Source organism: Cannabis sativa, chromosome 1, assembly GCF_029168945.1.
Source record: "Cannabis sativa cultivar Pink pepper isolate KNU-18-1 chromosome 1, ASM2916894v1, whole genome shotgun sequence".
NCBI lineage: Eukaryota > Viridiplantae > Streptophyta > Magnoliopsida > Rosales > Cannabaceae > Cannabis > Cannabis sativa.
The window spans coordinates 39203790-39272210 of record NC_083601.1 but is presented as its reverse complement, the minus strand read 5'-3'; the positions used below and the strand labels follow the sequence as shown (position 1 = coordinate 39272210).

The 68421-nt window shown below is 31.7% G+C and overlaps 3 protein-coding genes and 2 long non-coding RNA genes across 8 annotated transcripts; 4 read left to right on the top strand and 1 right to left on the bottom strand.

Annotated features, from left to right (window-relative positions):
• Window positions 1-7941: 7941 nt before the first annotated feature.
• On the bottom strand, window positions 7942-14225 carry LOC115707675 (putative PAP-specific phosphatase, mitochondrial). Of its 3 annotated transcripts, XM_030635702.2 has the most exons (11): window positions 14093-14217; window positions 13626-13836; window positions 13456-13552; window positions 13164-13266; window positions 12285-12496; window positions 12016-12075; window positions 11491-11837; window positions 10667-10745; window positions 10540-10590; window positions 8360-8527; window positions 7942-8133 (listed from the first exon to the last, which is right to left on the bottom strand). In XM_030635702.2, exons 2-10 carry the CDS (start codon window positions 13721-13723, stop codon window positions 8375-8377), a joined length of 1200 nt encoding a protein of 399 aa, XP_030491562.2. In that variant the 5' UTR covers window positions 13724-13836; window positions 14093-14217; the 3' UTR covers window positions 7942-8133; window positions 8360-8374. The 3 variants fall into 3 exon arrangements, with proteins under 3 accessions (XP_030491562.2, XP_060970867.1, XP_060970866.1); XM_061114884.1 differs by lacking the exon at window positions 7942-8133 and having other exon boundaries at window positions 8226-8527; window positions 14093-14216; XM_061114883.1 differs by lacking the exons at window positions 7942-8133; window positions 8360-8527 and having other exon boundaries at window positions 10312-10590; window positions 14093-14225.
• A 4481-nt stretch (window positions 14226-18706) lies between these two features.
• LOC133037486 (uncharacterized) lies at window positions 18707-26034 on the top strand. The gene is made up of 2 exons (XR_009687580.1): window positions 18707-19422; window positions 25835-26034. It is a non-coding gene; the product is annotated as an uncharacterized LOC133037486 (long non-coding RNA).
• A 10301-nt stretch (window positions 26035-36335) lies between these two features.
• Window positions 36336-39702, top strand: LOC133033526 (vesicle-associated protein 4-2-like). Of its 2 annotated transcripts, XM_061108350.1 has the most exons (7): window positions 36336-37129; window positions 37849-37919; window positions 38141-38222; window positions 38337-38455; window positions 38920-38997; window positions 39101-39220; window positions 39323-39702. In XM_061108350.1, exons 1-7 carry the CDS (start codon window positions 36799-36801, stop codon window positions 39380-39382), a joined length of 861 nt encoding a protein of 286 aa, XP_060964333.1. In that variant the 5' UTR covers window positions 36336-36798; the 3' UTR covers window positions 39383-39702. The 2 variants fall into 2 exon arrangements, with proteins under 2 accessions (XP_060964333.1, XP_060964332.1); XM_061108349.1 differs by having other exon boundaries at window positions 36379-37129; window positions 39101-39702.
• Window positions 39703-52489: 12787 nt separating this feature from the next.
• On the top strand, window positions 52490-54095 carry LOC133033525 (uncharacterized). The gene is made up of 2 exons (XR_009685649.1): window positions 52490-52937; window positions 53048-54095. It is a non-coding gene; the product is annotated as an uncharacterized LOC133033525 (long non-coding RNA).
• A 12679-nt stretch (window positions 54096-66774) lies between these two features.
• On the top strand, window positions 66775-67617 carry LOC115704894 (uncharacterized). Its single transcript, XM_030632106.2, has 2 exons — window positions 66775-67122; window positions 67237-67617. Exons 1-2 carry the CDS (start codon window positions 67020-67022, stop codon window positions 67446-67448), a joined length of 315 nt encoding a protein of 104 aa, XP_030487966.2. The 5' UTR covers window positions 66775-67019; the 3' UTR covers window positions 67449-67617.
• Window positions 67618-68421: the final 804 nt, after the last annotated feature.

Below are 68421 nucleotides of genomic sequence, written 5' to 3'. Positions count from 1 at the left end.
TGAATGAATTTCAAAATCAAAAATTAAATTAGAAATATGATAAAATAATGAATGAATGAAAAATAAAGCAAAAAAAAAAAACTATTTTAAATGATTCGTCTATTTTTTTTTTAACTATTTCAAATGAATTTGTTCAATGTAATTTAACCATCTAATTATAATTTGGATGATTATCAAGGAGCATTGAAGTTTGTTTCTCATGTTTTGGTATCTTAGAACTCGATATCGATCTACTTGAGCTTGCAACCCCCTTTGATGCAATATCAATAGAAACGAAGATAATCCGCACTAAACATGTAGCAATAAATTATATATACACATAGAGTTTATAGATATTCCATTAAATTAATAAACATATATAGGGTGATATCTCAAATAAAACAATTGTACCTTAACAAAAAAAAAAAAAACAAATATGGGTTGTACAAGTTGTATTGATACTTGAAAATCTGATTTGTTTGGGCTCGGCTTTGTTCCAATCAAAAGAGGTAAATGAACCACATAATTAATTTCTTTCGTTCCGATTAGTTCTCTGTTTTTGTTTCCATTGAGAAGAGATTAGAATTTGACGCCTAAATCTTGATCGGAGATTCGCCATACTCTGAGGAAATCGCTTGATGTGGCTCGGAGACGGGTTTTTGGCACTCCTTGTCTGGAATGAAGATTGTTTGGTCGGAGGGTATGGGTGTTAGAATGAGAGAGGCAGAACGGAGAAGATATCGCCATTGGAGTCGTATGTGTAGATCTCTGAACGTTTTTGCTACTTCAAAAGCTTAGTGAATAAATGATTTAACAAAAAGGAAAAGGAAGAAGAAATAGTTGGGATTTCACCAAGAACCAGGAAAAAATAGCTAAAAATAATTAAATAAAAAAAAACAATACAAATAAATACATATTCATACCAAAAATTAAAAAATTTACAGATCAAGAATGCTTTTAAAAAAAACGTTATAGATTCGACTAATGTCTAAGAATGAGCAATTCAGAGAAGAGAGTCCTGATCATCATCTTTAAAAAAAATCAGAAAATGAAATTCTACATAAAGCCCTAATCTTTCCACTAAACTAAATTAGATTTGTATGAAGAAAAGGGATTAGGGTTTGAAAATCAGAAGTAGATATTGGGATTTTAGTTTATTTTTGCTAATAAATTATGTTTCAGTTTCGATTTCCACGGGAGATCATTTTGATTTCATAGTTTAATTTGTACTTTTATTTTTTATTTATATTTATTTTAAGAAAAAATTAAAAACTTTACAGACGTTACGTTAGTTTAGGCATTCAAAATTGTTAAATAGTAATTGGAATAAAGTCACCCAAAAACCAAAAATTATGTTATATAACTACATTTTATATAAAATAGATATATATATATAAAAATTAAATCAGAAATAAATTACAAATATCAGTTCAAATATTAATGAGATTTGTTTTATTTTTATTTTACTATACATAAATAATATTTTATTATTTTAGTAAATATAAATAAAAAATCACCCATAAATTTCTCATAAACCAAGAAATTTAGTTATATAGGCACACTTTATATAGAATAGATACACTCATGCATTACTTATTTATATGCTACATCAAAACGAAAATGAAATTCCATGCTTGGTCCTTTCTGAAAATGAATTTAATATGCACATCAGTAAAAAACAACGGAAGCGAAGAAAAGAATAGCACCATAAACAGCAAAGGAAGAAAAAATAGAGGCACAAGTTTTTTTTTCTAAAAATACGGTTATAATGCAATTTGACTTTTCCAAATTTTTAGATTATTTTTGTGTCTGAGATAAAGGGAAAAAAAAGACATGTGCTGGCATATATATTACTCTTTCTCTCAATAAAATTTGACACTTGATCTACTGTCAAGCAACACATCAATAACTCAACTTCATTGACTTTATGCATGTGGTTGCTAATACTCTTTTGAATTTATATAATATCATGGCCATGGATAGTAAACTTTTTGTCGTATTTAATTCGCTTCTTCTTCTTCGGTTTCGAAATAAAACATATCAATATGTTACTGTGGTCTGAGAAAGAGAAATGAAAAAAATAATAAAAATTATCAATCATTTACCCTAAACAAAATATAAAAAATAAATTACATTCCATCGTTTTCTTTTCTTCTAATATTTTAGTCATTCTAGTACATGTTTGAATTTAAAACATACCTAATACGATTATATTTCATAATCAACGTGTATAAATATTAAATTAATTATATATGGTCACTAATAAGAGGCCCACTAACCAAAAATTATAGTTTGGTGTAACTATTTAGAGCACTTTTAAGCTTGAACATCCTCTGTACATGACTCTTAGTGGGTGTTCTTATTGTCAAAGAGCTCCAAATAAACCTGATCACCAAATGCTCCTATTCCTAACCACTACAATCTTCATCCCAAATTACAATTTTCTAACTTATCATTATTGGCTTCATTTCCCACCTCAAAACATAGCATTGATTTAATTATTACATACTTTACCAGTTGACCAATGATTTAGGTAATGTCCCCACACCCTATATCATGGTGGGAAGACTATATATACGTTTGGCTATATATAGATATGTAGCATTATGTATGAAAATATAAAAAATATAAAAGTACCCTATAAATTCTAAATTAATCTAATTAACTCCATTGGAGGAAGAAAAAAAAAATCCCCTAGTACTCAATTATTGTTTAATATGTTCGGTAAGGTTTAGACAAAACAAATGGGAACAATTGATTGGCTATTTTTCATGAAGTTCAAATATTTGACCAGTGAAACTAGGGACTTTAAGGTATATATGGAAGCAAATTACAATTTCACTTTGTAAAATTTAATTGAGCATGTTTACTTTAAGCATTCCCAAGACAAGAGATGCTGGAAACAATCAATGGGAAAAGAAAAATGAAAATAGTATAATGGGAGTAGTTTTCTACTAATTTTTATTAATTTTAGTTAGACTTTTTGAAGGTAGACTAAACTAAAATCAAATATATATAATGACCAACTTTTAAACGTACGGGGTTCCGACGGCTCCATTCGACGATGCTATATTGAGTAAATTAATAAAATTAAAAAGAATTTTATGTAGACTGTACGTGCATGCATTATTTATGTATATGTTTTTCTCTAATTATCCCTTCATTTTTTTTTGTTCAGCAAAAATTTTTCTTGAGACCTCAATTATACCGGTTAAACATATATATATATATATGTATCTTTTTTTTTTCATCACTATATAGTGAGCATAAAAATATAACATAATTTCCATAAAAAAAAAAAAAAAAACAGAGAGAATAGAACAGAATAAAATAAAATATATGTAAAGATATATACATTAAGAATTAATTTTTTATTCTTTGTAAAAAAGATCTTTTTTATTGACTAAGCTATTACAGTAAAACCTCTATCCAAGAATACACTTGGGACTAAGAAAATTATATTCTAATTGAGAGGTTATAATTATATAGAGGTACACTAGGAAAAAAAAAATTAAAACACCAATAAATATCAATGTAACAATAATAACATTAAACAATCCTTAATACTATATAATAATAGAATTATTTTTGAGTAAATATAATATTTATACATGTAATACAATTTAGAATAAAATTATTAATTCTACGTAAATAATTTTAAAAAATATATGTATATTTTTTATTAATATGTAATTATTCTTATATAGAGGTATACTTTGTTAATACGGGACTTAAAAAATAATTACAATTTAGAGGTTATTCTTATTTATAATTGGCCCAAATTGGGACTTAATTTTTTTATAACAAATTAGAGGTTATTCTTGAATAGAGTATTCTTAGATAGAGGTTCTACTGTATATTGATCATTATGCGTTTGCATATAAATTTTACTGTTTAAGGGTATATATTATATAATTATTATTCTCTGCATGTATACACGTGTACTGTCGTGGACAAAAGATTTAAGGAGGGAAATTATATTTTTTTTTTAAGATAGTGACAAAAATAAATTTGAAAAGAAAAAAAATATTTATAGTGGGATTTAAATTATATACAATCTAATTTAACCATTGTATCAAAGTTAATATTATATTTATAAATATTATTTTTTATTACAAATATATGTAATAAGACGATCAGTATTAGATAGTGTATATTTTTAGTTAAATTTGGCTCAAATTAATATACCATAAAACTAGTTTTTGTATTTGTGCTCCAATACACAAAGTGCAAATTAACTATAAAAGTCAATACTACTATTAATTTCACTAAAAATATATAAAATAATTAATTTTGTTTATATTATTTTAATATCTGAATATTAGAAAAAATTCGTTAAGGAATAGTAAGAGGTAATTAAAAAATATGGTATTTATTATGGGCTAAAATTTTGTCTAAACTATCTTTTGTGTTAAATTTAGCACACATTTTACTTACCATTGGAGTTAAGTTAAAACTAAATATTGTAAAAAAAATAGCAATACAATTTATAGCTCTCCATTAGAGATGCTCTAAAACTATTCCAAATGGAAGATGTAAAAATTGTGCTATATTTGGCACAAAAATAGCTCTGTGGTAGATTTACATCAAATTTTTGCATTGTGTTCTAATGCACAATTACAAAACTTTGATTTAAAATTTAATATATAATTAATGTTTTTATTAAAAAAAATAAATAAAAACTAATAACTTTATTATTATAAAAAAATTTACTTTTAGTCACAATAAAACTTGTGACTAAAAATAAAAAACTTGTAACTAATTATTAACCATTATTCATATGTTGTGACTAAAAGGTCCGTGACTAAAAATATTAGTCACAAAAATCACTATTTGGTGAGACTAAATGCATTGTTAGTACTTCTTGTGATTAAAATTAAATTAGTGATAACTTGTACCTATATACTATGTTTTAGTTACAGGGTTTAGGGTTTAGGGTCTAGGGCCGCCTAGTAAATATTAAGTCATTAAATCCACGTGTGTCATTTTCTTATTGGTATATTTGAACTAATTTTTTTTAAAATAATAAAAATTTAATGATTTGGACCAATCAGGGAGTGTCACGTGACAATTTATTTAACCAGGTACCTACAAAAGTTCCAAAATTATAACTTAGGTATATTATTACCGCCAAAAAATTAAACTTAAGTATTTATTTACAACTGGAAGTTTAACTTAAGTATTTATGCCGCAAATTACTTAATAAACTATATTTTAAGTACTTTCTACTATTTATTTGCATCTTCGTTGGAAATACTTTAACTAACTAAAATACATATATAATTTTTTATTATTTCTTTTAGAAGTAACTGCTTCTTGACTTCTAGGGTCTGCCCCAAGATCACTTGTTGAAAATTGGTGTTCTATATTGTGTTAAACCTATCAAAGTTTTACAATCAACTAATTTATATTAAATATGTTAACTAATTTTGTTGACTTTATTAGAGGTTTAATTTTTTTTATAAATAAAAAATTAATTGACGTGTCAAACTTTAATTGGTTTAACATGATATAATACACCACTTTTTAACGGGAGATCTTAATTTGTAAATATATACCATATACGTATACGTGTAGTTATACGTGTTCCCGTGTATATATACTATATCTGCATGCATGAGATCTCTCATAGTCTCATGTAGGAATTAATCTCCATTGTTTTCTGCTTCCATCATATTTTGTAATACTTAAACTGATGAAACCAATGACATATAGGATAGAGCCTAATTTTCTTCGACTACGTGTCCCAATGCAAAACGTTAAATTCAAAAAAGTAGGGTCAGACCATGGAAATCGACGACCCTTATTCAACCATTAATAGCCAACCACGTTGTGAAATCTGACGTCCAATAATGTCAGCTCTTTTGACAAGCAAAGACAATAAGTCTTTACGTTCTTGACGTATAGTGTTCTGTGTTTTTTAATAAATTTTAGTTATTTATTACTTAATATGTTTCTTACATTACTAATACTAAAAAATTATTATAGAAATGATTATTCGATCAACAAAGCTTGATCAATGGTCAATTTGGGCAAGCCCCAAAATCATTTTATATGAAACTTTCTGGAATCGCCACCTGGTAGTCTGGAGGAATTTTTAGTGATTCAAAACACTGAAGCTTGTGCCTTAATGTGCTATATATATATATATATGTTAATTAATACAATACTAATTAATTAAAAGAATCATCTAGTTAATTACTATTTTAAATATTGCTAATACACCTCACTAGGACAGCTGTCGACCAGATCAGATCAACCCTATATGTACATGCTTTCTAACGTTGCTCCCATGATATTTTATGTTTTCTTTCTTTCTTTCTAAGTTAATTATTGTTTATGTATATAGTAAATTACTAAATATATGGTTTATCACAAAACGTCAAATCATGTGATGATACGAGTGTGAAAGTGTCTTATTCGTTTGTTTAATTAAGTAATAATGCTGATTGGTCAAATATTATAATAATAGTAATATCTCTAGATCTCAGGAATGACATTTAACTTGTTATCTACAAGGTTAGCCCCACTGAAGGCCTCTTTTAGTATTTTGTTTACAAAACCTTAACATGCATGCATATACCCTTTTCACCCCCTAATTATAGTATCAATTATTAGCTCATATATATTTCATATAGGAACATATGAAATTGCAATCGAGTTAACTCATTTTTATTACTAATTATAGTCTTTGTTATAATCCATGTATATATGATTAATATTTAACTCGAGCATAATCTAAGGCTACTGTTTCCATGTTCGGTATCAAGGAGACACGATAATTTAATTAAACATAATAATTTGACAAATATTTACAATATGTACACGTTGATACGTAGCAGAGGCTATAATAATAAACTAAACCATACTTAAAATACATTTACTTAAAAGGGTAATTACTTGTCCAAAATCTAGGGTTTGCTTGTGTATGCAGCACCCAAATGGGGCGTCGCCTACGTGTTTGAGTTGACTCGCCGAAATGCATATGTAATTTGGCAGATTATCTAATAATATCATTAGTTTATTTTTAGTTCTGAGCTGTTAAATAAGTTTAACAAACCTTGAATAATGAGACTGATGATATATGTCTTCGTTATCTCAATGCCCTTATATTAGTTTTTTAGTCGAATTTTTATTATTTTATGGCTATTTTTGGATTCGAGATCCTATGCTTGTACGTACGTGGATGAACTACCAATATTGTAACTAAGATAAGCAATCTCATGCACAGATTTTCCCACCTTTTCAAATTTATTATACTAATATATACTACTCATAACTGTCCATATCAATCCTGTTTTTATATTATTTTTCAAAAATATTATTTAAGTGATGACAATAATATAGTTAAGATAAGAACACCTGGCACATAAAACCACTGGAACTTTCCCGTAACTAAGGTTTGTATACTTGCACATTTAGTGTCCAATAGAAGCATTCATAAGGGACACGTATTGCATTAACAATGAGTTGTCATTATGGCTGTCTCTCGAAATAATCAGATGAAGTTTCATTCACGAGATCAGATAAGTTATCATTTAATGCTTTTTCATCAAATTTTGTAAACGAATCACACTCGATTAATTAAGCTCGTAATAAAGTACAAGTCTTGACCAAGGTAAGAATTATATTATCATACAGAAATTATCAATCTATTAGAGGTAAAGGAAAAAAAAAATATCACAAAGGATATCATATATGGGAACCGACCTATATGAATTCCATTCGAAGCAACTTGGACAATTACTGGTTTTTTTATGTCTATTATTTACAATTATTTTGTATAAAACTGACTGATTCTCGGTCAGTTACGTCCATATGTTAAAAAATTAATAACTTTAAAGTTTCAGTAGACAACTAAATGATCAGTGTGGTCCATAAGCAGTGAACTAATTAGCACTTGTTAAGATATTATATCAGTTAAATGCACACACCACATACTGCACTAGCTGACATATGAGATACAAGGAAAGCAGCATATATAAAATAAAATATTCTGATAAGAATATATCATAATTTTAATTGGACAGAGGTGGCACTACTGAATAATAGCATCAAATCAATATACAAGTAAAAAGAAAAAAGAAAGAATAAAAACCCTGAAATACTCGTTTAAATTTCCAGGATTTATTTTATTTTTCATTTGGAGGCTAAGGGCTCGTTTGGAACGCTGTATTAGATCGTATTGTATTATATTGAATTGGATTATATATCATATTTTTATATAATACTATGTTAAACTTTAATTTATACTAAAATATTATATATTTAGGTGTCCATAAAAGTTAATATCACATATAGTTTTACATAAAAATATTATATAAAATACAATTTAATATAATACAATACAACCTAATACGGCGTTCCAAACGAACCCTAAAAGAATAAAGAGATTTCACTGTGAAACATTTGAACCACAAGAGATCAGCTCTAGAATTTGATTGTGTAAGGTGGCATTTGTCACCAGGACGCCACCTGAAGGATAAATGAACCTCCGTCCGCCCTCATCTGCAGCGAGGTCGATTTGATTCCCTTTCCAGTCAGAAACCTGATTGGTTATAGTTATTAGATTTTAATTGTAACATGATTTGTATTTTATATAATATATAGTGGAAAGATAGAAAGATAATCATAGATAATTTGATACAAGTACTGCGCAACGGCCATATATAGTTGTTATAATGATTCTTTAGAACATATCTCTATCTAAAAGGGCCAAACCAACAAACGAAGAGATTCCCAGATTAAAATATGAGACCCAAACAAGGCTCTGTGAGGACCGACAATTAAGACTCATTCTGTTTTATTGTTATTTATTACTACTTTGTATGAGAATTACACTTTACACGTCACAAATATATCGAACATGGAACATGAGGACTGGGAAGCTCAGATTGTTATAGAGGTGTTGTGTGCAATATAATATATGAACATTACCATGATTATTTATTATTCATGGTAGATAAGCATAGCCTTTTCATAGAAAAATGCACACACCTCAATTCAGATGGCATATGTGACTAAGTTTTGTCCTTTGTATTTGTTATGGGAGTTTTAAGTTCTTGGGAATAGGAAAGTAAAACTAAACCTGTGTTTGGTATGATTTTAGTGAAAGGTTTATGATTAAGTAGTCCCATTTTAAGCTTATTCTTGAGGTAATCTCTAACTCTTTAAATACTTAGAATTTGATATTTCCTTCATCTCAATCTCTCACAACTAAAGTCATCAAGTGAAACTCTAAAATCAAATACCTTTAATTTTACTAGACCTGCAAGTTTTACTCATAAGGATTGGGCCTTACTGGACACCGTCTCTAATTGAGTATGAGGGATGTATCTAACTTTTCATTCCCCGAATATTAAACATAACGGATGAGAATAACAATCAACCAACTAAACCTTTTAATTTTTATTTATTTTTACATGCTTCTTTATCTGTTTTGTAGTATCTTATTATTAGTAACTTTTTAAAAGGATTTTATCTTTATACTGAATAAACATTGTGTATAATTTTTCGTTCAAAAGAAAACATTGTGTATAATTTTGATAACCATGTGATTCACTTTTTTATTTAAATTTTATTCTTAATAAAGGGGTCCCCAACGAAAATTCCCAACCACATCCCTAATGGAGATTAAAATGGTTAATGGAGAGGGGAACGAAGAAGCACTCTGCAATTCTCTGCTCTCTTGTCTTCCCTATCTATGTATAATGTACTCCATAAAGTAAGGAAGGAAAAAACAATATGTAAAACTAAGAAAATTATAGTGAATCCAAAAAATTTAATGAAACCTCAGATTACATTCGCCCACAGATTAACAGCAATATGTGGAAACTTTTTGTTTGAGCAGTAGTTTTTATCCCCATATGACATCCTCTTATTAGAGGGGAAGGGGATTTAGAGGTTAGAGCAGTGATTGATGAGCACTGCTTCAAAATAAAGCCAAAACATCCCCATCAGTTAATCAAGTGACAATGCCAACACTCCTACTTTCTCTCTCATTCATCACCACTGTCCTAATTGTCTATTACTTCTGCTGAGTTATTTTCATTATCTTTTTTAAATGGAGGTGTTACTTAAGAAGGGGCTAGATTCCTTGTGATGACATATTTCATGACATATATGTCCACATTCAACTTATTATCCCTCACAATATTATCTACTTGAATAAGATGTCACTTGTACGTACATGCCTAGCCTATTAGTGATAGTCTTATAACCATAGTTAATTAGAATTTTATTGCAGACATATGCTTTCCTTTAAAAAAAAAAAAAGAACAAAAAAGGCATGTATTTTCTTATATGCCTCCAATAGCCACCGGTCTCAGGTAAAGTCCAAACCTAACAGCCTAGCTTCCTTAAAAATATTTTGGCAAACATTGGGAACTGTATAGAACTAGGAGGAATACATAAGTCTAAGTCTCTAAATTTAATCAATTCAACTTGACTTTGTAATAGGTTACTCACTACAAAACTCACATAGAAATGAAAGTCATAACTGTAAATGACAAAAATACACAAATTCAAGTTTAAGATAAAAATGGTGGTTAGGGGAGATACCTTTCCACCAGCTTCATGAACACATATCATGCCAACAGCGTGATCCCAAGCCTGTAGTCATGAATCATGATAAATTAAGTTAATCAAAGCTACAGAAGCTTGTGAAGACTGATTGCAGAGTTAATACCTTGATAATTCTATCAACTTTTGAGCGAAGAATGAAAATTGAAGCCCTGCCTGATGCCACCATTAGATACTTGCATAAGCTGCCCACACCAAAAGTAAAAGTAACAGGTCAATAGCACAATAATCAAAGTGAAAGTAGCACAAACATTGTTGATCATATGAAAGAACTAAGAAAATGTTCAAACAGGCATTTTGCACACAGACAGGATTTCCTAAACACTCTAGCTGTTTGTTTGGATCTTGACTTTAGGAGGGAAAATATAATATAATTTTACAAAATTTAGAATAATTATAAAATTACAGCTCAAAAAGAGCATTTAAAAGAAGTGTTCTATAAAATTTTAGGAAAATATTTTTCTCTGCCTTTCTCTACTATTTTCTCTCAGAAATTTTCCTTGGTAAAACCAAGATCCAAACAAAGGACAGATATGTATTTAAATGTCCATCAGTTCTCCATATACTTAAATCCTATATCTGGCTGACTATTGTTATTGTTAAGGTACTCTGCTTCCGAAAGGAAAAAGTAACAAAAGAAAAGAAAGAGAAAGAGAAATATAAGCCATATATAAAAGACGGGCAGTTTGTTAATTAAAAGACAGACATATGTCTATAAACTCTGGCCATTGCATGAAGAAACCCATCTCAAGAACTCAATAACCATAATTTGATGGGTAACACAAGCACTAATGATTTGGTTTTCTACTTGATTATGGAGCATATGTATGCAAATTAAACTCCCAATTATTTATGAGAGTATTCAACTATAATATAGCCAATAGGTGCATAAGTAGGAAACTGAATCTTATTCTTAGAATAACAATTAACCTTCCACAGCATGATGGTATAAGAAGAACTTGATTTTCCCCAACACTATCAACATCCGTTGTAGCACTGAATAATGGAGATAATGGCAAAGAATCCCATGACTGACTATCTTGACTACAAAAGCGTGCCTCGTGAACTATGCAACAGTGATCAACAAAGCATCTTATCCAACTAGAAGGTACACCAGTTGTACCATCCAGCACAAACGGCGATTGTTTTGTCCAAGTGCCACAGCCAACATGAGAAACCATTATAATCCCTAATTTGTTAGATTGTTCATTCTGCCAGTTAGGGCATCCCATAACACCTAAGGCAATCTCACCATCGACTACAAGAGCCAATCCAACCTGCAAAATTAGGGCATTTTCTCAAAAATGAGAAAAATAACATGAAATCAATAATTAATTGTACGTAAGACTAATTAAAAGAAATCTATTAACTATGATCAGGTAGAATTGACAAGACTGCACAGCCAATTTCGCACATATTACAAAAAATTAAAGCATCTAAATCAGAAACACATACCACATACAAGGCTTCACTTCCTTTTAGAAACCCTCGTGTCCCATCAATAGGATCCAATACCTGCATTGACATCCTAGGCTAAGATATCAAAAGCATACATCTCATTCGTAAAGCTTAAAATCCAAAGAAAGCACTAAAAATTAGAAATTAGAAATTATGGCTTTGATTTATGTCGTACCTATGAATATGAAATCATAAAAAAATTTGGTATTAAAAAACACGACGAACTCCCTTGTTGAAACTTAAATTAAACTAATATTTAAACCCACCCAATAGGTGGCAGGTTTAGTCCCAAAAGTAAAAGCATCCTTTCCACCTCTGTCAATTGCTTGAAGAACATCAGCTTCTGTACATGTACTCTCTGTAAAGCTTGAGTTACCAGTTACAGCATTTACAACCAAATCTTCTAGATTATTTGACCGAATGAAGGTGGAATCCTCTTCAGCAACCAGAGGTATTGAGGGGAACAGGTTACCAAGCTCTGTAAGCAAAGTGAAGAACAAGTTAAAATTCAACCCAGTAAGAAAATTCATTCAGAAGTAAATAACTCATCACCTTTCAGATTATACTTCACAAAATGCTAAATAGGTAATCACCCATTGATCTTATTGCCTCACTTAAGTTTGGTAAGCAATACAGGCAAAGTCTCACTAAAAGACGTTTCGGTCAAGTTCCAATTTTTGTTGTTATAACAATTAGATAGATTAAGAAATTACTTTCTATTCCATTTCAAGATGCTAGTGTACTAATTTAAAGCATGACTAATGTTGAAACATATCTCTTAAAGATGTGTTGCTTTGGAATTCTTCCCCATTGGTGCGCAGTTACTCTTCTATCAATGTTAGTTGAACTACAAGCAAGCCATTTACAACTTACAATAATGAGTGGCCTGGTCATTTTGAATTTTCAACTAATCATGTCACATTCTAACTCAATATTTGCAGCAATATCATGAATGACATGAAATGTTGGAATTCGTTAATATCTCTAGTAATAATTTACAGAGCATGATAAAGTTAATACTTGGCAAAAACCATAAAAAGTACTAACATTTATAAACGAATTAGAATTAGCAAAATCTGCATTGACAATGTATTAATAGACTGAATGGAACAAACAGAACAAGCCATAAGAATTTGATTAATTACCCAAACTGACCAGAGCCTGCACTCCAAAATCAGCAATTGTGACCGGAGTTTGGTCATTCTTCTCAACTACACGCCCATCACTTGAAAACAAGGACGATTTCACCTAATATTGATAATGCACAAATTTACAAGCATCATCCCCCTTGACACTGTGAGAGTAATAAAAACAACCATAACTGAAAGAACAAAGCTATATTCACTATTAAATCAAATAATGCATGGGAAATTTTGAATAAAAGTAAAACACTTTGTCGATAACCAAACAAATAAAGATATGAGAGTGAAAGAATACGTCGAGACAAAGACGACAAGCTCTCTCGACCACCCCCACTGCCGCTTCGAGCTCTCGATGGTACTTGGCGTTCTGGGCCGGAAAAGGAAGAGTGGACCTGAAATTGAGAGAGAATGAGAAACAGAAAAAGAATGCAAGAATGGACAAATGGGAGAAGACTAAAGAGGAACCTGACAGTGAAGTGATGTCTGCGTATGGGTGAGAGGGGAGAATGGATATTGGTGAATCGGAGGGTTGAGAAATGGGAGGCGGAGCAGAGGAGGTCCATGGTGATGGTACTGGATTGGGTTGGGGTTTCGGGGATCGGCGAATCTCAGTGGCGGAGAGAAAACCGGGTCCCACTTCCCCAGGTCCAACTTCGAGTTTGGACTTCTTTCGGCTCTACACACATTACATTATTACACCATTAAATTACCAACTTTTCTCCAAAAAAAAAAAAAAACTTTTTTTTTGGAGGAGAAAGCAATTTGACTAAATAATGTCATTCAAAGGGTAAAAAGGTTTTGCATCTATCTCGAACAATAAAATAAATTGTGAATATCATGCACATTGTTACTTAGAATTTTTCTCAAAATACTCATACTCAGCAGTTCAACAGCAAGTTAAATGACAATAGGATCTATACTACCAAACTTGCCACTCTAATCACTTTCGGAGGTTACTATTTCGCAAGAATTTCTTTGGACTGGTCATCTCGAGAATCTACTTGGAGGATAAGAGGTTCTTGTCCCTTCTTCTCCGTAAGTAAATTCAACTCGAAGAAGGTGTAGAAGGACAAGTAGAGCATAACACATTGCACAAAACTAAAGTCCATTGCATGCGCAATTAATGTGCCGTGCAGAAGATCATCCAGCACATTACTCTGAAAAGACATGCTTAAGAATTTAAACTCATAATTTTCTGATTTCACAATGATCCATACATCAATTGACGGTTACATAAATGAGCTATTAAATTATAAGCAAGAAATAAGTCAGTCTCACCAAACACCTATAGCAAGCCTAAAAGCACATCATAAAAAATAGACAATCATGCCTTATGATCAAATTTGAGAAATTCTGTAAGGCATAGTTCACACAAAACCTAATAATCTAAATATCACACATGCTATGTAAATACTCTCATTTTACATCAAAACCTATGTTTATTTTATTAGAGCTTTTCTAATATTCACTTCTCAAAGTTTATATTAGAATCATAAATCATAATTAAGATGGTCAGTCTAAAACATGTATCAAAATAAATAAGTACAAATCACAATAATTCAAAACAAAAAACTAACAATCACATTAACAAAATTGGAAAGACACCATTCAACATTGATCATATTGTTAAATTGTGAAATAAGTTCAATATCTCCATGTTCAAATTCACAATTAAATTAAAAACAGAAATTAACATAGAAGAAATAAAAAGGAGAAAAAATAAATTGGTGGTGGAATGGATCTAGGTTGCCACGCTCGCTCTAGTTGTATTCCTTTTTGCTTATAGGGTTCTATTTCTAAGTCAGCGGCCTTCAAAATTCAAAATCTCCTTTAATAGAACCAATTTAAACTCAAAATATAGATCAAAAATAAAAAAAATTACCCCTCGAGTCCGTACGGACTTCGTCGCTGCAACCACTAATGGCCTCGCCGTGACGACTTCACAAATTCAAAAAATAGGGTTTCTGCCAATCGTCTTGTCGCAACCATAAGTCGTGGTCGTCGCATCGAGAAGTCTTGGCTGCGGCCCTACGCTTCCTCGTCGCGGCCTTTGAGCAACCTTGATATAGCCCCATTCTGTCTTGATCTCGCTGCAGCGAGAATGCAATTACATCCTGAATTTGTATTTCTCATTTGTCTCGCCTCGATTCTTTTTTAAATCTTGACACACTTGACTTGTAACAACCACGGGAACCTAAAAACACAGAAAACAATCATAATTCCATCCTAAAAGTATTATCAACGACTAAAAACAACTATAAATATCAACCTGAAACTTAGACTAAAAATAGCATAACAGCTATCACATAAAAATTAAAATTTGAGAATTAAATTATATAAAACCATATCAAGTAGATGTAATTGAAAAGAATCACCCTAAACTTTAATCATTGTTGATTTCACCTTAATTATTTATTTTCTTTTTTTTAGTAGAAATTAAACATCTTTCTTATTTTTATTGTCAATAAATAGAATTAAGAATTTAATTGTTTGGTAATTAATTGCAGTCCTTGTGGGATCGACCTCACTCTTGTGAGTCTATTACTTGTAAACAATATTTATACTTACGTGTTCGAAAATCCATAACAATTGATCTTGAACAAACCCACTTTGACTTTGAGCAATTTACGCAAGTATACACATCAAGAAGTACTCACACAAATAAGGTCAAACTATAGGGAATTGAAATTAATTACCACTAAATTAGACTTGTATTTCTATTTGGTTAAACAAAATAATCTTGGAAAGAAATAATAAAAATTAACAGAAAATAAATAAAAAAAAAACGACTAATGTTGTTCAAATATGGATGAGAGATGAGGAATATGAATCTTGTTGAATCAATTTACTCAATTGTTAAATGCAATTTACTAGTCTTTTTTCTTTAAGTGTTGACAGATTATAAAAATAACCCTAACTGTTCAAATATCATTAAGGTCCTAAACTATACATCATCTATTGCATCTCTGAGATAGAATAACATATAGTTTGCATTAAAAAACAATCTAAAGGTCACACAAGCTATGTGAATACTCTCTTTTACATAAAAACTGATGTTTGTTCAATTAGAGCATTCCTTATATTCACTTCTCAGATTTTATATTAGGATCATAAATCATGTTAAAAGTAGTCAATCTAAAACATGTATTAACACAAATATGAACAAATCACAAGATTCAAAAAGAAACATTAACAAATTGTAATAAAATTAATCAATATTCATCATATTCCTAAATTGAGAAATTAGTTCATAACTTCAACAATCAAATTCATGTTTAAACTAAAAATAGAAATTATCATAGGAAATTAAAAAGGAAAGAGGAAAGAACTTGATGGAGAACTCGATCGGATCGCCACACTCACTTCCAAAATCTTCTTTCTTTTATCGTCTAGGGTCCTTTTCTGCATCTCTCCTATTAAAATCGCAACCCCTTTTATAAAAACTCAGTTTCACAACTCAAGATTTACGAAAGTACGAAATGACCATAATTGCACGATTATGGCACCACGGTGAAAGCATAGGGTGCCGCAATGCCTGGTACTTTTCGAAAAACCAATAGAATGCACATCGTGGTGCCTCCATGGTGTAATTTTTGCCGTAGCGCAAGTGTAGGGCGCCTGACACCCAAAAACGTTGTTTTCGTGTTTCGATTTAGTTCCACACCATATTCTCGATATTTGATCAATTTTCACATTTCAAGTATTGAAACCTGAAATCAAAGAAAACAAGCATAATCTCATTCCAAAAAATAATTGAAAAGAAGACAAATTAACTCTGAAAATAACCCGATTCATAAGCTAAAAATAGCAGCTTATTGCAATTTTGCAAATAATATTGCAACAAACTTTGGTCAAAAATCTAACATTGAGTCAAGACAAGTACCTTTTGGAATTAAAGTTGGTGTAGTTATATTGATCTCTTTAGGCATGCATTTTTTAATGTGTTGGGTGTGATGTTTGAAAACGTTATAGCTTTATTGTTTAAATTTTTTGGAAGCAGTTTTGTCCCATATGGTTCGCTTAAGAATTTAGTAGCCCATGGTTTGACAAAGCATATTTTTTAGTTTGACGATGAGCTATCGTGGTTCAAGGAAGGTCATGCTCTGATTGAGAATATCTACATCCTAAATTTATCATGAATGATTTTAAGCACTATGTCAAAATAAAAAATAATAAAAATAATAATATTAATTACACCAATTACAAAATATTGATTACAAATTATTCAAATGCCTTTTGAATGTGGACTTCTGGTGTGAGAGTTCATAAATCTCCAACTTGAGTTGAGTAATGTCAATTTTAATTTTGTCAAATGTTCAGCTAATAAGAGAGTGCATTTTCTTGCGCGTAGTGCTTATTATTTGTTAGATTGTGTTTTTCATTTTAACGACTTCACGTTGGAGTTGTTAGACATTGTATTGGCTGAATCTTCATTTTATTAAAATTAAAATATCATATTTCCATTAAAAAAAGTTAAAATATATATCCATTAAAAAAATAAAAATATATATTATCTTTAAAAATGTATATAAATATTTACCATTAGATTACAATTCAATTTATCAATTTAGTGTCACATTAGTAACACATTAACAATTTTTTTTTTTTTTTTAGGAAAAATATAAATAAAGAAAGATATTTACAATAATTTTTATAGTTTGGAGTGATTTAAAAAATGGTAAATTCAATCTTTTGGTTTTAGGGATGTACATTTTCTCAACCTGCTCCTAATGAGGTGGGGATTCGCCGTTTAAATGGGAAACGAAGCGAGGACAAGGATTATTCTTTATTCTTGAATGTTAAATGGGGCGGGCACGGGGATCAAACTTCCCGCCCCGACAAGCACCCGTTTAGTATTTTATCTTATATTTCTAGTAATATTTTATATTTTATAATTTATGTTTGTAATTTTTTAGTACAGTAGAACCTCTATTCAAGAATACACTTGAGACCAAGTAAATTATATTCTAATTAAGAGGTTATAACTAAATAGAGTTATAGAAAAAAAAAAATAAAAAAACTAAAAAATATCAATATAATAATAATAATAAATAATTATTAATACTATATTATATTAAAATTATTTTAGAGTAAATATAATGTTATAATTTGAAATAAAATTATTAATTTTACATAAATAAATTTACAAAATATATGTATATATTTTTTATTAAGATGTAATTATTCTTATATAGATGTGTACTTTGTTAATACGAGACTTAGAAAATGTATAACTAATTACAATTTAGAGGTTATTTTTATTTATAACTGGTTCAAATTGGAATTTAATTTTTTTATAACAAATTAGAGATTATACTTGAATAGAGTATTTTTAAATAGAGGTTCTATTGTATATTACTATCTTTTTTATAAATTTTAAGTTTTAAGTTGTGTTTTAGATAATAATTAATTTATTAAATAATAATTAATGTATAATATTTTAATTTTAATGTAATTTAATATGTTTATATATTAAATTTTTTATTATAAACTATATTTTTTTTATTATAAATTCGAAATACAATTTTTGATTTTTGATTTTTCTCTTAAAAAAAATTGGAAAAAACCCCGAAATGCAACCAAAACCAAATGATCGAAAAAAACAAGAAAAGATAATAATAATGACCCGAATCCGAGACACAAAATGCTGAAAAACCCTTTCTCAATCCACGTAGACAGCAGAAGCTTCCAAAATCCACGTACACAACCCGTTGTTCTTATCCAAACTACCCATTAAAAGATGAACACGTGTCCCATGAGGGCCGGAGTGGGCCCCTTATTTCTGCTTTTATCTTTGGAAACCCCGTTGCGACTTGCTATATCATCAATCTTATTCAATAGCCCTCTGTTTCCCAATCCCATTTGTAGTACGCCCTTACCCAAATCCAATAGGCCCCTGGTTTCTTTACTACGCCGCTATATATAAACTATAAAGCACAAATAACCAGCCATACCTAGAACCATAACCATAATCCTTTCTCACAACCAAATCGAAAATATTCTTCTTTATTTCTCACCATTCATCAGAATCATCACGTAAATCTCTTTGTTTACTTTTTGATTTCAAAAGAATTTTAAAATATTGATGAGCTTGAGGTACGCAAGCAGAGTTTTGTATCAGGCAGGGAATCGGGTGGTGCAGGGAATGAAGGACCAGATCTCAAGATGTGATTCAACGGTTAAGATCTCTTTGAGAGATTCTTCTTCAAAGCAGAGTAGGGTGTTCTCTGGAGGAGCAGCTGATTCCACTTCTGCTTTCAAGGTGTAGGAATTTGGCTTGGTGAAATTCCAAGTTTAACCTACACCAACTCAATTTTACAGTTAGAAACGACAGGGACAAATTTGTCCCAGAAAAATACAATTTAGAAACCCAATCAACGACAAAGAAACCTTGGCCGTTTCTTTCCTGCACGACAACGAAGCTTGTCGTTTTTTTTTTTTTTTTTTTTTTTTTTTTTTTACACACGACAAATCGTTTAAGCCAAACGATTTGTCGTTCTCACTTGAACAAAACTATGTTCAATCAGAGCTAACCCTAGCTTATTTACTCATTCGAACCTTCGAGAGTTCTCAGACTCTCTCTCTTTCTCTCTGCCTTCTCTCTCGAGCCAAACCCTGTGATCCGAGATTCTTCTCGATCTATTGATCGATCTTACCCAGAAACCTTCCCAAAACACCACACAATACACACATACAAATATCAAGCATAGATCATTAGGTTAGGGTTAGAAAATTAACACCAGAGATTATAGAGGTTCGCCCTAAATCAGGGGTACGTCCTCTTTGAGCTCGCCTTGAAGACGATCTACAGATCTGCACTATTATGATGAAGATTGATACAAAGGTGAGAAATCCAAGTCACAACACTTTGACTGGTATTTCAGATTTGCTCTCTTTTCTTTCTATGTGTTTATCTCTCTGTATTTTCTTGGTTTCTCACTCACTAACACTTTTTCTTTCTTTGCATGAACATGGACTGCTGAGATTTGGAGCAGAAGCTTTCAGATCTTGCACTCTAGGGTTCGAGTTTTTGGTATCTCTCGACTGAGAGATCTGGTATGATCTAGTGTCCCTTTTATACTTGTAGTTTTAGGGTTGATCATAGATCTGGAAGTTAGTTACAGCTTCGGTTGTAGCCTAACAACTGCATTCGATCCACTAGAGGCGAAGCCACTTTAGGATACGTTTTCCGTTGAGTTCTCATTGTATTTATTTGTATTTTTCTCTTCATCTGTAAAACTCGTAATAATAAAGGTTACAGTGAGGTGCAATTTTAACAATTTCCACCTTAGATCTCATCTCCGTAATCTTTATTATCATAGTTCTTCGTCCTCAAGTGTCTTAGCTCATAGTGGTAGTGGTCATCCACCACTACCAACCCCTAACAAGTCCAAGCAGTCTTGAAGCTTGCTAAGCAGAAAGCACCTTAGTACCGATATCGATGGATTCTCTTCGTGGGAACTTTCTCATCCGTACAACCTTCTCCGTGTCACTTTATCTCGTATAAAGTGATACTTTATTTCCACATGTTTGGTTCTCGTAAGTGAAAGACAGATTCTTACACAAGTGGATACAACTTTGGCATTCGAATAGATTGTAGGTTCTTCATCTAGGAGTTTAAGTTCATCTAGTAGTCCTTTAAGCCAAATGGCTTCTTTAATAGCCTGTACATTACATACTCGGTATCTCCGTTGTAGATAATGCTACAACAGTCGTTAGCCAGTACTTTCCAAATGGATACAATTTCCCCATAAGGTGTAAAGAAATAGGCAAGAGGTAGATTTTCTACTATCTCTGTCACATCCGTAGTACGCATCACCGTATCCAAGATCATTCCAGTTGTCCCTTCTTTTGTAGTTTAATCCCATTTCTGTAGATCCCAGATAGTATCTTAAGAACCATTTCATAGCCTCCCGGTGTTGTTTACCCGGGTTAGACATGTACTTACTTAGTACACTAATGGCATAAGGCTAAGTCGGGTCCGGTGCTTACCATTAGGTACATCACCGATCCCAATCGCACTGTAGAATAAGGCACTTCACTCATAGATTCTTTCTCCGATGTAGTTTTAGGACATCGCTCCTTGCTTAGGTAGTGCGATTAGTCATAGGTTCTTAGTTTGCTTTGCATTAGTCATAGAGAAATTCTCTAAGACTTCTTCGATGTAGTTTTTCCGATGTAGACTTAGTGTCCCATGTTCCCTGTCCCTAGAGATGTTAATGCCTAGGATCAGTTGCCCTTGCCTAAGTCCTTCATCTCAAATTCTTCCCTTAGCCAACCTTTCATTAGGTCAATCCCGGTCCTTTCCTTGCTCACAATGAGCATGTCATCTACATACGGTAGTAAGTAGATGACTTCATCAATCTTAGTGCCTTTCGTAGTATAGACGGGTGTCATAATAGCTCCTGAAAACCCCTTCGATCATGAACTCATCAAACCTTTTGTTCCATTGTCTTGTGACCGTTTAAGTCCATACAAGTGGCTTAATCGGTTTGCAAACCAAGTCTTCTTTGCCTTTTTCCTCATATCCTTTAGGTTGTTGCATGTAGATTTCTTCCTCAAGTTCCCCATTGTAGAAATGCGGTAGTTACATCCATTTGATCAACTTCTAGTCAAATTGAGTAGCTATGGTAAGTATAATTTCGATGGTTTTATACTTAGCCACGGGTGAGAATATCTCATTAAAATCTATCCCTTCTTCTCGTGTAAATCCCTTACCACTAAGCCTTGCCTTAAACTTCTTAGGATGCATCTCGGTGAGTCCTTCGTGTTTGAAAAGCCACTTGCATGAAACTATGCTCTTCCCTTTAGGTTTCTTCACTAAGTATCCGTGTTTTGTTCTTTCTCGCAGATTCCATCTCCGTGTCCATTGCCTCGGACCATTTCTTGGCATCTTTATCGGTCATGGCTTCTTCATAGGACTTAGGTTGTCATTTCCACTCCCATAGCACGAAAAAATGCATAAGCACTTCTTCCCAAGCCGTGAAGTTGAATCTCTGTGTAGGTCAGGAACCCTTCTAGTTGTCTCTCGGCCGCTGGTAATCTTGTATTGCCTCATTTTCTTGTCCTTCTTCGCAATAGGTTCCACCCGAATGTTGTCATCCCGAATCCCTTGGTCATTTCCTTCCAAGTTTTCATCTCCCCGAGTATTTTCCACCCGTTCGGTTCCACCTCGAACGGTATTAGGTTGAGTGTTCCTTGTTTGCATGTCCACAAGATGTGCACCGCGGGGTTAGTGTAGTAGGACTAGATATTGCATTATTATTAGTAATACAAGGGAATAAATCTTCCTTAAAAAACAACATCTCCTACTGTTTATGGTTTTAAAACCTTGTTTCTCTCTTACCCATAATCTGTAGCCTTTAGTACCTTCCGTGATAACCTAGGAACACACATTTTAGAGCTCTGTGCTCTAACTTACCTACACTTTGACGTGCATAAGTGCCGCACATCCAAATACTGCTTAAGTTTGAGAGATCGGGGGGCTTACCCGACCGGATCTCCTACCTGGTGTCTTGAATTCCAATGGCACTTGGATGGGCTTCTTGTTCACCGGGTAAGGCTTTGTTAACACAGCTTCTCCCCAAAATCCTTTAGTAAGCCTGCATTGTAATAATAGGCATCCGACCTTGTTCATCAAGGTCCTATTCATCCTCTCGGCTACCCCATTCTGTTGAGGAGTAATTCTCACGATTCCGTGCCTTTCAATTCCAACGAGCCACAATATCTCGTTAAATTCATCACCGCAAAACTCTAAGCCATTGTGTCACCCTTAGGGTTTTAACCACTTTGATTAGTTAAATTTTCCATTAGGGTTTTCCATTGTATGAATTTAGATAAAGCCTCATTTTTATGTTTAAGTAAAAATACCCAAACTTTTCTAGAAAGTGGTCATCAACAATAGACATAAAATACACATTTCCACCAAGTGTTGGAGTTTTCTACGGTCCCCAAAGATCGAGTGAACATACTCCAATATATGCTTAGTTTTATGAATGCTCGTTTTAAATTTCGATGTATGATGTTTACCTAAAACACAAGATTCACGAAGTCAACTTTACTTACTTCCGTCCTTACCGCAGGTAATTTTTGATCACTCATGATCCGTAGTCCTTTTTCACTAATATGCCCTACTTTCTATGCCATAGAACGGCCTTTAGGTCTTCCGGATTTGCCAGTGACCGCATTATTGCGATTGAGTAACCGGTTCTCCATCTAAGTAGTATAACCCTTCATGTTTGTGTCCTTTGATTATCATTAGCACCACTTACTTAGCTTCATTGAACTCCGTCAATTTTGCTAACAATACCCATGTCATCTGTAACAACTTTATGTAAATTAAATTCTACAGAAGATTAGGTACATACCTTACACCAGCTAGTGGTTCGACAATCCCATCAAACATTTTAAAATTTACACTACCCGAACCTTCTATATTGCATGTGTTGTTATTTCCTAATTACTTTGCCACCATTAGAATTTCGTAATCGCCAGGATTTCCCTGTAGAGTTTGTCATATGAAAGGTACACCCCGAATCCAAAATCCACTCATCTTTGAAAGATGTAGATGCAACATAGACTTCACCACTATCATAGCCATCCGAGTAGTTTGCTTCTTGTTGCTTGTCATGTTCATTGCCTGTTTTGATCCGATCTTTACGAAAACTTTCCACCTTTCGTTCTTGTATTTATTATTGTAGAAGTAGCCTTTCTTGTAATGTCCGATGCCTTTCCACAATAGAAACAACCCGTAGAATCACTGCATCTCTTGATGGTGATCTATTCTTTCCTTTGTTTCGAGTTTCTATGATGATGACGTGCACTATTACTTCTACCCCCGTTATGGTAGGACTTCGCGAGATGGCCTTCCTCTACTTAGGTTCATTTCACCATGTCCCAGAATTGGATTTTTCACTCTTCATCTCTAAGTCTTTAGATTTTAAGTGAGATGACTTCATCAAGTGTGATTGAAGTCCTTCCATACTTGATTGCCATCTTTACCTCCTTCGTATGAATCGTGTAATGAATTCAAAATGATTATTGCCCGATTTTCATCACTTGAGCTTCATTCTCTCCCGAATTTGCCAATTCAATGTGCATTACGAGAAACTCATCAAGATTCGATCTGTGGTTTTAAAGTGTGACTCATCTTAAACCCCAAAGATCCTTTCTTTTAGGTAGATCTTGTTAGTTAGGGATTTTTCTTGGCTCGCTCTTCAAGTTTCTTCCAAATTTTAAATTTCGGTGTTTCTTCTTTATCAACCAATCGATAATGGCATCGAAGGTTGAAAATTATGATTCCAAAGTGGGTCGTTTCCAACGATTCTTCTTGTTGAATCTTTGAAGTGTTTTCTCGGCCATTCATCAGGTCTTCGAGAACCCTAAGTAATTTCGTTGAGCCACAGGGGATCCGATCTTTCCTCCGTATCCCCGTAATCAGGATCCATCAAAACGATCAATGTCAACCTTGATATCGCTCGTATGTTAAAATCAAAATTAAATTGAGTTGAGTTTAGGAAGATTTGTTTATTATCGGTTTGTGGAATTTCCATGTGTTTCCCATCGTCCACGGCTTCGTGTTGTGTTTCTTCTTCTTCTCCCGCCCTTGATCACTTTCGATTCTTTCTTGAGTTGATTTGCTTGAACCAAAGCTCGATACCATCTTTGTAGAATTTGGCTTGGTGAAATTCCAAGTTTAACCTACACCAACTCAATTTTACGAGTTAGAAACGACAGGGGACAAATTTGTCCCGTAAAAATACAATTTAGAAACCCAATCAACGACAAAGAAACCTTGGCCGTTTCTTTCTGCACGACAACGAAGCTTGTCGTTTTTTTTTTTTTTTTTTTTTTTTTACTCACACGACAAATCGTTTAAGCCAAACGATTTGTCGTTCTCACTTGAACAAAACTAAGTTCAATCGAGCTAACCCTAGCTCATTTGCACCTTCGAACATTTGAGAGTTTCTCAAACTCTCTCTCTTCTCTCTCGCCTTCTCTCCGGTTCTCAAACCCTGTAACCGTAGATTCTTCTCGATCTATCGATCGATCTTACCGAAACCTTCCCAAAACACCACACAATACACACATACAAATATCAAGCATAGATCATTAGGTTAGGGTTAGAAAATTAACACCGCAGATTATAGAGGTTCGCCCTAAATCGTGGGTACGTCCTCTTCGAGCTCGCCTTGCACGATCTACGTATCCGCACTATTATGATGAAGATTGATACAAAGGTGAGAAATCCAAGTCACAACACTTTGACTGGTATTTCAGATTTGCTCTCTTTTCTTTCTATGTGTTTATCTCTCTGTATTTTCTTGGTTTCTCACTCACTAACACTTTTTCTTTCTTTGCATGAACATGGACTGCTGAGATTTGGAGCAGAAGCTTTCGGATTCGCCTTGTGGTTCGAGTTTTTGGTATCTCTCGACTGAGAGATCTGGTATGATCTAGTGTCCCTTTTATACTTGTAGTTTTAGGGTTGATCATAGATCTGGAAGTTAGTTACAGCTTCGGGTGTAACTAACAACCAGATCTTGATCCACTAGAGGCGAAGCCACCTAGGATCTGTTTTCTGTTGAGTTCTGGTTGTATTTATTTGTATTTTTTCTCTTCATCTGTAAAACTGTAATAATAAAGGTTACAGTGAGGTCTAATTTTAACACAAGGCTGCCAAAAACGACACACATAATTATAAGCAGGCGGAGGAGTCTCTTCGGACCGTCATGTATTTGAGTTGCTGGGGTCCTAATTGAAAGTTTTATACCTAATCATGTTTGTAAATACTTGGTGTACATATGTATAAACCTTAACCCTCGATCCTTGATCGTCTCAACATATAAATATTAATCAAGATCTTTTCGCTCCATATATTTTTGGTGACTTTTTATGCATGTATTGTAAAATTCTGATTTTCGATTACTCTCAGCAAAAACACACGTCATATGCCAATGTATCATGTGTATGTACTAATGGTATAATTTGATTTTGTTATTATGCTATGTTAATAGACTAGTTATTAATTGAAGCAAAATTCTTCCTTCAATTTTGGCAAAATTTCCTTAAACTTCTTCATAGAGAAGATTCAATAAAGTGTGACTGTGATGTCACAGATTTGTTAATTATTTTTTAATGAGCTTTACTACATTGTTTATCTATTATTATTTCTCATTTTCAGATTTTATATAAATTAACGCTAATCTAAAATAGGCGGATTGGATTAAAGCTATTCATATCTTTCTTTCTTTATCTTGGTGAATAAGAAATATATGTATAAAACTATTAATGGGTAATGATTTAATTGAATTTTCTTTTAAGGAAAATCATAAAATAAATTAGATTTTAAGGTCATTACAAATAATAAGAGAATTACCATATATACTATTTTTTTTTAATTTTTTAATTTTTTTTTTCAAATTTACGGTTTAGAAACAGTTGTAGCGCTAGTTGCAATAGGGGTTTCTGTACAATTTTTTGTTGCAATTTAAGTTGCAGCGCTAGTTGTAATAAGGGTTTCTATGTAGAATTTCGTAAAAATACAAAAAAAAAAAAAAAAAACTGTTTTGAAGTGTAAAAATAAAAAAAAAAACCCTAAATAATATTACTGAGATGATTGATGGGTCAACTATACCAATTATATTGTTTGCGAAAATTCACTTAATTACATTATGAGCTACAAAATTACAAAGTTTGAAAAAAAAAAAAATTATAACTCAAAAATAAATTAGAGAGCATATTACATTGGTAAATATAGTTACCAATACTCCAACTGGAACTGGTTTCATTCAGTTCCTTGATAACTATCTCCAAATCACTCTCAATTGATACAAAAGGGTGTTTCAAAATCATGGCTTTCTCCATGGCCAACTGACAAGTCGCAACTTCTCCAATCAAAGGATCAACGAAGTTAAGCTTATAGTGGTCACTCGCAAAATAGAACTCGTGTGATCCCTAGCTAAAGCTACTCCACACATGAAATCCCAACCAATTGCCACATCACAATTGACTTTGATCCAATCCACTGAAAGAGGGGTCCACCTATGAGAAATAGCAGCTTCCGGCAAGAAAAATAAATCAAACCCATAATCTATGTAATAGAATATAATAGAGTCAATACACTGTTTAAAATTACTTAAAAAATTATTGTGTATCTTATCATTTGAGATGATTTAATTGAAATTAAGTTTTATTATGTCTACTCACCAAAACATTATAAACAACCAGTTGTCTTCTTTGGAATTCTCATCCTTTTTGATGTCAAAATTAAATGACTGCTAATTTTGGATTAAAATTTTTTAGTCATTAAAATTGTATATTATTTTAAACATTTTTAAGATTTTTTTTTTTTTCTGAGAAACCTACAAAAATATTGAAATTTAAATTAACTTTTACAAAAATACTGTCACACGGAAATCTTTTAAAAAATATTGTATTTTTATAAGATAACAGTTGAACACAAAACAAAACAACTAAAAACAACAGTGGAACAACTAACAACCGTAGAACAAAAGTGAAAACTTAACACAGTACACAGTATAAGACTTACACAATATTTTTGAAAAAAAATTTACCCCACAGTATAGTAGTAAAAAAGCTGAAAATTTTAGTATGCGATGTAATTATTTATTTATTTTTTTTAGTTTTTTCATTTATACATTTTAAAGTTTTTATTATTTTTTACATTTTAGTAGATATGTATGTTGTGCAATCTACCTAGCAATCTAAACTCACACAGCAACCCAAATTACAACCAAGAGATTACAACCAAGAGAGTAATCCAAATTATTAAAATAAAAAAACAAAAAAAATCGTAAAAATAGATAAAAGTTAGAAAATAGTATACAATTTCTCTTTTTTTTTTTTTTCTTTCTTTTTTTCTATTTTATTCTTTCAGAAAAAACATAAAAATAACTGTCAGTATGTTTTTTTAGGAAAAATAATTAAATAAAACTATAAATGCATATTTTTATAATTTTTTTAATTATTTTTGGGTATTTGTGAAAATATTCCTTTGAAATTGGATTCTTTTTCACGAAATTGAGAGCATTCAGTACTTTGGATAAAACTTCATACATATCAGATCAGTGCTTGCAATATATAGTGTGAAGACATAGACATGAAATAAGTAATATTTCCAAAAACAATTTATTAAAAAAATTGTATATTTTTAAGAGAAACTATTATTGATTTGGGCCTGGCCTCTGGCCTAGCCCAAGACCCAAGGCCGGCCCTGGAATGGTAAACACCATTTACTAGTCTGAGCAATGCTCATCAGAAAAAGAACTAAACTAGTACAACTATCAGAAAAAGAACTAAACTAGTACAACTACAAACATAAAAAAGTACACATCATTCATAAATCATAATAACCAAACAAAAAGAAAGAGAAAATAGTTTGATGAATCTGAAACGCTTCACACTACACATAGAGGCAATCCAACGTTCCAGCCAAAAAAAAAAAAAAAAAAATCCAAACTCAATAGTGTTAAGGCTCATGACAGTTATGACAGTTAAACCTTTGACTGTTCATTCTGTTATTGAGTTAGATAGCTACTGTGAGTGTTAGTTTTCTGTTATGAGGGTTGTTACTCATTCGGTTATTCTGTTTTGGCTTAGTCTCAGGTCTGTTGAGCTTAGCTTTGTATATAAGGCTGGATTGTAATTCTGTTCAATGAGATTAATCTTTCTTCTCCATTCTTCCCTTTCTTTCTTCTCTGTTCTTTCTCTTTCATAAATCTTTGTTCTGCATTTTCTTTCATCTTGTTCTATGATTCTGTTCTGCAATGAATCCTAGATTTAACATGGTATCAGAGCGTTGGCCTCCGCTCAATGTTAACATGGCTACTCTCGGATCTACTGGTGGTGGCAACTCGAACAACACATCTGGTTTCAATGGTGGTCAGGCAGCTCAGTCTCGAATCCCAACTCATCAAGAACCTGTATATTTTAATCACAACATTTCAATTCGGTTGAATGATCATAATTTCCTTTTGTGGAAGCAACAGGTTTTAGCTGCAATCAAAGGCAATCGTTTGCTGAAGTTCATCAAAGATCCACCACCAGCTGAGTTCCAAACTCCAGAAGATCGTGTGCAAAACAGGGTGAATCAAGCCTTAATCGACTGGGAGATCCAAGATCAACTCCTAGTCTCATGGCTGCTATCTTCGATGACAGAGAGTCTTTTGACTCGAATGGTGGGATGCGATTCAGCACAACAAATCTGGTCCACACTGGAAAAGCATTTTACATTGCAAGTGTCCTCGAAAATTCTTGAGTTTCGTACGAAATTGCAGAATTTAAAGAAAGGTAATCTCAGTCTTAATGACTATCTCCTGAAGGTTAAACAATCTGTGGATCTCCTTGCTTCTGTGGGAGAAGTCTTGAGCGATCGTGATCATGTGGCTGCGATCTTCAAAGGCCTTCCAAGCGAATACGATACCTTCGTCATTTCCACAAACACCAGAACTGAACAATACACAGTCGGAGAAATCGAGCCTTGCTCACAGCACGAGTCCGAGTGAAAAATCTGGAAAGGAATTCGATGTGAGTGCAAACCTGGTCACTGGTGATCAAGATCAACAGTTAGACACCTTGATGGAGGCAAATCTTGCCTGGAGAAGGTTCAGACAGCAGTATGGGAGAGGAAATTCTCAGGTTTATAACAACTCAGGTCAGTTCAATCAACCTGTGTTTAGAAGCTTTAATCGTGGAGATAGTTCTGGTGTGAAAGGTAATTTCTCAAATTTTCCTCCCTATCAAGCTAACAGAACTGGTACAAACCTGAATAATAAGGTTCAATGTCAATTATGCTTGCGTTTTGGACACACTGCACACGACTTTTTTATCGTTTTGACAAGTCCTTCTCAGGAACTAAACCAGGTGCAAGCAATCAGGTCACTGTACCACAGAAACCCCAAGCTAATCTGACTACCAACAACAGTTCTACTGATTCTAGTTGGTATCCCGACTCGGGAGCTACAAACCATTGTACTCCTCAAGCTCAAAACCTGGCTGTTTGCTATGATTATGAAGGGACAGACCAAATGCATGTGAGAGATGGTACAGGTTTGTCAATAAAGCATATTGGTCATTCATTTTTTACTCCTCAGCATGCATCTCATTCTCTTGTTCTTAATAACTTACTTCATGTCCCTGAAATTACAAAAAATCTCATGAGTGTTTCTAAATTTGCCAAAGATAATAATGTGTATTTTGAATTTCATGATGATTTTTGTTGTGTCAAGGACAAAGTGAGCAATATTACCTTGCTGATGGGAATCCACAAGAATGGCCTATATACTTTTGACAAGTCTCAACTTGGTCCAATCCATTCAGCTCCCACCTCTAGAATCAAATTTCAAGACTTGCAGCAGCCAAGTCATAGTCAAACCAGCAGCCCACCCATTCATGAAAGCACTTTATCTCAACCAAATTCCAAGTGTACTTTTGTGGCAACACTTAATAACTCATCTGTTACTGTATCTAATTGCTATAAGTGTAACACAAATGTACAAAACAATTTTACCTTGTGGCATAATAGGCTTGGTCACCCCTCTGAAAAAGTGGTCCAAACTGTACTCAAATCTTGTAACATTTCCAATGTTAATAAAGATTCTGAATTTTCTATTTGCTCAGCTTGTTGTCTTGGTAAAATTCATAAATTTCCATTTCCAAAAGCATCTCAAACTGTTATTTCTGAACCACTTCAGCTTGTGGTTTCAGATCTTTGGGGACCATCATTTGTTCCATCCTTTAATGGGTACAAATATTATATTCATTTTGTTGATGCTTACTCTAGGTTCACCTGGCTGTATCTTCTTAAGAACAAGTCAGATGCTCTCAAAACCTTCCAACACTTCAAAGCTGAAGCTGAGTTACAACTTGGCAAGTCTATTAAAACTCTCCAAACTGATTGGGGAGGTGAGTACAGGTCTTTCACTTCATTTCTTGCTGATTGTGGCATTCATCATAGACATCCTTGTCCTACAACTCATCAACAAAATGGCCTTGCTGAAAGAAAGCATAGGCACATTGTTGAAAATGGTCTTGCTCTTCTTGCACAAGCCTCATTACCTCTAAAATTTTGGGATGAAGCCTTTAGGACAACTGTCTATTTACATAACAGACTTCCCACCCCCTTGCTGCATCAATGTTCTCCTTTGGAAACATTGTTTCACACCAAACCCGATTACACTACCTTTAGAACCTTTGGATGCAAATGTTATCCCAACATTCGACCTTACAACAAACACAAATTAGAGTTTAGGTTTGCCCCTTGCACATTTTTGGGATATAGTTTAAATCACAAAGGTTACAAGTGTCTTGACTCGAAAGGTAGATTGTATATCTCTCGTGATGTTATTTTTGATGAATTCTCTTTTCCTTATGAACACATTCACAATCAGCAAAATCATACACCTGATCCTATCATCCCATCACATGTTTTTGCTGTTATACCTGTGTGCTGTCATTTTAAAACTCCTTTTTCTGCAACAGATTTAGTTGCACCAGCAGAAACTGATACTGCTTCTGCATCTGTATCTCTTGCTCCATCTGATGCTGCTGTTGAGTTGAATAATGTTCCAACTCCCACTCACAATGACCAACATGCTTTATTTGATACTGCCATTCCATCTAACCTTTTTGTTGGACAGTTTCCTACTAACAGCAGGTGTGCAGATCAGTGTCCGAGTGCTGATACAGGTGGCTTTTCAGGATTGTCTCCATGTTCTTCGAATGCTGGTTCTGATAGTGTTACACACACTGATCAACCTTCCTCAACCTCCCCTCGAGTACCAATCATACCAGATTCCAGAACTGCTCCTGTTTACTCATCTCCTGCTGCATTACCATTAGTTGCTGGCTGTGTTAATGCTCCAGGGAAACACAACATGCACAGGATGCAAACCAGGTCAAAAATGGGTGTTTTTAAACCCAAAGTGTACCTGGCTTCTAGAGAACCAACTTCTCTCAAGGAAGCTCTTCAACAAGAACAATGGAACAATGCTATGAGTGATGAAATACTTGCCTTAGCCAGAAATAGAACTTGGGTTCTTGTTAGACTTCCTGAAGGGAGACAAGCAATAGGCTGCAAATGGGTGTATAAAATCAAGGAGAATCCTGATGGGAGTGTGCTCAAAAACAAGGCTCGACTTGTGGCTAAAGGTTTTCACCAACAAGCAGGCTTTGACTTTACAGAGACTTTTAGTCCTGTGGTTAAACCTGTCACTATTAGGGTGGTTTTGACTCTAGCCTTGTCTAATGGTTGGCAAATTAGACAACTAGATGTCAATAATGCTTTTCTAAATAGTGATTTACAAGAGGAGGTTTATATGACTCAGCCCCCCGGTTTTGAAATCCCAGGTCAAGAACAACTTGTGTGCAAACTCAATAAGGCCATATATGGTCTTAAGCAAGCACCTCGGGCTTGGTTTGACAAATTACAACAGAGTTTGACATCCTTTGGGTTTACTCCTTCAAAGTCTGATCACTCCTTGTTCATTAATCACTCACCTACATCAACAACACTTGTTCTTGTGTATGTTGATGATATTTTAATAACAGGGAGTGACCAAACTGTTGTTAACACTCTTGTTGCAGATCTGAATACTCGGTTTTCTCTTAAAGATCTTGGAAAACTTCGATATTTTCTTGGTATAGAAGTTGAGCATACCGATTCAGGCCTTCATCTTTGTCAAAAGAAGTATGCACAAGACTTACTTGTCAGGGCTCAAATGTTTGGTTCCAAGTCTTCTCCAACACCTATGACAAGTGGTCTTCGGTTGTCTGCCCATGAAGGAGAGCCTCTTGCTGATGTTCAGCAGTATAGATCCATTGTTGGTGCGTTGCAATATCTCACCATTACTCGACCCGAACTCTCCTTTAGTGTGAACAAGGTGTGCCAGTTTATGCAAAAGCCATTGTCCACTCATTTGCAAGCTGTCAAGCGCATTCTGAGGTACATTAGTGGCACAATGCATTATGGTCTCACCTTTTCCAAACCTGAATCTCATGATCTTGTTGCCTTTTGTGATGCCGATTGGGCTTCGGATCCTGATGACAGAAAGTCCACCTCGGGGTATGCCATCTTTTTTGGTTCGAATCTCATTGCTTGGAAGAGCAAAAAGCAACAAACCATATCTCGGTCTAGTACTGAAGCCGAGTATCGAAGTGTTGCAAATGTCACTGCTGAATTGACCTGGCTGCACTACTTATTTTCAGAACTTCACATTCACATGCCTCAGCCTCCTACAATATGGTGTGATAACCTCAGCACGATTATGCTCACACAAAATCCAGTTTTACATGCTCGCACTAAGCATATAGAATTGGATCTATATTTTGTCAGAGATAAGGTGTTAAACAAGATGGTTCAAATCAAACATGTGGCTGCTCTTGACCAGATTGCAGATGGTCTCACCAAAGCCATTTCTAGTCAAAGGTTCTCTGGTTTTAGAGCCAAACTCAGAATTACTGATCATCCCATTTTGAGTTTGAGGGGCGGTGTTAAGGCTCATGACAGTTATGACAGTTAAACCTTTAACTGTTCATTCTGTTATTGAGTTAGATAGCTACTGTGAGTGTTAGTTTTCTGTTATGAGGGTTGTTACTCATTCGGTTATTCTGTTTTGGCTTAGTCTCAGGTCTGTTGAGCTTAACTTTGTATATAAGGCTGGATTGTAATTCTGTTCAATGAGATTAATCTTTCTTCTCAATTCTTCCCTTTCTTTCTTCTCTGTTCTTTCTCTTTCATAAATCTTTGTTCTGCATTTTCTTTCATCTTGTTCTATGATTCTGTTCTGCAATGAATCCTAGATTTAACAAATAGTGATCAAAGCAATCTGTAGTTCTGTACCCATTCGTTTGCAGAGAAGGGGCTCCTTGAAGCAGTATATATATACAGAAGCTTTTACTACACAAAGATCAAAACAAACATGCAAGTGAAAGACAGAGAAACCTAGCATACACTCAGCTGTATCTCCAATCAATCACCATCCCTGACCCCATTCGGAGTTTAGTCGACTCAAGTGTTGCACCCACATTAATTTTAGTGGAGCCATTAATTAATTTACTCTATTTATGTACATACATGTTTTTTTTAACCTTAGATAGTAATTTATTATTATTTTTAACAGGAATTATGTGCGTAAGAGGATGAACTAGTATTAGCCATATAAATATATAGGCCTCAATAAAATGTTAATTGTAATTTCAAGCTAAAATAAGGTTGTAATCATGTAATGTTTTCCTTGTGATAATTAATGTGAATGGGATACATATACATTCCTACAGGCTACATGTATTAGTATTAAACATGTACTCTGTGACACAGTTCGAGCAAAGTAAATTAAGGTGGGAAGTAACATACTCCAACAAGGACAAATTAACAAGAAGAGTGATGAGAGATGATAACCACACAATCTTGAGACACTAACGGATAAGACCCCTCTTCACATTTTCTTGTGCTCAACTTTAATCTACTATACTCTGAGCCAGAGGTCGTAACAAAATATTAACAAATTTTTAAAAAAATAAAGAGTTATCACTGTGACATTGTAAGAGCCAATATCAATCAACATTTATCCCAATCATAACAACATGGAAGCTTGAAAGACTAATTAACCAAACAACAAGGACAATTTCACTTTCACCCAACAAATTGGCGCTTTCATGAGAAGAACAGTAATTGGAGTAAGAGGATGTACCAGTACTAGTCACGAGGGAGGAGGAGACGAATTTAATATCTTGACTTTAGAACAAGCTGGTCTTTTCAAAATTTCTGGTCTTAGCCCTCTCGTCTTTGGCCTTTTTCTTTGATGATTAATAAAATTGTCAAGTTGTTATTCGTGTTCTATGTGCTCTGTTCTTTTCTGTGATATCTGACCAAGATGGATTGTGAAACATGCGATTAGTTTGTGAAACATAAGCCCAAAAGCTCAAAATCGAATAATTTTCAGATTTTCATTTTTTTTAATAAAAATATGAAATAATTTTATTACTTTTCCCTTGAATTGAATTGTAAGGTAATTATGAGCTAGTGTGTAATGTCTTGTGACTATTTTTTAGTATAATTTGTCTCGTGGGTTGGTTGGACTGGAGTGTTTGAACTAAATGTGAGGTCTACGACAATGTCGTTTTTTGATCCGTGACTAGAGAAACCTTTGATAATGAATAGTATGAAAGAAAGAGTACTAGTCAACAATTCTTATCAAATAAGGCCAATGTTTGAATCAGTTTTGGTGTGTCATACGCGGTTTTGAAACATTATAATTCTAACTAAACTAATGTTTTTGTATATATATTTTTTTTCACTACACATAAGAATTCAACCTTGAGAAAGTCTAGTATTTAACGCGGGAAGGGAAAAAAAACTAATTATGACATGCCTTTTATTGTTATACTTGTATCAAGTTTGGTGAAGGTGGAACCGGACTAAACTAATTTTGTATGTATCTTATTTTTAAATAGAAAGTGGTACTGGTAGCACATAACTGAGTACTAAACAAACATTTCTATCAAAAAGAAAACATATTTGATAATTGAGAGCAGCATTAATTATAGCGTACGTCTTTGTTATTTTAAAAATCCATTAGAATAGTATATGCACCCGTTTTCTTATCCACAAACGCGCACATTATTTGTCTAATGGAGTGTGTATCATTGTAATGGCTATGGTCCATTTGTATTTAAAATACCACAGTCTTGCCTCACCTCCAATTTTGGCTTGATTGATTGGTACATTTGATTAAAATTAAGGTGGGGTCGAAATTGAATATGTTGTTGTTGCATGATCACATAGGAATTAGTCAAACAAAAAATCAGCATCTCTGTCCTGTCCTTATGGTAAAAAAATGGCCACTTCCTTTCCACTACTAAAATTTCTCTCTTTCAAATTCTTTTATTAAGCAACTAAAAAAAATTTAAATACAATACAAAATTTGACCTTTTGTTATTATTTATTAGTAATCAATAATACTAAACCGAAAGGTGCAAAATAACTTTTCTCATTTTCTTTTTCTTTTTGTGTAATGTAAGTCAACTCAGCTTAACAGCTCCACGTCAACGGGTTGTCCTTTCTCAGACCCACTCGCCAAAAATCCATCACTTGAACGAAACACACGGCAGCAGAACAGTATAAAATTCCTTTATTATTATTATTAATAATAATAAATAATTTTTAAATAAAAAAAAAACAATATTGATTTTTCAAAAGCAGAAATTTATTTATTTTGAGAAAAGGAAAAAAAAAAAAAACGAAACAAGAAGAAGAAGATTGAATTTTAATTATTATAATTGTATAATTATATTGAAATGGCGTCGTTTGTCTTTGTGGAGCAAGAATTTGAAAGTTGAAACGAAAAGGTGAACATAAAAAAGGGACGGATGTGAAGGGGAGTAGTGAAATACAATTAAATAGCTCCACTGAGTTCCGACCGCACCTGCCCCAAACCCAAAGTCCCAAACCCAAACTCCTCTCTTCCAACGCAGCTTCCTAAAAAGCTAAGCAAGTGAGCACCGTTTTAGAAACGCAAGCAAACAAAGCGTGAATTCTTCAGAGAAAGATAATTAATAGAGTTCTAAAACATAAAAAAGGGAAAAACGACGCTGCGTTTTGGGTCCCAAATGCTCTGAAATGGCTATAGCTGACCAAAAGTCTTCTTCGTCATCCTCATCCACCTCCGCCGACGGTAAACTATGGGGCTTTTTGAAGAGGCCTTTTCGCCCAACGGCGACCACCACCACCAATTTCTCGTCCTCGTCTTCTTCCCAACATAATCATCATAACCATAATCATAATCATATTAATGCTAATACTAATGCTCATCATCCCCACAACTCAAACTCATACCACGATGCTTCCAATCTTCACGCCACCAACAATTCGGTTTCTTCCGTCGCCAGGTCGCTGCTCCCAACTCGACGTCGCCTCAAGCTTGATCCCTCCAATAAGCTCTACTTTCCTTGTAAGTCAATTTCGTTTTTCATTTTCTCTTCTTCTTCATACTGTCATGCGATCTGATTCGTTTAGTGGCTTGATCTTGTTTTGACTTTTTTAGTCTTTGAATTTTGTTTTTCTTTGCTAGGATTTGTGCTTAATTTTCCTTAATTGATTAATTGACTTGGGAGATATGGTTATTAACATGCGATTACTCATTTTATTTTTCCTCTCTAGAAATTGGGTTTTTATATCTAATTTTTTTTATTAAGATTCTCTCTTCTTATTCCGGTAGTACAGGATTTTTTTTGGGGTTTACATTACACTACAATCTTATAGTGAGTGAATTCGTTCCTCAACGAATTTAAAATCAAGCAAACTTATTAGGATGAAATCTATTCACTAGAGGCAATTGCTGAAGAAGTTTTTCTGGGTAATTGAGTCTTAAGAGTTTGTTATCTGAAAATCGATTTGTACTGGAGGCATTTTGAAATCCTGGAATTACATCTATATTAAACTTAAATGCGTGTATACTTAATATCATAATTAATGAGACATATATGTGTGCGAGCGACCTCACATGTGTCGATTCGTTGTTTTTTTCTCTTTTTCAGGTGTTTTTGTTTTTATTTTCTGTCCTTGTATTGCATTTTTTTTTTCCCTCTTTTGTCTTTCTGGATCCACATGTATTCATCGTTTTGCTATTTATTATCTTACATGTAATGTATTTATTGTTTTCTCTTGAAGGTGAACCTGGTAAACAAGTTAGGAGTGCCATTAAAATAAAAAATTCTAGCAAATCCCATGTAGCATTCAAGGTATTAACTTCAAATTTCTTATTTTCTCTTTTTCTTAGCATTTTTATCACCCTTCTATGGTGATGGTGATAGTGATGATGATATGTTCTCTGTTCGTTGATATGCTCTCAATGATGATCTAGATTCTATGCTAATGTTTCTATAGAAAGGTCATCACAGAGTTAAAATTGCGGCACTTTTCATATTTAGGTCTCTAATAGTTTCTTGATGTCTTGCTTCAGTTTCAAACCACTGCACCAAAAAGTTGCTTTATGCGTCCTCCTGGAGCTATTCTTGCTCCTGGCGAGAGTCTTATTGCAACTGGTAATGCTTCTTTGTAAGACATTTAAAAATATCTTCCTATTTAAATAAGATAGACTTTTTGAAGTTTTAATATTCTTATTGATTGAACTTGTCCTTTTGCTAAATTGGTATTAGTGTTCAAGTTTGTGGAGCTTCCTGAGAACAATGAAAAGTTGGTTGATCAAAAGAGCAGGGTTAAGTTTAAAATCATGAGCCTGAAGGTGAAAGGACCAATGGATTATGTACCCGAGCTGGTGCGTTTCACTCATCCTTTGTGTTAATATATTTATCATGTATTTGTTACATGTTACACATCATTGCATTGATGAGCTTCTCCTTAACATTTTATTTGAGATTTCAATAAGGTGTCGTTTTTGTGGATTTAAGTATATTACATACTGCAGTGATCCTTTTCTTGATCTTATGGATATGCATCTTGTTCTTAATTTTTTTGTTACTGCCCTTTAATGAAGTCATAGTAAGCACTCTTTGAAGGTTTATACCATACAAGCGTTCAGTCAAATTGAAATTTGAAGTTCATTGTCCGTAACCACACATTGAACTATTTATCCCTGGATTTGACTTGTTTTATATAGTCTATAGATTCTTCTTCCAAAATGTTTTTACTTTCATAACTTGAATACCTGTACTGTTTCTTAATAATGGATTCTAACCTATTTCTTTGGAAATCATTTAAATTGTTCGTTGATGGTCACAGTTCGAAGAGCAGAAGGATCAAGTTGCTATAGAACAGATATTGCGGGTTGTTTTTCTAGATCCGGAGCGTCCTAGTCCGGTAAGTGTTATTTGTCTTTATTTCATTGTACTACTAGCATTTACAATTGTCACGCTGGTTAAGCTGCTGACTTCCAAATGTGTATTTTGCTTCTTATTTAAAGACTTTGGAAAAGTTGAAACGCCAATTAGCTGAAGCTGATGCTGCGCTTGAGGCACGCAAGAAACCGACAGAAGATGCAGGTCCAAAAATTATTGGAGAAGGGCTTGTAATCGATGAATGGGTGAGTTTTGTCCATTCTTATCTTTTTAAATATTGTTTTGTGCAATGCACATGTTTTCCCTTTTATAACATCCGTTCTTGTATATGTACTTCTGATGTGCAGAAAGAGCGAAGGGAAAGATATCTTGCTCGACAGCAGGTTGAAGGAGTGGACTCAGTATAATGTGGTGCTTCTTTCCTTGCCGTTGTTTTTATTGTTCTGTGATTGGATGGGAATCAATATCTATTACTATCTTCTCAAAAAAAATATATAACATATTAGGACTTTACAATATAAGTCAGTGTAAAAAAAAATTTCCTGGAGAAGCTTTCATAGTTGAGGAACTCAGAACTTGGATTTCAATACCTGCCTGTAGATAAAGTGATTTTGTTTCTTTTATTTTAAGAAATAAAATTGAGTCTAATGGGTTGTAAATGACAAAATTGGTCTGCCAGTCTTTGAAGTGTTAAATGCACTTCTATATATAGTTCTTTGTTCTTTTCTTTTTCTTTATAATACCTTATTTCGGCCTAATAGATGGTTCCAGGAAGATTTGGGTTGCGGCTTCTGTAGTTTTAGACAGACAAGTATGATTAGTCCGCAATATCAGAAAAACCTTCCGATGAGCTTAATAGTTAATACACTGTTTCATTTGTTTGTAACCCTTTTTCTTCAACGGTCCTAAGACTAAAAGACAAATAAGTGAGGCAAAATAAAAATGTAGTTCACCTCGCCAAAAGAAAAATGCTACAAGGACATTTCAAAAAATGATGCAAATAAGGTTGATTAATAATAAACTTATTTTGATTTTTAATAATGAGCTTATTTTTAATTTTTAATTACAATTAATTAATAAGAAAAGAATGGGTCGGTCTCTTTACACGATTTGTGAGAGGCAGGAAATAAGGTGGAATGTCACCTTTCGTTGCTTTCTGAACGAAAAAAACATTATTAGATATAAATATGACAAAATAATCTATTATCAATAAATTAGTAGTATTCTTATCAAAAAAATGAGAAAAGAAAAGAGATATGCATTGTGTTTGCTAAATCTTGAAATGATTTTTGTATACTGTGGTATAAGTGAAACTATATTTTAGAATATTAATCATAAAGTGCATCTTTTGGGATTATCATTTAACAAAAAAATTTGACAACTAGTATATACAAAGCTTATTGGAGACTTGTCCAAAATAAGCTTCTTGGAGACTAATTGGTCAAAAATAAATTCAGAACCGCTACAAGTTCCAACCAATACAAAGAAAAATTTGATAACGGTTATAATATTATGCACATTTAAAAGAATTTAGGGTGCCTTCGAAATTTGCTGCACTAGTACAATACAAAACTTGCCCAAGGCCCCCAAGCATTTATATTGTCTGACTATTCTTAATTTCTTACTTCGTTTGCTACCACATTTACATTTAGGAGCCTTGGAAAAATGAGAATGACCCACGGGGAACCACATCACCGCCCATGGATGAAATAGTACACATTTATGATTTGTATGTGTTTTTTTTTTTGAAGAGAAACGCTAAAGGGTACCACTGGTGCCTAACACTCTGTTATGTATTAATATTGCTATTGGTTCAATTAACTATCGGGTACCGCATAATTTAATATAATAGTTTTTAGGGAGTATCGCTAGTCAATCGCAACGCAACATGTCGAGAAGGTGTTAGACACCACTAGTGCCTAATAACAATGCTTTTTTTTTAGATATATATTTTAATTTTATCATTCTTTTGCTAGTACAATAAGCAAGAATCGCATGTAACCACATCATGAATGACGCATTTCATGAATTATATCCATATCCATTAAATATATATGTGAGATAGAATGTTAATCTTGGCAGCCACGTTTTGGCTACTCTCAGCTAGCTCTTGCCAAGAAACACCATTTGGATATTTTGTGTCTTTTTTAAATTAAAAATGAATAAAATATCGCCAATGGTAAAAGTAGAATCCATGGGTTTCATACTACAAACCGCTTTTCTCGGCCAACTGATTACACTCTTTATTTTTTTCCCTATATATAAGTTTGACACATGATAACTCCAAAAACGTTATCTTCCTACACTTACCTAATTAATCCATACTTATTACAATTGAATCATGATGAGTTGTTCGAGCAGAGGAAGCTTGAGAACCAGCGTAGCCACAATGGAAGCTGGTCATACGACTACGGATACAAATTACTACGACTCAAAGTCAAAGTGGCTTTCGGGTAACATAATTAATCCATCTATTCATAAAATCAGATTGATACAGTGCTTATCAGGCATTAATGGTTATCAGTCGAATGATGTATTAAATGCTGGGGCTGTTACTGCTGCAACAAATAAGAGTACGAGAAAAGCTGAGGAGTCTCTTCAAACTGTTATGTACTTGAATTGTTGGGCACTAAGTTAAGACCCTCTACACACTTGTCAATGTAATGTAAATAACCTTTATCAAAACAATTCGCATCTATTGTATTATTTTGTTGCTGGATTTTTATGATATTTGTTCTTTTTTTTCGTTTTCATTTTGGGCTTATATGCAACATCACCCAAAAAGAGCTTTGACTAATAAATTAAATATCTAATTTAATCCCATTCAATCCACTCCATAAAACATAGATATTAGAATTTGTGTAGATTAGATTGTAAAATTTAAAATTCACACTTGTACTTATGGGATGTTAATTGAGATGTAAAAGTAATCGATTTAATCTAATCCCTAAATATCTATATATATATCTAGATATTACGGTAATATTAAAAAATTTTGAATTTTTATACTTAATTTTTATATTTAATTAAAAAAATCTCTTAATGTTTACATTATATAGACGGAATTTATTTCATCGGTTGAAAAAAATAATAACAAAATAAAAATTTTGGCAAAAAATAATAAAAAAGTGAGTTTGACTTAAATATGTTTTATTTAAATATATTTTTATATAGTGTAAAAAGATGTATTTTTTGATTTTTTTTTTTTTAAATTAAGTAGTTAAATTAAATATAAAAATTAAAAAATTTCTTTTATTATTTGCTATCGGATTAAAATTTAATGGTTTAATATTTCTAAAATTAATGTTTATAATTAAATTTATTTAGTACCCATAAAGGTCAAAGTGTTTATCTATATATATATTTTTTTTAAAAAAATTATATACACAATTAAGATTTTAATTAATTTAAAAGATAGAAATTTAAAAATATACATATGAGAAAATTATTTCAAAATTTAGTACATCATTTTATTCTTAATATAAGAAAATTATAATCTAAAACAAAATTCAACATTTCTATATATACATTTTTTTTTTCTTTTCCCTTTAAATTTGTTATTTTTTATTTTATTTATTTTAACTTGTTTTCCTTCTTCCTTTAATTTGTTATTTTTTGCAAATTGAATTTGAGTTATTACGTAGAATAGATTAAATACAATATATAAAATCTACACTTAGTGCGGATCAAATGCACTATGAGTAAAATAATGTAAATTTAATTGGATAACCACTAAATATAATATAATGGATTATTGTTGTACCTAAATTTTTGTGTTTATTAATAAGTATTAATTCAATAACTTTTTTTTTAACGTTATAAGTATCTAATATTAGTAAAATTTTAGTTTTCATTCAATTTGTCAATAGAAACTCCAATTTGAATTTATTAATTTACCAACACAATAGTCTAATTCATACTACATATTTTTATCTAGATCTATTTATTTATGCTGTCCTTTACCATAATATGTGGTTCAAAAACTCCAATTTCCATCACAATGAGTAATGGCCTCTTTAGAACATGAAAAACAAGATTAATGAGGCCTTTTTGAGTTATTGGAAAACTATTGTTGGTGCTTCAGTGCAGTCTCTTAGTGATGGCCTTGGAATTTAATCGAATCATTGGGGACTTCCTAGACCCGACATAATTAGAGTGAATGTGGATTATGCAAATAACGATGGGAAGGGTTCAGTGGGGGTCGTGGCTTGGGACGGTAGTGGAGGTGTGCTTGCGCTGTTCATCTATAAGTTCAATGCCTCTTTTGTCATTAAGGGGGAACTTGAAGCCAATTCTACGGACTTGAATGTGATCCAAAGGTTGGAGCTTCGTGACGTCGACCTGATCTCAGATTGTAAATCTCTTGTCTTGGCGATTAAGAAGCTCCAAACTCTTTGGTGGAATCTTTTTTTTTTTTTGTCATGTTTTAAGTTTGATTGCTGATTTAGATGTTTCTATATTGTGGATGTCTTGTCTAGAAACTGTAATTATTCGGCTCATGTTTTGGCCAAATAAAATCTCAATCAATCATGTAATGATTTTCTTGAATTTTGGAAGGTTAGTTCTTTTATACTCACCAATATTATTGAAGATCTTTCAAGTCTTAACAAAAAATAAAAAACCATTTTGAAGAAGAATTACACTTTTATTAATATTAAATACTTATTATATCATTAAAAAATATGTAAAATTATAACGCTCACAAAATCAAAATTTTAGAGTTATTTACTTTAGTATAATCATCATAGCATTAGATTATTATAATGTGTTGGTAGATTAAGCCGTGGCCTGTCGACGGGTGCGTTGTCCTTTCTCAAACAATTTGTTTGTGTAAAGGCTGAACTCATATAAAAAGACAAAATTAATGGTAAACGACATTATTTGCAAGAAATGACAAAATATGAAAACAACATATTCTGCAAAATGTCATTTACAACAAGAAAAAAACAAAAAGAATTGAAAATGTCAGGGGAAACGACATGAACATAGAAAAACTAAATCGGATAAACGACATACAATTGAAAAAACAAGATCAAGCTGAAAAACGACATCAATACGACATGATTTGCAAAAGCCACAGCCACAATATTCACGAATAATGAAGCTTCAACAAAGCCCATAGCGTTGTCTTCCAGCCCAACATTATGTTCACGAGAGAAATACTAATACTAATAACATTTTATAATAATGAGTTTTTATACTATTTAAGTAAAAATATTAATATAATTTTTTTTATGAAATTAAAATATTACGGTAAAAGACTAAAAGTAATATATGATAATTTATTATTTAGGTAACTGGTTACCTTAAATTATTTAATTTTTTTAATTTTCCGACAAAATAATTTTTAAAAATTTATATTTTAGTAAACTTTTCATAAACAAAAAAAAAAAAACTTAAAACTAAAAATTCTTCATTAATAAATTAATGAATAACATGTATATTTTACTAAATTTCTTTTTGCTGTGATAAATTGAATATTGGCTGGAATAGGAAAATGATGAAGAGGAAACAATTAATTTTTATTTTACTCTTATTAGAAGTAGGTTTATGGTTTAATTTTGAATTATTATGTATGTATGTATGATCCACTTAGATTGTAATATTCCCAACTCACAAGATCAGTGTTGTATCTACAGCTAGCTAAGGCCCGCATATATATATATATATATATATATATATAATATAGAATTAATGGAGCCGATTTCAGCTAGCTATATATTGCTTGTTAATATTATCGAATTTATTGGATTATCTGGAACTTGTTTCCACTATATATACGTACTAAGAATTAAAAGAGAGCATAAACTCAGAAGATAATATTAGGCGAATTTCAAATTAAAAACCAGCCAGAAGAAAGAAATGGCCAACTCTAACATTAAAACCCTTTGCTTGGTTTTCATGATCTCTCTTCTTTTTGCAGTTTCCATGGCTGAAAACCGACTCTTTGGAAGTAAGTCTTTAACAATTAATTAGCAACAAAATTATTGGGTCATTTTTAAAAATTACTATGTGTCTTTTCAAAAAAAGAAAATTGAGCTTCTTGTAGTATTAATAATATGCATTCATTTATTCATTATTCTTATAATTATTAAATTTTATTTATTTTTATATGTATGAAGGATTCGCAAGTGGACATGGAAAGGCAGTACCAGTGCTGCCATTACCATCGACCCCAGTGTGTAATTCAGTTTATGGTGTTAAAGATGGAGACACTTGTTTTGCAGTGACACAAAAGTTCAAGCTCACAACCGATTTTTTCACTTCCATCAACCCAAACCTCAACTGTGCTGCCCTCTTCGTTAGTCAATGGCTTTGTGTTGATGGCACACTCGTCTAATCGATCATCTTCTGTAATAACTCAATTATTAAAATTACTTATTTAATTATTATTAGAATAGTCTAGATATCTCGATGTGGAAGTAGTGAATAGATGAATAAATTAGTAAAAGAGTGACCTTCTTTAAATTTACGATAATAAAGTTATAGTGATTTTATGTTATGCATGGAAAGCATGCACGTGTAGCATGATATAGTAAATTATAGTGAATTATTTAGATTTTTAAATTAGTTGAGAAATTGATGGGTTTATTTGATGGATTGGTGCTAGTTGCTTGTAAGCTACTTCCATACAGTATATGTGTGTAATACAAGTAATGGGGTGGTTAGTAATTAAGCATAAAATTAAAATTGTACAGGTGGCAAATTATGAGTAAGTCTTGCTTTCAAGTTGTAGGCATTGTGTCGTTCTTATAACTTGGATTATTTGAAATTACTATGTGCTTTGATATGGTAATATTATTAAGTTAGGAAAAGATTTTATAATCATTATTGAGTAGTAATAGTTGTACTAAGGATAGTTAGAAGTTTAAGGAGAATCTTATACAACCTAGTCTAGTAAGATTGTATACGTGGGAACTAGAGAGGATAAAGCTCTCACCAATTAACAAATCAAAAACCAATTGCTAACTTCAATTCGATTTATTTGGGGAATTACTGAAGCTTTGACCGAATAGTTAGGGGCTAAGGATGAATATATTTATCTAATTGCTTAATTTAATAGCTTTATAAAGTTTAACTATGGTTAGATGGGGATCGTGGCATAAGTTAAAGGATATAGCTTAGGGTGAGTTAACTAAAGCTTAAGGCTATAAATAGGAGTCATTAGTGTAAACATAGCTCACACCAATCTCTATTATGGATTTACATACCAAAATTCTCTTGCAATTATTCTCTCCCTCATATATTCACTTATTTCATTTTAGAATGAAGCCTTAGCTCCGCTTAATATGTCACCATAAAACCAAACACCACCCACAAACCATTGTTTTCTTGTCCATATTAACTCAAGGCTAAGACACTAAGTTAATATCATCCTCTCATATATCTTACATCATATTAGCGTCACCATCTATCATTTGAAGTTCAAGTTTTGGTGCTCAACTAGATCTCATTGGAAGCTAATTAAGGTATATCATTCTATAATTTTGGGTTTATAGATTCAAAGTTAAGGTCTCGTGTATATATATTTATATATATACTATTGTGATATGTTCTAATTAATAAGTGTAAAATTTAGGTTTTTCATAAGAAACTCATTATTGGTTTTCAAGGATCACTCTTATTGCAATCAAGGCTAGAACTCCACATTCGAGGTAAGGAAATTAAGTAGAAAAACTTAAGTTTTCTGTATGTAATAACATTCATAGGAAGAGTGGGAATAGTAAAAGAGAAGTTAACTAAGGTCTTACGCATTTCTTTATTGTTTGTTATTTAATGTACGTATAATATATATTTAAATAATATGTTTATAAGATTCATGTTATTTATGTATGTTTACAGTATTAGAGCATGGTCATTGCTAAAGGTATATATTTAAATAATATGTTTATAAGATTCATGTTATTTAAGTATGTATGTAAATAGTGTGTTTATAAGATTCACATTATTTAGTTATGATTGTTATGTTATTTAAATAATGTATAGTAGTTTGACATTATTTAAATTAGATAGATTATAGTTTATGTGACATGGTTTGACCGAGAAGATAATGGTTAAATACTTGATTCTTGGGTCTATATGGTAGATAGGGGGCCATTTAGTAGTGGGTACGATTTTGCGAACTTGACCCTCCGCCATTTAGTCCAATAGCTCGGGTTTATTTGCCAAAGTCGAACTTGGGCGTAATCATTTTATGTGATTTAGCTTAGAACCTAATTATTAGCTACTAGTGATATGGTTAAGTTTATGTATTGCTAGTTGTCAATATATGAGCATGTGCATTTTTAATTAAGTTTTGTTTTTGTTTATGTGACTACCTGACACACATTTCCTTACTGAGTTTAGTAGCTCACCCTTATCAAATTACCATGTGCAGACCAAGGTAACTGAAAGTTTAGAAAGTCGGTGGCGAGTGGAATTTTGGACGCTTGTGTGTGTGAACTCGGCGAGGACCATATAAGCTGTGGGCGGTGCAGAGGCTGTTTATTTATTTACGCTATTAAACTTATGTCGCAATTATTTTAGTTATTATTTATTATGTCTTTTGTACGAAAAGCGGCCGATTGTGAATATTTTCAAGTATTAAATAAAAATGCGACATTATGATTTTCCGCGTTTAACACTTGTAAACAAAATTAATATTTTTATAAAAGTACGGGCGTTACAGTTTGGTATCAGAGCCACAGTTATATCGGTCCAGAACGTTCTCACGAGTTACACACATCGGTTAAAAAGTCTCCGCTTGCTACCATGTAAGTCTCATATTATATGTTTGCATTATTATTTGTACTTGTGTAATTTTAAAATTGCATTTACTACAGAGACCTTAGTACCAATAACCAAGTTTAGGTACTACCCATGCATATGAAATCAAATATTTTTTTTTAAAAAAAAAAAAAATTATTACTAGAAAGGCTAGAAATTTTCTTTTCTTTAAGTAAAAATATTAAAAAAAAAAATGTTTTATTATTTTATTTTATGTATTTATTTATTGTTATTTAGTTATTTAGCTATTTAGTTATTTATCTTAGAATAAATAGAAATTATTTTGTGAACTGTTATGCTAATAGGGAGAATTTTCCTATTATAGAGAATAGTTATGCTAGTTTCTTAGAAATTTAATCTACTAAATATATATATATATATATATATATTATAGAGAAATAGTTAGGCCGTTTCTTAAGAATTTTATTGTAGAAGAATTAGAACTAAATATTATGAGTTAGTGTTGCTTAGACGATCAAGTTAGCTAAATAGAAACAAACAAGAAGGAGGAGCTTCAACACCTGAAGTTTAGGAAGGAGACGAGCTACAAGGCTAATGAGTTGTACTATTATGGAAGAGGCACCGTGTAAGAGTGAGTTGAGAGGACGCTTGTTTTTGCGAGTAGTTGGTGAAAGAGAATGTCGAAGCTTAGGGAACGACTCCAAGCTAAGGATGAAAAGTTGCATTGCAATAAGCGGTAAAGCACGAGGAATTCAATTCAACAGTCAACACATTGCTTTGAGCCACCATATGAAAGTATTAAAAAAAAAATATTATTGACATTTGAAGGAGGCTCTAACCCATTGGAGGGGAAGGAACGACAAAGTATTGTAGATCCCATATTGGATATATGAAACTCAATAATAGACAACTGACAAATGACTTGATAGAGCTAGAAATGAAGGATCATGACATCGCACACGATATGGATTGGCTATCCATTCATCAATTGCTAAAAGTATTTAGTCGCTTTTGGCAACAAAGGCCAGAGACAAGTATACGTTGATAAGAGTTAAGATAGCCTTATGAACTTCTTTAATCTCATCCTTAAAGACTACCTAGATAAGAAAGGCATGGTGTCAAGCATTGTTGGCCAATCTAATGAACCAAGTAGTGGAGACACGGTTAACAAACATCCACGCAGTCTGATAATCCCAAAGGTCTTTCTAAAAGATCTACCAGGGATACCCTCAGACAGTGATGTGGAGTTCATAATCAAGTTAGCTCTAAGAGTGCTTAAATTTTGAAGGCTCCATACAAAATGGCAATTTACGAAATGTAGAAACTCAAAGTATAGCTGAGATCTCTGACAAGGGGATCATTAGACCAAGTTACTCACCTTGGGGTGCTCAGGTATTCTTCATCAAGAAGAAAGATGGAAGCATATGAGATTGTGCATATACTACCTCGAAGCTCAACAAGGTGACCATCGGGAATAAGTACCCTTTACCAAGGATAGACGATCTCTTCGATCAATTACAAGGCTTGAGTGTATTCTAAAAAAATATATATATATATATATTTAAGATCTAGGTATCAACCAGGTTGAAGGTACGGAAGGAAGACATACCCGAGGTAGCATTCAGAACATGGTATGGACACTATGAGTGTTTAGTAATGTCTTTCGGACTAACTAACGCCCCAACAACCTTCATGGATATGATGAATATGGTGTTCAAGGAGTACTAGATAAGTTTGTTGTTGTATTCATTGATGACATTCTTATCTACTCCAAAACGGTGGAGGAACATGAGGAACACCTGAGGATGACTCTAAACCGACTTAAGGAGAGCCAACTATACGCCAAATTGAAGAAATGTGAATTCTGGTTAGAGAAGGTGGCATTCCTAGGCCATATAGTTTCCAAAGATGGAGTCGAGGTGGATCTTACAAAGATCGAAGCGGTCGAAGACGCTAACACCTAAGACTGCAAGTGAAGTAAGAAGCTTCTTGGGTCTAGTTGGTTACTATAGACGCTTCGTGGAAGGATTTTCCAAGATCGCAACTCCTCTGACCAACTTGACTTGAAAGACCCAAAAGTTTGTCTAGTCAGAAAAGTATGAGGGTAGCTTCTAAACACTTAAGGACAAACTAATAACGGCCGTGTATTATGTGTTCCCAATAACAAGGATAAGTTTGTGGTGTCTTGTGATGCATTAAAACAAGGGTTAGGATGCGTGCTGATGCAAAATGACACTGTAGTAGCCTATGCCTCAAGACAACTTAAGGAGTATGAACGAGAGGTACCCAACACACGATGCAGGAGTTGGCGGCGATAGTTTTTGCGCTAAAAATATGGAGGCACTATCTCACGGGGAGAAATGTGAAATTTTTATACCGACCACAAGAGCCTGAAGAACTTCTTTACACAAAAGGAACTGAACATGAGGTAGAGGCAATGGCAAGAGCTTGTTAAGGACTATGCTTCTGAAATCCACTACCATCCGGGGAAGGCCAACGTAGTAGCAGATGCGCTAAGTAGAGGCAGTTATGTCAGCTTCGCAATACTAGCACAAATGGAAAGGCCACTACAACAAGAACTCCAAAGAAATGGTATAAAGATCATTACACAAAAGCTAGCTAACCTAACCATTGTCTTGACGCTGCTACAAGAACTTAAAGATGCACAGATTGTTGATGAGTTCTTACAGAAGAAAAGAGCAGGCATGCCAGAGAAGGAGGCAGAGGATTTCTCCGAAGGTTCAGACGGCATGCTAAGGTATAAGGGAAGAGTGTGTGAAGCCAACGACGTAGAGCTTAAAAACAATATCTTGATTGAAGCACACACTACACCCTACTCAATGCATCCAGGGTGAACCAAAATGTACAATGACTTAAAAACCTTGTATTGGTGGCCAGGGATAAAGAAGGATGTAGCTGAATTTGTAGCTAGATGCCTCACATGTCAACAAGTTAAGGTTGAATATCAGATACCAACAAGGATGTTACAACCCTTGGTAATCCCGGAATGGAAGTGGGAAGATATAGCCATGGATTTTGTGACAAGACTACCTCGAACAACCAAGAAACACGACTCAATTTGGGTAATTATAGACAGACTCACAAAGTAAGCACACTTTGTTCCAGTAAAGTCTACTTACAGCACAGAGCAGTACGCTGACTTGTACGTACATGAGATATTAAGGTTGCGTGGAGTTCCAAAGACGATAGTCTCTGATAGAGGCTCAGTATTCACCTCCAAGTTCTGGGAGAGTCTACATAAGGCAATGGGGACGCGGTTGAAATTAAGTACAACATTTCATCCCCAAACAGATGGACAATCTGAACGTACCATCCAAATGCTTGTGGATATGCTTCGAGCGTGTGCACTGGACTTCACTGGCTCGTGGAGTAAGTATTTACCTCTAATGGTGTTCTCCTACAATAATAGCTATCAAGCCACAATCTAAATGGCACCATATGAGATGCTTTATGGATGAAAATGTAGATCGCCGCTTCACTTGGATGAAGTTGGAGAAAGACACTACTTAGGTCCAAAGCAGTAAGAGAAGCTTTAGAAGCAGTTGAAAAGATACGGCAAAGGATGCTCACCGCCTAAAGTAGACAGAAAAGTTATGCAGATTTGAAAAGACGGGAGGTTGAGTTTTCTGTAGGGAACTTAGTGTTCTTGAAGGTATCACCTATGAACGGGGTTATGCGTTTCGAAAAAAAAGGGAAAAGTTAAGCCTGGAGATTTATAGGTCCTTTTGAAATATTGGACAGAGTTGGTGAGGTAGCTTACCGTTTGACCCTACCGCCAACATTAGCAGAAACACATAATATTTTCCACATTTCTATGTTACGGAAGTATGTACCTGATCCGACACATGTGCTTAAATACGAGAACTTGAACTTGCAGCAGGACATGAGTTACATGGCACGCCCTGTGCGCGTGATAGAAAAAGGAACAAAAGTCTTACGAAATAAGACTATACCTTTAGTCAAAATCTTGTGGAGTGATAGTTCTAATAGAGAAGCGACATGGGTGTTGGAGAAGGACATGCAGAATCAGTACCCCGAGTTACTCTCAAGTAAGTAAATTTCGAGGACGAAATTCCTTTAAGGAGGGTAGATTGTAATAACTCAATTATTAAAATTACTTATTTAATTATTATTAGAATAGTCTAGATATCTCGATGTGGAAGTAGTGAATAGATGAATAAATTAGTAAAAGAGTGACCTTCTTTAAATTTACGATAATAAAGTTATAGTGATTTTATGTTATGCATGGAAAGCATGCACGTGTAGCATGATATAGTAAATTATAGTGAATTATTTAGATTTTTAAATTAGTTGAGAAATTGATGGGTTTATTTGATGGATTGGTGCTAGTTGCTTGTAAGCTACTTCCATACAGTATATGTGTGTAATACAAGTAATGGGGTGGTTAGTAATTAAGCATAAAATTAAAATTGTACAGGTGGCAAATTATGAGTAAGTCTTGCTTTCAAGTTGTAGGCATTGTGTCGTTCTTATAACTTGGATTATTTGAAATTACTATGTGCTTTGATATGGTAATATTATTAAGTTAGGAAAAGATTTTATAATCATTATTGAGTAGTAATAGTTGTACTAAGGATAGTTAGAAGTTTAAGGAGAATCTTATACAACCTAGTCTAGTAAGATTGTATACGTGGGAACTAGAGAGGATAAAGCTCTCACCAATTAACAAATCAAAAACCAATTGCTTAACTTCAATTCGATTTATTTGGGGAATTCTTTGAAGCTTTCTATTAGGAATAGTTAGGGGCTAAGGATGAATATATTTATCTAATTGCTTAATTTAATAGCTTTATAAAGTTTAACTATGGTTAGATGGGGATCGTGGCATAAGTTAAAGGATATAGCTTAGGGTGAGTTAACTAAAGCTTAAGGCTATAAATAGGAGTCATTAGTGTAAACATAGCTCACACCAATCTCTATTATGGATTTACATACCAAAATTCTCTTGCAATTATTCTCTCCCTCATATATTCACTTATTTCATTTTAGAATGAAGCCTTAGCTCCGCTTAATATGTCACCATAAAACCAAACACCACCCACAAACCATTGTTTTCTTGTCCATATTAACTCAAGGCTAAGACACTAAGTTAATATCATCCTCTCATATATCTTACATCATATTAGCGTCACCATCTATCATTTGAAGTTCAAGTTTTGGTGCTCAACTAGATCTCATTGGAAGCTAATTAAGGTATATCATTCTATAATTTTGGGTTTATAGATTCAAAGTTAAGGTCTCGTGTATATATATTTATATATATACTATTGTGATATGTTCTAATTAATAAGTGTAAAATTTAGGTTTTTCATAAGAAACTCATTATTGGTTTTCAAGGATCACTCTTATTGCAATCAAGGCTAGAACTCCACATTCGAGGTAAGGAAATTAAGTAGAAAAACTTAAGTTTTCTGTATGTAATAACATTCATAGGAAGAGTGGGAATAGTAAAAGAGAAGTTAACTAAGGTCTTCTGCCTGACTCTTTATTGTTTGTTATTTAATGTACTGTATAATATATATTTAAATAATATGTTTATAAGATTCATGTTATTTATGTATGTTTACAGTATTAGAGCATGGTCATTGCTAAAGGTATATATTTAAATAATATGTTTATAAGATTCATGTTATTTAAGTATGTATGTAAATAGTGTGTTTATAAGATTCACATTATTTAGTTATGATTGTTATGTTATTTAAATAATGTATAGTAGTTTGACATTATTTAAATTAGATAGATTATAGTTTATGTGACATGGTTTGACCGAGAAGATAATGGTTAAATACTTGATTCTTGGGTCTATATGGTAGATAGGGGGCCATTTAGTAGTGGGTACGATTTTACTGAACCCAGCCCTCCGCCATTTAGTCCAATAGCTCGGGTTTATTTGCCAAAGTCGAACTTGGGCGTAATCATTTTATGTGATTTAGCTTAGAACCTAATTATTAGCTACTAGTGATATGGTTAAGTTTATGTATTGCTAGTTGTCAATATATGAGCATGTGCATTTTTAGTTAAGTTTTATTTTTATTTTTTTTGTTTATGTGACTACCTGACACACATTTCCTTACTGAGTTTAGTAGCTCACCCTTATCAAATTACCATGTGCAGACCAAGGTAACTGAAAGTTTAGAAAGTCGGTGGCGAGTGGAATTTTGGACGCTTGTGTGTGTGAACTCGCTGAGGACCATATAACTGTGGGCGGTCTAGGGCGCTCTGTTTATTTATTTACGCTATTAAACTTATGTCGCAATTATTTTAGTTATTATTTATTATGTCTTTTGTACGAAAACTGGCCAGTTGTGAATATTTTCAAGTATTAAATAAAAATGCGACATTATGATTTTCCGCGTTTAACACTTGTAAACAAAATTAATATTTTTATAAAAGTACGGGCGTTACATCTTCTCATTTGTTTCACCAAATTGGGAACAAGTTTATCATAATATCAAGTTATAATTACCTTATATGAATGAGGAGAGCAAGTTTTGTTTCAATAATGATTGGCTAGCCTATATATTTATATATAGGCCAGTTCTAATCTTCCTAAATATTATTATTACTTCTTTGAAGCCTTTAATTATTTTCATGGCAGTAGTAAAAGTGGACGAATAAAACTTCTTTATCGAAAAAAAAACAAGCTCTCTTTTAATTTTATGTTATGATACGAGTAGTATAGTACTCCAAAGCATAATTAATTAACTTTGCCAAAAAAAAACATAATTAATTAAGCTAATACAGTAGAACCTCTATTTAAGAATACTCTATTCAAGAATAACCTCTAATTTCTTATAAAAAATTCAAGTCCCGATTTGGGCCAGTTATAAATAAGAATAACCTCTAAATTGTAATTAGTTATACATTTTCTAAGTCTCGTATTAACAAAGTATACCTCTATATAAGAATAATTACATCTTAATAAAATATATACATGTATTTTGTAAATTTATTTATGTAAAATTAATAATTTTATTTTAAATTATAATACATGTATGAAATTATATTACTCTAAAATATTTTTAGTATGATATAGTATTAATGATTATTTATTGTTACATTGATATTTTTGTGGTTTTTTAATTTTTTTTCTAGTGTAACTCTATTTAGTTATAACCTCCCAATTAGAATATAATTTACTTGTCCAAAGTGTATTCTTGGATAGAGGTTTTACTGTATATGGCTAGGCGGTTTAAAAATTTTATGGGGCTTGCGGCTTCTCTTAAAAATTTATTAATAAATCTTTTATTTAAAAAATAAAATAAAATTTAAATGAATTTTTAAACAATTTTTTAATTAAGTTCCAACTAATTGACCTTCATTAAGAAAAAAAAAAAGTATGGCTATTTTGTTAAACGCATTACTATTGAGCACTATTTGTGTTCGATTACTAAGAAGGATGTAAGTAAGCATCAATAATACATTTTTTGACAATTCTATTTTATTAACTAGCTAATTTTGTTAACAAGTATATTGTTACGACAAGACAAATGAAACCTTCACAATTAATATTTTACTCAAAAGATCTATAATAATGGGAGGGGGACTTTAACCTTAAGTGATGTATTTTCAAAAGTACAAGATTTATAGTTGATCATATTTTTACAATTGTACTCTAATATATTTGATGCGAAAATAACTTCAAAAAGTAACAAAAATAATTTAATTTATTGAAATTAAGAATAGAAAAAAAAAAAGTTAAAAAGCCTTAAATTAATAGAACAACTTTAATTAGTAGTGGGAAAAGAGTAAATAAAAAATGTAATATTTATTATAAAATAAATGTAATTTATATTATATATTGTGTTAAATTTAACATAATTATATTTTGTCAAGATGTACTAAAAAATACCATTTGTATAGCACTTCATTGAAGATGTATTTTTAGGTGGGCAGTCTGAGTTTCTTATAATTGATACTAAGATTTTGGAAAAGTTTACAAAAATATTTATTTTTCATAAAAAAAAATTATAATTTACAACATATTAAAAAAAAATGCTATTATAGTATAATATATTTAATCATAATTAATCATACAATACAGTCTCATTTAAACACATATGATAGCAAAATACATATTATTGGTGTGGGAGGCATGACTATTCCTCTATTAAGATCTCAGGGATTCTCAAGTTGTGTATTGGGAGTGTTTTGTGACCTGTCCTTTAAATTTGGGGGATTTAAGATGCTTTGGGTTGATCCTGTTATTACCTTTTATTCTAGCTAATATTTTGGATTGCCATTTTCAAAAAATTTATTAAATAATTTCATTTTGGTTGAAAATATTTTCACTCTTTTGATACTTTATCAGCAGCTTATTAATCTTTTAGTTGAATGTGCTATCAGGATTTTCTTCCTTTTATTTGTAAACAGTTTGGTTAACTTATTTTTCTTGATTTTTCTTGATGAACAATATCTTCATCTATTTGATTATGTTTAATTTATCTATTAATAAAAAATTTTATTTAAAAAAAATATATATATTAGTGAGACGATCTCTAATATATATGATCTAACTTGTTTGGGTAAAATTATAAAAAAATTATTATATTTAATACAACATTTGCAATTATGTTGTAAAATTGAACAATAACATTCATGTTTTTGTTAAAAAAAAATGAACCATAACATTGTTACAGCTTCAAATTAATAAAAGAAAAATAATTTGAATAAAATAATATTCTGCAGATTCATCATTAATTTTTAGGAGTTTTCTCATTTTTTACACTTCAAAATAATTATTTTTAATATTTTTACGGATTTTCACACAGAAATTTTTATAGCAGTTAACGGAATAACCTAAATCGCAATCAAAATCTGTATAGCAACCCACATAGAAACTACCGGAACAACTTAAAACTTAAATTTAAAAAAAAAAAAAAAGTTAAAAGATAATATTGGGTAATTCTCCTAATTTTTATCTATATATAAAGGTTAGTTGTTCAATTAATTTTTTTTTGAATCATTTTCAATATAAATATGAATTTATATCATCACAATAAACATAAAGTTGGGATTAAAAAAGTTAAAATTATCACAATAATTTTGTCAGACCTATCTAGCTTGGGCGCCGGCCTCTCAAATCATAATAATAAATTCATAAAAATTCGGATTAATAAGTTGGCCTATGTAACTATGTTGTATCAATGTGAAATGCTAAGTAAATCATATAAGAATTAATTAATTATTATCATGATAATAGTTAATTTCCAAATTGAAAATCCTTATTATTGTCTCAATCCATGACAAGAAAGAGCAACAATGTTTTTGTTTTTATTAACTCATGTTATTATATAAACACGTTCTAAGAATTGAAAAAGAGCATAATCAATCTCACAAAAAAAATATATATTATTTACTTAGGCTATTCTCAAAGTAAAATTACTAAGAAGAAAGAAATGGCCAACTCTAACAGCAAAACTCTTTACTTGGTTTTCATGATCTCTCTTGTAATCACTTTCTCCATTGCTGAAAGCCGATTGTCCGGAAGTAAGTGTTTAACAACATCTATAATTAATTAACTAAATTTAATATATATCAAAGTTTTTATATACATAACACAGATATTATATTATAATATAATAATGGAATATTTTATTTTTGTAATGGAAGAATTCGCGGGTAAGGCAGTCGTAGTAGATTGCAGCGCAGTTCATGGTGTTGAAGATGGAGACACTTGTTTTTCAGTGACACAAGGATTGCAGCTGGCACCCGATTTCTTCAGTTCCCTCAACCCAAACCTCAACTGTGATGCTCTCTTCGTTGGCCAATGGCTTTGTGTTGATGGCACACTCGCTTGAATCATGCATGATCCATCTCCTCTTAATTTGTTCCACCAAATTGGGAACAATTTATCATAATATATCTATAATTATCCTCTTTTTATGAATAAGGAATTATAAAGTGACTTATGTACTTGTATTTTCAATAATAATTGGGCTATAACTTATGGCTCAATTCCCATATTCCTAAAGTGTACTTGTTTGTAGCCTGTTGACGACAATATAAGTTGATTAAAACTTCTTTATTGATTGCTATTAATATCGGGGGAGTAATAAAGAAATTATTTAAGGTCTAGTTTGTAAATAAAAAAAAAATCAAAACATATCCAATCAAAATAAGAATCATACAATTTTTAACAAGCAAAATGGGAAAGTTTACATAAATACTCATTTCTACAAAAACTCGATAATATTTTTCGATCATTGTTCTAAAACGTGATCATTGTTCTAAAAATAAATATACAAATATTTTTTCTCATCGTCAATAGTAATAATTAATAGAGAAATGCTAAGCACACGGGTGCTAGCACCTTCTTGGAGCAATTAATTACAACGTACGTTACATAATGTCAGGGGCACCTTCTATTTTTTTTTCAACGTAAAAATGAAAACTGAAACCAATAAAAGTATGAGTTGAAAATAAATGAAATATTAAATAATATTGTGTTAGGTATGGTTGCATAATTTAAAGTTGTTAAATATTGGACTATTTTTTTTAGAAAGTGATAAAAAATAATGTAGATGAAAGAGAAAATAAAATATTATATTTTAGAGTTATATAAATTTTGATCGCAGCAATTTTAGATATTGATTATTGCACTGGAAATGCTCTATTAGGAGTCAAATGACTATTTATATAATTAAATATTGCGTCCTATATAATTTAATAGAATAACTTTTAGACTATATTTCTAATCACTTGGACACCACTCATACTTCTTGTTTCATTATAACAAGTCCATCATTAGAGCATCTTAATGAAGATGCAAATATAAGTGATCCAAATACAAAATATAACTTACTTTGTTAATAGTCTATTCTAATGGTGTGCTAAATTATGATGCAAAATTCTCAAATAATCAAAAGTAAACTAAATTTACATCACAATATATTATGATGGAAAATTTGCATGACAATAAATGCTATGTTTTTATATTTACCATTGTGCCACTTTTAATATTTTATTATTAAATTTTAGCTAATATACTCCTTTGCATTAAATGACTTAGATTGTTATTATTATTTTATTATTAAATTTTACATTTAAATTTGCATTATTATTTTATATTTTTAATAATTAAATTATTAAGTGAGCATTGAATAACATATTAAATTTTGTATCAAGATTTACAATTATGCATATGGAGCATAATAGTAAAAGTTAGGGCTGTAAACCGTCCAATTCGAATAATCCGTCCAAACCAAACCGAGATAACCCGACAAAAATACAAATCGAAAAACCCGATAAAAATATAACTCGCCCAATCTTTATATTGGGCGGGTTGAAAATAATACCAACCCGCCCAATTAACCCGAACTAACTCGACCAACTCGATTAAGAGGTTTTTTTTTTTTTTATACATGTATGTTTTTATGATATATATTTATATATCATATGATTTATATCACTATTTAAAAAATATAAAGTTGAAACTAATATGTTTCTTAGTGGTGGTTGAATTGAATTTTAAATATTTCAATCTATATATGTTTGTCTCGTTATTACAATTAACTAAAATATAACAATTAAATGTAAAAATAAAAAAATTAAAGAAAAATATTGGTGGTCGGTTTGGACGGATTAACCCGACTAAACCGAACAATTTTATTGGGCGTGTTACTATTTTCTTTTTTCTTAATTAATATTGGGCGGGTTGTACTTAGATTTTTGTAATTCAATTTTTACATTGGGTTGAATAAAATGTAGCATAAACCGACCAACGTACACTCCTAGTAAAAATTGATGTAAAAAAAAATTACAAAATTACTATTTGTACATGCAAAATATAGCTCAATTTTTACATCTTCTATTAGAGATGGTCCTACATAATTAAAAAACCCAAGCGAAGGGACTACAATACATCACATAAGCTAATAAATATATTTGTGGCTAAAACAATGCAACTCTTATAAAATCAAGTTTTTTTTTACAAATTTAGATGAATAATTTAAAACTACTAAAAAAGATTAGTTAATAGTTATCCGAGTTAATAACAAACTTCTTGAGCCAAAAACCAGCTACAAATTAAAAATATATATATACAAATGGATTGATAGCTCAATAATAATAATTTAAAGAAATTTTTATATATAAGAAGAAACAACATTCTTAGTTATTATTTTTTATGAAAATAAAATTAAATAAATGTAAAGTCTCTAAAATTGAATGTGTCACATCATTAATTAGTTATAATGTCAGTTAATAAGCGGTCTCTTCTAGGCACAAGAATTCTATTCAATAAAGCACCTATAAACATAAATAAAAATAAAAGTAAATTAGCATATTAAACAAACATTGACAATTAAATTAACGATAGAAGTATTTTTGAGAGATATATTCCTACACATATTATTTTATCATTTTTAGTATTACGGAAAAATTTTAACTTATTTGTAAAATTTGTGTAACTGAAAATGTCATTAATTATTAGAATCGAAACATGTGTGGCTCTCTTAATTTGAAGGCACAAGACAAGCATATGGAGTTACAAATAAGTCACTAAAACACATATAAATCTAGCTAATTGGCACACTATACTTAATATGAAGTAATAATTGTTTATGAAGCTAAAAAATAAATTTGCAACCAAGTATCAAAATTTCAACTTTTCAATACATAAGAAAAAAAAATAGTGGTGAAACTACCAATACTTTTTTTTCATTTCAATTTTGACCAATTAATTATCACGTTACACTGTTACAGTATACAATTATGTTTTGGTATTTTGACAAAAAGCGAAAACAAACTAAATTTTGGCATTTAGATGAACATCAAATTTTAAGTTAAATATTAATATTTAGTTTTTATTAACACAAAAATTAAAAATCAAAATACATATTTATATATTTTTAAAAGAAATAGAATTTCATAAAAAAAAAAACAAATCGTTTAACAACATACATATAAACTCGATAGGAAAAGTAGTTATACTGAAAATAAAATCTGAAAAAAACAGACTAATCTAGCAAAACTATAAACCACTTTGTTAATTTCATTAATTTGTGCCAAATTTTACACTACTTACAATGATTATAATGCTCTAAATTATTTGATCCTATAAATTGAAAATATTATCCTAATAGTTAACTTCATATATATATATATATGATCCAATTAGATTCTAATTTCCCATAACAGAGTTTCAACAACTAAGGCTACATATTATATTATATATTGAATGAAACCGACTTCAGCTAGTTGCATATGTGTTGTTAATATTATCGAATTTATTGGATTATTTGCAGGTTGTTTCCACTATAAATACGTATTAAGAACTGAAAGACAACATAACCTCACAAAATAATATTTACTTATTAGGCCATAAAAACTAGGAATAAAGAAATGGCCAATTCTAACATCAAAACTCTTTATTTGATTTTCATGATTACTCTTCTTATAACTTTCACAATCGCTGAAAGCCGACAGACTGGAAGTAAGTGTTTAAAATTATAAATGTAAAACTAAACTGAAATATCAATTGATTAAAATTAATAACAACATATTATTCAAAGTTAGTTTATATGTAATAACACATGCATTTATTTCTTATATAATTGAGCTTCTTTTTTCTTTGTTTTTTTAATGGAAGAATTCACCAAAAAGGCAACAGTAGAAGCTGCCACTCCAAACTGTAATTCAGTTTATTCTGTTGAAGCTGGAGACTCTTGTTTTTCAGTAGAACAAGGGTTCCAGCTGTCAACCGATTTCTTCACTGCGATCAACCCAAATCTCAACTGCGATGCCCTCTTCGTTGGACAATGGCTTTGTGTTGATGGAACACTCACTTGAATTTCTTCTACCAATGTCGGAACAAGTTATAATAATATCTACGATTATCCTCTTTTTTATGAATAAAGAAACAGAGACCTAATATACCTGTTTCATTTCCCATTTTAATGAAATGTACTTTGTTTGTTTCTAGCATTTTATTTCTTGACAATATATAAGTCCATGAATAAGACTGATCCCTATTCAAAACAAAGCCCTCTTTCATTGTTAAGTTCTTATATATTACATATATGAGCGCAGTCCAAAGCATTTTAGGCTATGTTTGTTAGGAAGGATGGAGAATAAGGAGGATAGACAGTTGGTGGAGGATTTTGAATAAGAATGAGGGAGATGAGAGTAGCAATTCTTTTTAAGTTATTTAGTAGAAGGGATGAATTGATGGAAGGATGGAGAGTATTTATTTATGAAATTATAATATTCTCAGTAATTTCTTAATAATATATTATGGGAGTATTTTTGTAATTTTAATAATTGAAGAAGAAGAGCATGAATCCTTCCATTCATAAATTGGGGATTTAGAAGAATTTTCTCTCCATCTACCTATCACTTTCCTCCCCCAATCCTTCTTGCCAAAACAAGTAGATTTATTGTCTCCTTCCATCTCTCTCCCTCATCTCCTCTCTATTCATTCACTTCTCCCTCTTAATGTTAATTATGGTGAGTTTGTGAATATTTTTTTAATTAAAAAAATGAAAATATTTTTTAAAAACTTGTTCTATAAAATATTTTTATGTTTTTCAATTTTTATTTGAGAATCAAAATTTTTAACAAAATAAAAAATTACTTTCAAAATTTTTATAAACATTTTTTTTCTTAATTAATATTTAGGACTCCGACCCTAACCTGAATCTTGGTTCACAGACTCCAACCATGGCTCTAGTCTCGGATTAAGACCACGACCCCAAACTCAGAGACGGACTTGAACTCGACTTAAATAAAATCAAAAAATAAAACTGAAAATAAAAGTTATAGAACACGTTTTTAATTTTTATTTTTAAAATTAAAAAATAAAAATGGTTATTGAATATATTTTTATTTTGTGAAAATAAAATTTTAAAAATACAATTTTTGCTTTCATTTTTTGTGTTCAAAAAATAAAAAATAAAAATTGCTAAACACCCACTTAATTTATAATTATATTACGATACATATTAAACCCTTTTAATTCCTTAAAAAGGAATGATGCACATATAAAGTGACCACATTGTTTATGTAGTATTGTGAGAGCCCTATCTTCTTTTAGTCATTTTAAATAAATAAATAAATAATTCATTCTAATAATAATAGTAGTAAAACTAAGAGCTTGTTTGAGCTTGTTTTCAATTTTTAATTTTTAAAATTATGTTTTCAATAGTAAGATTAAGAAGGGATTTTTTTGTCATTTTAAAAATTTAACGGTGTTTGGCTAATATTTTTTAAAATCTATTTTTAGATCTTTTTTTCCCAAAAAAAAAAAAAAAAAAAAAAAAAACTTCAATATACTATACCATACCACGACATGAATCAGTCTTTCCTTAGACCAGGCCTCGAACTAAGACTTGGTAGGGGTGTTCGCGGTGCGGGTGGTGCGATTTTTCACTATTTTTTCAAACCAACCCGCACATGCGATTTTTCTAATTTTCCAAACCGCACCCGCACCGCGATACTAAAAAACCGCAAAAACTGCACCGCAAAAAATGAAGCGGTGCGGTGCGGTTTATCCGGTTTGAACTATCACAATTTTTTTTGTTGAATTCATCATAAAATAATTAAACTATCATTAATATAATTATTCCAAAACACTTAAGAAAATACAACAAACTTGAGACTAATAAAAGTTATAACAACAACAATAACTCAATAATCTTTTTAAAGTTTCAACAACATACCTAAATCAAAATAACAAACTTGAAACTAATTAAGTTCCAACAACAATATAAATATACAACTAACATACTTACATCAATAGATTAAAAATAAAACAAACACAAACTTCCAACTCCAAATTTTAATACACATGTATTGGCTTGGGTTTGTTGTTAAGAAGAGAGGGTTTGTGAAGAGTTATGGATTTTGCCCTAAGATTTATAGGCTTGGGTTGGGCTCATATGTATGGGCTTAATAAAATAAATATAAAAATTGAAATTTTAAAAGATGCGGTGCGGTTTGAATTGCGGTTTAATAATTCAAAACCGCAAACCGCACCGCACCACGCGGTTTGGGAAAAATTCAAACCGCAACCGCACCGCGAATAATTTCAAACCACATTTTTTTTGCAGTGCGGGCGGTTTGAGCGGTTTGATGTACACCCCTAAGACTTGAGACCCGGACCCCGAACCCGACTCGACTGCGCGACCCAGACCCAGCCCTAGACTTAATAAGACCATGAACCCTAGACCTCGAACCTTGAACCTCGGACTCAGACCCAGACCTTGGCCCCAAACTTAGACTGGCAGTGCGACCCAAACTCGAACCCGAACCCCACACCCCGAACCTAAACCCAAACTCGTACCGAACCCAAAACTAGACCAAGACCCGAATCCCGCCCTGAACCCAAATGTCGGATCCCAAATCTCGAATCTCGAATTTGAAAACCTGAACTCGAACTCAAAATCCAAACTCCAACCCATACCCTGGACTTGGGTTTGGGACCCACGTGTATGCGAGAAAAAATGTTAAAAAAAATACATGTCAGAAAATTCTTTTATAAAATAGAAAATCAATTTGTGATAGTTTTCTGATTTTTGTTTTTGTTAACTCATTTTTTAGAAATTTTTTTGCCAAATATCCTTATTAGTTTTCAAAAGTTATTTTTTTGTTTTTAAAAATTGTTTTCAATTTTAAGTTATGAAACAGCTCCTAACGAGTAACAAGTACTTTTTGGATTCGTTTGGTACGCCGTATTACATCGTATTGTATTGTATAATATTATATTGAATTATATTTTATGCAATATTTTTATGTAAAACTATGATATTGATTTTTATGGACACAAATATATAATATTTTAATATAAATTAAAATTTAACATAATATTATATAAAAATATGATACATAATCCAATTCAATATAATACAGTACAATACAACTTAATATAACATACCAAATGAGCCCTTAAAGTCTAGTTCAAAGCAAACGAGCTACTCTTTCAGTGTGGTCCATCTATTTTATCATTATTTTTTTTTAATATTCATTAGTTCATGTAGTTTGTCTTTTGTATTATTTTTAATTTTGATTTATCTTGTTTATTTATAAATCTTTATTGTTTATTTTTTTTATATTTTTAGGGAATATTTTTTTATGAAAGAAAAAATAACATTATTTTATGTTGACGCAACATTATATATTCTATGTTTTCATAACATGAAAATTATTGTGAAAACAATGTGTAACAAACGTCTTTTCTTAGAAAAATCTTAAAACATTAGTTTGTAAAAATGTAAAAATAAAACAAAAATCTATTAAAAAAGGTTAATTTGTTCTTATTATTTTTAGGTATTTTGTAGTGGTGTTCATCCAATTCAATCCACACTTTTTTAGTCAAACAACATCCAATCCGCACTAAGTACGGATTTCATGGATCCAATCCGATCCGCATAAGAGTTTAAATCCAATCCAATCCAATCCGCAATAGTGCGGATTGGATCGATTATTTTGGATCGGTTATTTTTTTCATAATAAATTATTTAATATTTCATAGAAAAAAAATTAAAAAAAAAGTTATTGTTTCTTAATCTCCAATAATAATCTATTTACATCTCTATTTATATACAAATTAAACCAATATACGTATATATCAATATATATATACTTATCTTTAAATTTACACTAAAATATATATGTATCTATTACTAAAATAAATAAACTAGTATATATATATTTAAACTTTATGTGTATGTGTCTATGTGAATAAGAATTATTTTTCTTATATTTTTTATTACAAAATAAATAAAATGCACCAACTCAATACATTACTAAAAATGATTAAGAAATTAGAAGTTTGTGTCTTTTTTTAATTAATATATATTATATATTATATTTTTTTAAAAAAATATATATATAATTAAGTGCGGATTGGATTGGATTGATTACTTTTTGAGGTCAAACAACATCCAATCCGCACAAGTGCGGATTTTAGATTTTTCAATCCAATCCAATCCGCACAAGTGCGGATATCCGCATTTTGCAGATTGGATTGGATTGGATTTGATTTGATCAGATACTTTGTGAACACCCTTATTTTGAAATAATTCTTATTTCTATAAACATAATTTTGATATACAAAATATTCATATATATTTTTGGTGAAAGAAATACAAAATGTTATTGTAACATTAACATGTTATGTAAAGCAAGCCGTCTTTTGGGCTTGGGCTGATAAAATGGGGTCTCGATTAGTTTTGGGTACATGACATAAGAAATAGAAAAGACTATTAGGTAATGAGTGTTAAGATATTGGTTTGGTTTGGTTTTTTATTAGTTTGTTAGTTAGGCTATGTTTCGGGTAATGAGTGTTATGGTAGATGTAAAGCTAGAATAACAGTTTCTATATTTCAACTGTTTAGTTAGTTAGATCGTTACCAGTCAGCCGAATCTAGTCCTCATCACATATACATTATTGGACATGATGGGTTTACTTTTTATTACTTCATTGCAAATGTCTCACAGCTTCATTTCATTCATCTAGCAAAGAACAATGTTTACAATCTTTAATTTGCAACGAAAAAATGAGTGTGTTTCCTTTCCTTCTATACTAGCTAAATGTTGGCTCTTTCTTTTTTTTTTTTTTTTTTGGTTTCTATTTTTGTTGGAGTTGGACTAAATTAATTTAGTAGAGTAAGTCCCAAATTAGAGTTAATGTGTGTAAATAAAATACTTTATATAAAATGAATGAGTAATCCGCTAATTAGATTTTTTGTATAAATGTCTATTATTTTATTAGTGTTTTACTATTTTGTCAAAAAAAAAAAAAATTAACTTGACCGTTGATATCAACAAAAGTTTCTTATCTTCCATAGTATCTGAGTTTAACAAAAACTAATATTCCATTGGTTAAGCAAACAATAATAGCATTAATTAATTATTTAATTAAGACGGCCATATATATTGTACGATAGAAAGTCAATTAATTTCTCTACCTGGCCAAAAAAAATATAGAGGAATATTTGTCACCAACCTATCCATAAGTAACAGCCATATCGTGTTAATAAATAAGTTGGTCTATGTAACAATATGATATTGTTATGTGAAATGTGCTAAGTAGATCCTACATTATATATATATATTTTATGATATATTATAATAATCGCCACAATTGAAAATTCTTATTGTTTCAATCCACTACAGTTTGGAGCAACAATGTTTTTGTTTCTATAACCCTTATTTCTATAAATACTTGAAGAATTGAAGTAACTAATCTCACCAATATAAATTGAAATTATAATTATATATATTCAAAGACGATATATATAGAAATAAGATAACAACTCGAAAGACAATTATAATATGGCGAAGACTAATAATGCTCACGCAATATTGTTCTTTAACCTGTATTTAGTCCTCTCACTCATTTTCATCGTGTCAATGGCTGACGCCAAGCTTTTTGGATGTAAGTTTAGCTTATTTATCTATATATACATATGATTATATAGCTAGAAATATAATTGTGTTGGTGTTTTTTCATTATTATTTATATATAAACTTATTTTGTTTGTCTAAGCAGCGGTGTTTGGCAGCAAGGGAAAGCCGAAGCAGTTGAGGACCCCTAAGGTGGACTGCAATCAAGTGTATGGGATAGGGCAAGGTGATACTTGCTTTGCAGTAGCCCAATTTTTTGGCTTGTCCACTCAAACTTTTAACAGCCTCAACCCCAATCTCAACTGTACCACTCTCTTCGTTGGCCAATGGCTTTGTGTAAGTGGTACTGCAAAATGAGACCACATCCAATGCTCAACTATATATACTATATAATAATAAATGAAATATGCAATAATTAATCTTGAATGCATATGAATCCTAGCTATTTTTGGTTTTTTTTTTCTTTCTTAATTTCGTTTCTCAATGTAGTTCTTTGTTGTATCCAATATGAGGATTTTGCTATGTATCAGTTGGCAATCAATTTATGGTTTTTTTTATGGCTCCTATAAATATAGCTGCTCCATGGGCCATGGCTATGGGTTTAGTGAACGTCATTTTCAAAAGTGCATATAATTCTGGTCTAGTATTTTTAGCCACCTTATTTGGGTCGTAAATCTTTCCTCTTGCATGTGGATGTGGATTATGGGTCTCTTCCAGTAAATGAAGCCCAACAAAGTCGATGAAAGCTATAATATTTTTACTCTCTAATCCACAATCTTCTACGGTCTACTAATAAGTATAGTAAATGGGTACGCAGATCAGATAATGGCATATATATTGCTAAGTGTATATATATGTATGTATATTCCATTTTGGCTTCAAAACTGGAGGCAAAATAAAAGTCACAAAATCACGGAGCGAATCTGTCAAAGGCGCTCCCCTCCCTTTATACTTATTCCCTCTTTAGAGGGGCAGTACTATATTAATTTGCAAAAAAAAAAAGGACCTAGAAAAGATAGGTGCCAAAATGGATATATAAAGAAAGTAGTGCCTATAAAATCAATTTGGTAAGCATAGGATACCCGTAGGTTCTTGTGTATCTCTTATTTTAGATAAGAGAAAACTGGAAATTCCTCTTATCCAATTTAATCCAAAAACATAAGATGCTTGGAGGGGAAGTGGTAGCAATTCAATACACATATAAAGGTGCATTAGTATATCATGCAATTCTTCTTTTGCTTCATAATGAGGCCCGTGATTAAATTGACTAACAACTCATCTAAAATGTATTGTTGGCCTTGCTATTATCTATATATATATATGGGTATAT

Excerpts from the sequence above, each read along its gene's own strand:
- LOC115707675 (XM_061114883.1), bottom strand. The coding sequence starts at position 13,723 with ATGGACCTCCTCTGCTCCGCCTCCCATTTCTCAACCCTCCGATTCACC. Across the intron at positions 13,553-13,625 it reads AGACATCACTTCACTGTCAG|GTCCACTCTTCCTTTTCCGG; the intron begins GTTCCTCTTTAG and ends TCTCAATTTCAG. Across the intron at positions 11,838-12,015 it reads GAAGTGAAGCCTTGTATGTG|GTTGGATTGGCTCTTGTAGT; the intron begins GTATGTGTTTCT and ends CTAATTTTGCAG.
- LOC133033526 (XM_061108349.1), top strand. The coding sequence starts at position 36,799 with ATGGCTATAGCTGACCAAAAGTCTTCTTCGTCATCCTCATCCACCTCC. Across the intron at positions 37,130-37,848 it reads CAATAAGCTCTACTTTCCTT|GTGAACCTGGTAAACAAGTT; the intron begins GTAAGTCAATTT and ends TTTCTCTTGAAG. Across the intron at positions 38,998-39,100 it reads ATCCGGAGCGTCCTAGTCCG|ACTTTGGAAAAGTTGAAACG; the intron begins GTAAGTGTTATT and ends TCTTATTTAAAG.
- LOC115704894 (XM_030632106.2), top strand. The coding sequence starts at position 67,020 with ATGGCGAAGACTAATAATGCTCACGCAATATTGTTCTTTAACCTGTAT. Across the intron at positions 67,123-67,236 it reads TGACGCCAAGCTTTTTGGAT|CGGTGTTTGGCAGCAAGGGA; the intron begins GTAAGTTTAGCT and ends TTGTCTAAGCAG.